The sequence below is a fragment of the Vicugna pacos genome, unplaced genomic scaffold (genome assembly GCF_048564905.1).
Source record: "Vicugna pacos unplaced genomic scaffold, VicPac4 scaffold_20, whole genome shotgun sequence".
Taxonomy (NCBI): domain Eukaryota; kingdom Metazoa; phylum Chordata; class Mammalia; order Artiodactyla; family Camelidae; genus Vicugna; species Vicugna pacos.
This window is the reverse complement of record NW_027328741.1, coordinates 90,118,714-90,190,802: the sequence shown is the minus strand read 5'-3', so window position 1 is coordinate 90,190,802 and position 72,089 is coordinate 90,118,714. Positions and strand designations below refer to the sequence as shown.

At 39.1% G+C, this 72,089-nt stretch overlaps 1 protein-coding gene across 1 annotated transcript; it reads left to right on the top strand.

The window, feature by feature from the left end:
* Positions 1-30,182: 30,182 nt before the first annotated feature.
* On the top strand, positions 30,183-35,201 carry LOC140693728 (uncharacterized). Its single transcript, XM_072957411.1, has 4 exons — positions 30,183-30,887; positions 31,035-33,074; positions 34,562-34,647; positions 35,115-35,201. Exons 1-2 carry the CDS (start codon positions 30,221-30,223, stop codon positions 32,969-32,971), a joined length of 2,604 nt encoding a protein of 867 aa, XP_072813512.1. The 5' UTR covers positions 30,183-30,220; the 3' UTR covers positions 32,972-33,074; positions 34,562-34,647; positions 35,115-35,201.
* Positions 35,202-72,089: the final 36,888 nt, after the last annotated feature.

Sequence of the window (72,089 nt, the reverse complement as noted above, 5' to 3'; positions counted from 1 at the left end):
AAAATTCCATTGGTTACATATCTCATTTAAGTGTTGGAAAGAATACTCAGTGACTTCTAAGAAATGATGGACAATCTGAATTAAATAGCTAATTAACTTAAAATCAAAACTATAAGTTGCATATTTGATAAAAGTAATCTATATGTGTGCTTATCACACTAATATAATGTGGAATAAGATGGCTATAATTGTGGATGACTGGATCTACAGAGGTAGTAAAATGGTCCTGCTAGCTAGTAAGTCTGATTATTAAATTCAGGAAGGAATAAGAAGAAAGTAGGGAAGAGAGGGAGAGAGGAAGATGAGAGGGAGTTAAAGAGAAAAAGAAGGGAAGGAAGGAACGATTTGTAGTCAAACTGTTACATGTCAGGCCCTAAAATAAATTATTTCCTTAATTCTCCAACACTGGCTCTATTGTACCCAGAATTTATTTTAGCTTTTTTTTCCCAAGGTGAAAACATCAAGGTTTAAGAATATTAAATAAACTTCCTGTGAACACATAAATAATGAAGGAAGAAACAGGACTTTAAACTATTGACTTTTTATTATATCTGGACAACAAAAGTTACTTAAACATAGACTGATTAAACAAATATTTACTACTATTTATTTTTATCATTTACCCACTTTCCTGTAACTATGATAATCACCAGCAAAAACTCAGGTTGTAATGTCTCTTTATTTCACCATTGTAACAGTAGAAATAGAAAAAATATTTCCTATACAAAACATTTGATTTTAAGGTATTTTTTACTCAGCATGCTGAAGATAAATTCAATTAATGGTAGTTAAAATTAATCAGCAAGAAATTGAATGGGACAAAGGGCCTAATTGTTCCTTAAAATATTTATTTCACAGTCTGTTCTCGATGTCATTTTTAATGACGTCTTGTTGGGATATCTCTTAATAATAAAAATAGTTACTTTTTTGAGATACACTTTTGAAAGGTTGTGATAATATAATACAAATAGAATTATTCCTGTTTTACTAAACTTGCATAAATGCAAATTCTGAAACACAAGCATAAGGTCAGCTTTGTTTCTCAGTACAAAATTAAACTATACTAAATTAAACTATGCTAAAGGGAAGTGCTTGGCTAAGGGAGTTTGGCCATCTAAATAAATGACCATCATTTATGCAGTTTGCTCATTCCCCTGCAATGATTTTGCATGTTAAATAAAAATTGATATGAGTGAAAGGATATGAAATCTCTACCAACAAATTAGAAAGAAAAAATAACACACTAACTTAAAATATACTTCAGCTACCTGTCATGAGCATATTTTAAAAAGCCTTAATGGAAAGAAGTGCAGTACTTGGCAATATCAGTACTTGCTTCTATAGATGATTCAGCTTATTTGAGTCTTAAAAAGGAATTAGACATATTTGTATCTTCATATCTGAATGTTATGGGGTTTTCCTGTGGGATAAGGTGAATTATTTCCATTTAATAACTTTAGAAACAAAAGATAGGATATTTCCATATTATATTTTAGATGTTGGTATTTAAAATAGCACCTTTGGCCATAGCTTGACCTCATATTTTGTTTCTCCTTATTTTATATTAATCTTAAATCAACATTTGCAAAATTTTGTGCATGGTACTTCTTGTGAATAATTAAAATGTGTCAAACCAAGGAATTGTATTTGACTTCTTTAGGGCAGAAAACGGGGAGAAAAAGTTAAGAAATTCTACCATTTTACTAGAGATTGCTCTGCAAGGCTGACTGCAGGGGACTTTCAACTGCTTACCCATGCAAGGGTTTATCAGTAAACTGACAATTTCAACTGTCTGTATTTACAAGTTCCTGCTGTTCAACGTCAATAAACTCACCGACTGAATTCATGCATTTCAGCCACACAGCCAAGCACTGACTGCAACTGCAAGGAATGCCTTTGAAAAATTGAGATCAAAGATTGAAAACTTGCACTTTTAAGTGTAGATCCATTCACATTCTTTAAGACTCTTTAGGGAAGCTCAGCAGTGGACAGTCATATAACTGCTATGCACTTACAGTTGGTGTTATTTGTTAAGAAAATGTATGGCAATTAGAAACCAGAAAAGGGATTGACAAGATGACAAGAGTAGAAGGACACATGGCCCACCCTGTCCCATGAACACACCAAAAATTATATACAAATACAGAACAATTCACACAGAATAACTCCTGAAATTTGACATAATTTCTCTTACTTTGGAAATACAAGGAAAGCCCCACAAAACCAGGTAGAGGAAAAAAAAGAAAGAAAAAGGAAATTGGTGCATGATATTCTTCACAGAAAGAGAGCAGCATAGAAAGAATAGTGCCCTCACCCTGGGAAGCTCCCTCTCCAGCAAGGAGATCCACAGGGACAGAACAGGAGCTTCAGAGGTTCAGAGGAGGCAGCAACAGCTGCTTAGCAGAAAGAACTAAGAGAAACCAGCAGTGAGAGTCACTTTGAATCCTAGCCTAAGATGCATGCCAGTGGGGACAGGCTGGGCTGGGCTGCTGGAACTCAGGCTTACACGGATGAGCCTGGGGAGAGGACTGGGGTTGACTGCACACAGGCAGCCTCAGGAGCCTGGAGTGTGGTGCGGGCTGTGGCTAGAAGAGAGTGCAAATCAATCTGGGTCCCTCCATAGAAAGCACCATTGCATGTGGGATGAGGGGTGCATTGCAACCTTCATAGCTGCCATCTCTACTAGTGCACAGGGTGTTGCTCTGCACCAATGTTGATGAGCATTCTTGTGAGAAGAGAGGCGGGGTTCAGTCACAACCATCTTCTCAGCATGCTCTGGAGCGTTACAACTGCTGGTGCTCGTCTTCTGGGCAGAGGAGGGGCTGAAACATGAACCATTACTCAGGGGCCCTGCAACATCACAGGCAAGACTGTCATTTTAGTCCCAGGCAGAGGTGGTGGATTTGGTCTCCTGGTGCCTTTGTAGAACTGTGCCTCTAAGACAAATGAGTGGAGATTTGGTGCACATTGGGGATGTGTTTGGCATCAACCATAGGTCTGTGTACCCTGTTTTCGATTTGTGGTTACCCAGTTTTTTAATTATGTTAGCCCATTAGTATATCTATTTGCTTTAGAGTGGTAGTCATAAAGGCTCTAACACATCCTATGAAGAATGCAAAGATAATTTACATTTGGTTTCACTGGGGAATTCTACCAAACATACAAAGAAGAACTCCTATTGATCCTTCTCAAACTCTTCCAAAAGATTGAAGAGGAGGGAATACTACCAAACTCATTCTACAAAGACACCATCACCCAATATCAAAACCACGTAAATATACTACCAAAAAAGAAAATTATAGGCCAATATCATTGATGAACATAGATGCAAAAATCCCTCACAAAATATTAGCAGACTCCAATGACACATAAAAAGATCATACACAATGATCAAGTTGGATTCTTCACCGGGATGGTTCAATATACACAAATCAAACAATGTGATACACCAAATCAATGAAAGAAAGGACAAAAATCACATGATCATCTCAATATATGCAGAAAAAGCATTTGATAAAATTCAAAAATCATTTATGATAAAAATTCTTACCTAAGTGGGCATAGAAGGAACATATCTCAACATAATGAAAGCTATTTATAACAAACCCACAGCCAGCATAATACTCAACAGTGAAAAGGTGAAAACCTTCCCTCTAAAATCTGGAACAAGACAAAGATGCCCATTCTCATCACTTTTATTCAACAGAGTAGTGGAAGTACTGGCCAGAGCAATTAGACAAGAAAAAGAAATAAAAGGAATCTAAATTCAAAGAGAAGAAGTAAAATTGTCACTAAATGTGGATTACATGATACAATATATAGAAAACCTTAAAGGCTCTATACTAAAACTAATAAAGCTGATAAAATATTTGGCAAGGTAGCAGGATACAAGATTAACATAGACAAGTCAGTTGCACTTCTTCACACTAACAATGAAATATCAGAAAAGGAAAATAAAGAAACAATCTCTTTTAAAATCTCATCCAAATAAAAAAAATTCTTAGGAATAAATCTGACCAAGGAGGGGAATGATTTTTATCAGGAGAACTAGAAAACATTAATTAAGGGGATTAAAGATAACTCAAAGAAATAAAAAGATATCCCATGTTCTTGGATTGGAGGAATTAATATTGTTAAAATGGTCACACTACCAAAAGCAATCATTAAAAAGTCCATGAATGATAAACGCAAGAGAGAGTGTGGAGAAAAGGGAGCCCTCACACACTGCTGGTGAGAATGTAGATTGGTACAGCTATTACGGAAAACAATATGGAGATTCCTTAACAAAAACTAAAAATAAAGTTACAATATTATCCAGCAATCCCACTCCTGGGCATATATCTGGAGATAACTCTAATTCAAAAAGATACATGCACCCCAGTGTTCATAGCAGCAATATATACAGGTAGCCAAGACATGGAAGAAGCCTAAGTGTCCATTGACAGATGGCTGGATAAAGAAACTGTGGAATATTTATACAATGGAAAACCACTCAGCCATAAAAAGAATAAAAGAATGTCATTTGCAGCAATATGGATGGACCTGGAGGTTATCATTCTAAGTGAAGTAAGCCAGAAAGAAAAAAAAAATTATATGTGATATCACTCATATGTGGAATCTAAAACAAATTAAAAATAAAGACACAAATGAACTTCTTTACAAAGCAGAAAAAGACTCACAGACATAGAAAGTAAACTTATGGATACTAGGGTGAAAGGAGGTGGGAATGAATAAATTAGGAGTTTGTAGATATATGTACTATTATATATATAATAGATAAGCAACAAGCTTCTTCTCTATAGCACAGGGAAGTATATTCAGTATTTTGTAGCAACCTAAAATGAAAAGTAATATGAAAACAAATATATGTATGAATACATATATGACAGAAACATTATGCTGTGCACCAAAAATTGACACAACTTTGTAAACTGACTTTACTTCAGTTGAAAGAAAGAAAGAAAGAAAGAAAGAAAGAAAGAAAGAAAGAAAGAAAGAAAGAAAGAAAGAAAGAAAATAGAAAGAAAGAAAGAAAGAAAGAAAGAAAGAAAGAAAGAAAGAAAGAAAGAAAGAAAGGAAGGAAGAAAGAAAGAAAGAAAGAAAGAAAGAAAGAAAGAAAGAAAGAAAGAAAGAAAGAAAGAAAGAAAGAAAGAAAGAAAGAAAGAAAGAAACTAAAAAATTTAAAAGGGATAAAGAAGGCCAAAAAAATAATAAACAAAAAGAGGAAAATTGGATTGGATTTTTTCAAAGTACCCCTTTATCTTATTATTTATAATTTAGTCAGTCCTCTATTTAACCATATATCAATTGGTTATTGCCCCTGACCGTCACTGACCTACTTTCTCTCTCTATTGTCCTACTTATTCCAAACATTTCATATAAATGGAATCCAATATATGGCTTTTTGTGTATGACTCCTTTCACTTAGCATAATCAGAACTTCATTCTTTTTATGTCCAAATAATGTTGTATTGTATGGATATACCACATTTTATTTACCCAATTTCTTATTGATAGACTTTGGCTTGTTTTCATTTTGGGGCTATCATGCATATTGATGCTGTGAATATTTGTGTACAAATTTTTGAACGTATTTTTAAAATTTTCTTGGGCATAACAGTGGAGTTGCTGGATCATATGATAATTCTTTCTTTAACTTTTTGAAGAACCAGCTGCCTTACAAATTGGCTTCACTATTTTACATCCCCCCGACTCAAAGCAATGTATGGTGTTTCCAATTACTTCACATTCTTTCCTGTTATTGCTTGTCTTTTTTTTTTTAATGATAGCTATCCTGGTAGGTGTGAAGTGGTACCTAAAATTGTATTAACTTTCTTAGCATTTACAAACTAAGTGATATACAGGTAGATATGAAACTAGATTCATAGGGACATAATTAGATACACGATAGAAAAAGGTATACAGGAATATCTCAAAGATATTGCATGTTCAATTCCAGACAACTACAATAAAGCACATATCACAGTAAAATGAGCCACATAATTTTTTTGGTTTCCAAGTGCATATAAAATTTATGTTATACTACACTGTAGTCTATTTAGCTTGCAATAGTATTATATCTAAAAAGCAATACACATATCTTAATTAAAAATACTTTAAAATCTGTTAGGCATCATCTGAGACTTCAGTGAGTCATAATTTTTTTACTGGTGGAGTGTCTTGCCTCGATGCTGGCAGATCAGGCTAGCAGTTGCTGAAAGTTGAGATGTCTGGCAATTTCTTAAAATAACAATAAATAATAATTGATAGTGAAACATTGATTGATTCCTCTTTCACTTGAACACTTAGAGGTCACTGTAGGTTTATCAACTCATCTAATTTAAATATTATTGTGTCTCAGGGAATAGTGAGGCCCAAGAAAAGAATGAGAGAGGGGGGAACAGTCAAGTCAATGGAGCAGTCAGAACACACACATCATCTGTGAATCTGGTTTTCATCTCATGTGGGTGGGGTTCATGGCACCCTGAAACAATTACAGTAGTAACATCAAAGACCACAGGTCACCATAACAAATATAATAACAATGAAATAGTTTGAAATACTGGTAAAATTACCAAAGTGTGACAGAGAGATACAATGTGGAAAAATGGCAGTGATAGACTTCCAGAGACCAGGTTGCCACAAACTTTCAACTTGTAAGGAAAAAACTCAATATCTGCAAAGTACCGTTAAGTGAAGCACAATAAAATAAGATATACCTGTATATAGAAACTTCCAAACAAATTATGCAAATTCATGTTTTTTTTCTGAGAATAAGCATAGTCACAAGGTCAGATACTCTTTTGTGAGAGGAATGACACTTTTGGAGTCACCGGCATTGACTGCTTTTTGAAGGATGAACACTATTCACACAGAGTGAGAAGAGAGAGAAAACTCTTCAAATAGAATATTTAAAGTAACATTTTGGGAAGGCAAAGTGTACAGGGTATCATTGTGAAACACAGGGTAGATCTACTTTGCTTGAGCAGACAGTTTTACAATTGAAGAAAATAAACCTGGAAAAACATATAGCCATTACAACTAAAATAAGGCAACATAAATAATTAGAGTAATTACATACTTTCAATATTTTGAAACAATGCAAGATGATGATATGTTTAAGTGGCATCATGAGTGAAACATCATAATTAACATGACTTTGCACTGAAATTTTCATAAGAGTTTCAGAAAGGGATAGTATTTGGATGGACATAGACACATCCCAGTTTGGTCCAATAGCGGAAGGAACTATTGAGAATTAGATAAGAGATGGACAAAGCTGTGCCTGCTATTCATTTCTCCCCACATGCCTTGTGCTGTAACATGATATCCCACTGAGGGACCCTAGAGCTAAGGTTGCTTCTGATCTCCATGTATTTCTATTCTTTTGAACCCAATTTGGCTACTAGTTACATTATGTTTATAAAAACAAAGTGTTTTATGTGAGGATATTAATTAGCTATGTCAGCACTGGACTGCACCCTGCAGGTCTACAAGCCCTGTACTTGCCCAGCTTCAAGACCTGAGAAAAAGCCCAGAGTCAGCAACAGAGATAATCAATAGTTTAATGATTAGGGTGATCTTGCACATCTGAAGCAAAGTCCTGGAGCAAAATCCTGCCATGTGTGGGAGCTGGAGGGCAGGACATGATGGCAGTCTTTGCTTCTGGTGGGGAAGGAAAGGTTACCAGTTATAGGGGAGTTGATGTCAGGTTGGCTCATTGGTTACCAGGGTAATCAGCAGAGGGTCATGGCTCTTACCACCCCTATGATAAGCATAGTGGTGAGTTCTGCTCTAAATCTAGAACAGTCATTAGCTGGGGCCTGGGGCAAATATGAAGGAAGATCAGTCATGTGAGTTGTGTGTAGGTGAAGCAGGCACCAGTCAAGCAGGAGATGTATAGAGAGCAGCCATCTTGAGTTGCCTGACCATACAGCCATCATTAGAGGTACATGTTATTTATTGACTGAAAATAAAGAATCATGGAGTAGTGACATCAGAATTCCCATGCTCTCTTAAGGTTATAATTGCTTGTTCTCACTGTATGGGCAGAACCCTTGCCCCCAAGTTTCTGTTGAAACTCATGTTTCAGGGAAGTGTCTTCCAGAATAATGTTCCTTGTATACAGGAGATGGAACTGCAAATTAAGAGAATGGTTAGGATATTAGAAAACTAGACAAAATGATGACAAAGGGATGGCTATCCATTCAGAGGAGAACATGAGAAAAGAGAGGGGAGAATGGCAATCTGATAGTGGACACTTAACCAACGTCAGAAAACAAACTTTGGGAGGACATTTTACTTTTCAATAGTAGGAGATCACCAATAAGGAAATCATAAAGTTGGCTTGGAATGTGTGCCATCATCCTAAATAGTCTTAAGACATGTGATGTGATATGTCGAGTTCTCTGGTGAGTGGAATGATTAAGCTGTAATGACAGCTCCACAGGGCACAATGTCAGGAACCAGTCCTGTTGCTTTTCTGTTAAGGAGGGCAGTAGGGTGGAGGTGGGATTCCATTTTCAAGTTCTTTCAATATGCTGGTCCTCAAGCCAGCGCATATGTATCCGGGGCAGCTGAAAAGAAGAAGGATGAAGAAGGGCATTGAAACCCTTTAAAATTGTACTCAAAGAACAAGTAACACTTACTTTTATATGTGGCTGACTACAATTTAGTCACTAAATCTAGCTACAAGTCATGCTGGGAAATGTTCCCAGATAAGAACAACTATCATTTCTACCCAGGAAAGGAGCAGCAGACATTGAATGATAGAAAACTGGCAGTCTGGCCCACAACTCCTTTAACAAAGAATCAGTGTAAATCCTCTTATAAGCCTGTAGTTTTATGACTCTCAACCCTTGTCTCACAGAAAAGAAAAGTGAGTTTCAGAATCAAGAGTAAGCATTTGTGTCCTGCCTTCCTCTGCTCTAACGTCACTTGCTCTCAGTAAGTCAGCTGCTCATTCAGAGGAGAAACTATCAGATGCCAAAAGCAAAATTGATCTATTGTGAAAGAGATGAACTGTGTTCTAAAGAAACTTTAGACACTTCTCTGTCCTCGACACTGAAGGCCTTCAGGATGTTATGAGATTGTTATAATTATTTTTGGTTCCTTTAAGTTTAAGCTTAGAGCATGGTACAGGTAGTTGTATTTTATTTTAAATATATTTGGATGATACTATTCATTGAGTAAATTTTGATCGGACTTAATGCATATGAAGATCTGTGTTAGTCCTGATAATTACTTTAGGAGAGAACAAAATATACATAAAATTGTGATGTGTTACAGACCCCCAGGCACCCATAGTACAATGAGAATATGACAAGTATTTCAACAACCAGCATGAACAGCTTTACCACACATACACATGCCACATATAGAATATGTTATGTTACACATGCTATAACATATATGCTACATATTATATTATACTATAATGTATTATACTATACACTTTACTGTAGAGGTGAGTAATACATTCTTCCCATTTTCCAGGAGATAAATCCTTAGTAATTTGCATTCAAAGGGAAAGTAGAAGAAGAAATGTTTCCACTTGTTTCGGGAAAGAGACAACATGTAAATATACTCAATCAATAAGGCAAATGAGTTTAGGGTACTTCTTTTTTTATGTGTTCCTCAATACATGTACTTTCTTGTAGAAGTGTACTTGAGCATTTTGATCACTAACATGTACACATCATGAAGATGCTGGGTGAAGATGAGTGTTTCAATAGGAAACTCCATAGCATACTCAACTGGAGATTTCTGCCACTGGCTAGAATGACAGATTCAGTGTAAATGTCTAAGTACAGCACTAAGAAGATTTAAGTTTCCCTTTTGTATGTGAAACACTGAGGTCATGCTCCTTACATGAAGCTTGCTTGCGGGGTAATTGGAGTAGGTGATCAGGGCAATCACACTACCTGTGGATGGCTGGAGGGGATGGTGGGCACAGAATGCTCTGGAATATGACACGATAGATTTCTACTCCTCTTACAATGTGCACCCCCCAAAAAATAAGCTACTTTTTAGTATTTTTATATACATATACATATATATAATATTATAATATATATAGATATATATATAATATATCTCCTTAGATATTTAGTTTAATTCAATTAAACTTTTGGATAAAATATGCAGTCTTATAGTCTGTCAGACAACCTGATGTTACAGGTAAATAGAATATAAATTTAACACTTTTTAATTCACTGTATAGAAAAGAGCACTTTAAGATGAGAAAATTCACAATTTCAGAATTTTCATATCAATCTTTAAAGGGCACTATCTGCTTTATTTTGGGGAAGCAAACACCGAGGGCTTTTGTGATTGAAACAACATTGTGGTTTACCATTTTCTCAATGGCATCATAGTCATTACTCACATCTAATTTAATCAATCCATCTTATTAGTGTTTTCTGATTTTAAAAAGAATATAAAATTACATTTTATTGAATTATAAATGTGAGTATAATAGCTATTAATATTTCCTGTGGGTTGATGTCCATGCACCAGAATGCAATTGTACTATTTTATTAAATTCAAAAATATTTCTGTTTTGCTGCCCATTTGGTTTGCACATTCTGTGTCTTGAGTGATGTTCACAAAGTTTTCTTAAGATTTGTTTCTGCCATTGCCACAATACAACACATTTTTATAGTAATACATTCCTTTAGTATTTTAAGACAAAAAGTTGTACTATTTTGGAAAGATGGTTATGTTTCTAACAATCCTTCTTATGCTCTGGTAATCATAGGAAGTCAAATTCTGCATTTTCTAAATGTTTATAAAAGCTTTATAGCTAGACAGTATAAAATGATGCTGACAATATAAAAAAATTATACACATATAATATTTTGATAAAAGTGCATTTAGACAACATTATAATATTTAATTTTCATAACACTCTGGTACAGGAATGCTATTATCTACAATTGAAGAGAAGTGAGTCCGAGAGAGGTCAGTAAACATGTTCAAAGTTGCACAGTTTAGATTTCAGATCCAGAACCACACAGTGAATCTTGTGACTCAAAATCTCTTACTCATTCTGCTAGACCATGCTACTTCCAGAAATAGATCCAGGCAGCCCAGGTCTATCTCCACAGAATACTTTCTCAAAAGAAATTTCAAGGTAGGCCAAATTAAATAAAAAAATGAACATCTATCTTTTTCTCATATTTAATTCAAGATCAATCTCCGTCTTCTAACCGTGTCTTTATATTTGGCCTTCACTTCAAATCCAAGTGCCTTTTTAAATGAGTTTAAATTTATTGTCTCTAGTTTATGTTTTAAACTAAGTAAATGATTTTCAACATCAGCCTATACCACCAATTGAAATTGGTTAGAAAAAATGACTTTCCTTGTGATCATATTTTTTAAATTTTGTTTTGATGGGGGAGGTATTTATTTATTTGTTTATCTATCTATCTATTTATCATTTGTTTGTTTGTTTGTGTCTTTAAATGAAGATACTGGGAATTGAATCCAGGATCCTGTGTATACTGAGCATGCACTCTACCACTGAGCAAGAATTTTGTTATAGAATGAACTGTGTCCCTGTATAATTTGTATGTGAAGTCTAAAATTTGGCTGCCTCAGAATGTGACCTTATATGGAATAGAGCTGTTGAAGGTGTGATTAGTGAAGATGAAATCATGCTGGACTAGTGTGGGCCTCTAACCTAATATGACCGGAGTCCCTGTGATAAGGGAATATTAGAGCATGAATACACATGGACACAGGGACAATGCCACGTGAAAATGAAGGTAGAGATTGGGGCAATGCTTCTTCACACCAAGGAATTCTCAGGACTGCCAGAAAACCACCAGAAACTAGGGGAGAAACCCTAGAAGGAATCAGCCCCACTAAAACCTAGATCTCAGACTTTTAGTATCCTAATCAATAAATTGCTGCTTAAGCCACTTAGTTTGTGGTATTTTGCAGGCCTCATCGGTTAATATATAGCCTTTTCTTTTCTTTATCAAATCCACTATTCTTTCCAGGCTTTTTCATCTTTATTATGATTCTTTAAGAGTCTCTAAAAAATTTGAATTTACCATCCCCTATAATGCCTAAAATGCTGGTCTTCTTGAGGATCGTCCTTTATATACAGTTTTAGAATAATATCAAAATCTGTGGTTTAAACTAGTACTCATTTATATGACCGAAATTGCATATGCCTTCTAAAATCAGGCACAGATTACCCAACATATCTTAAACTGAATTCACTACACTTGGTGAATTTCCCTATCTTCTTGTCTCTTCCCCACTCTCTCTATTGTTGTAAGTCACTCCTTTGACTCAGTTACTCCAGCAAGAATCTTGAATGAAGGTCAATCTATATTTGTCAACTTCATGTCCTAATTTTAAATAGTACATAAGCCCATCAATTCTATCTCCTTAAAAATTCTTCAATAAATCCAGCTTTTTATAACACTTTACATTCTCTCCTGGTCAACTACAGTACTTTCCTACCTAGCATTTCTGACTTCTGCCTTATGTACTTCCCCCAATTCATTGCTTGAAAGTTGTTCTGTTTAAAGACCCATTCTGTTCTGAAAGATATAACAGAGTGTATTGTGACTTTTTAATTTTATTTTTTATTTAACTCAGGAATAATTGACAAATAAATTGAAATTGTGTTTCTTAATACACATTAATGAGAATAACAGTTTTTAGATGCAGTTCATTTATGCAAAACATCTATCTATTTTTAGCATCTAGGTTTCTTTAATCTTAATGCATTTTGATTTCCATTCTTTGTAATGATGAAACATTGCAGATTTAAATAAATTTACATCAGAGTTTTTATTATCTCAAGTTTAAAACACCATAATCAAAGCCTCTTTTTCCCTGTCTACTTCACCTTCAAACCTCCTTCCCCTCCCCAAACACATGCATACACACACACACACACACACACACACACACACAAAGTCATCACTCTCTTTTTTTCTCTTTTGTGTCAGCAACATGCCATGGATATAGCAAACATATTTCTTGGTTGGTCTTTTTGTGAGTCTAAATGAGGTTCTTGTGCATCTGTAGGTGATTAAAAGGGAATTTTTGATTTCATAGAAAAGTGGTAAAATGCTTTGGAATGTCTTTTAAAATAGCATTTCTAAACTTGAAGTGGAATTTTGACATTTTGACATTTAGCATTTTAAGTTTTATCCATTTATTAAGCAATTTTATGTGTTTTTGTCACCTGGCCTTTTCTGTCTTATTCTTATATTTCCAGATGGTACAAATTTCTTCCCCAAAGAAAGTTCATAATGGCAAGAATGTTAGTTATATTCTTTATTTTGTGTTCTGTAAGGTTTTATTGATCCATACAATTCTAATAGCATCTTTTTTTCTGTTTTGATGGAAATGGGAGAATAAAAAATCATTTGTATCATTATAAGTCAAATACTACTTTCTTTCAATAATGAAATATTTTAAGTAAACTTATCTATTAACAGTTTCTCTTTTTAATTTTTTCTTGTTCATTTCCCCCCATGAATATCCCTAATTTTTAGCACAGTAAGCAAAATTTCCTTGGGTGACTAGTTCTTAGAAATTGTAAAATGCATTTGCTCAGGCAATAAGCACTTTACTATATCAACATATTTCTGCCATGCTTATAAAGTCATTAAGCTTGCACCTTTGGGAAGATTTTAATTAATTACAAAATGTCAATTAATCGATGGAGTAAAATGGGCAAAGGTAACATGGAACAGATTTAGCAATATACAAAAGAGTTGGATATCTTCAGTCTATGCTTGATAGAAAGTTCTAATTTCCCTATCTTGAGAAAAAAGGACACTGGACTTAGACATCTTTTTTCAATTTTGCTGTTAAGGAGATTTGGGCCCAGGAAGGTCACTTAACTGATGGACATCTCTTTTCTCATAAATGAAAGGACAGGACCAGAGTACGTAATTTCTAAAATTCTTTTCAACTCTAATATTTTATTTTTTTGTCAAAATCTATCAGCCTCAGTGATACATGTTGTCAAAGACTAGAGATATAGAGAATGATGATGATGATAATGATGATTTTGATAATGTTTAATATTATTGAGTGCTATATGCCTGCATTTGATTCCCTAATTGTTCTAATAGTGGAATATTACTGCCTTCCATTTTATTAGTGAGAAAATTGAGGAACAGATAATTTAACAGATAATATACCCAATACCATAAAGCCCTATGCCAAAGTCAAATATTTCAAATATTAAGCTTTATGGAAAAATTATTATCAGTGTTCATTAGTATCCTTTCTGTGCACAAGCAAGACTATATTATTTATCCACTTGAAGATAATTGAGGTCATGTAATTAGCTTTGTCCAATGGCCATGAGTCAAATTTACATGTATAAGTTTTGGCACAAAGCATGGAAAACCCAGCAATGGCTCTGCAGGTGCCTCTTTTTCTGAGATGCCCATGAGGAGGCAGTAAGCTCCATATGGTGTTGCTTCAAGATGGCGGTAATTTCCTTGTTCTGAATCACTGAGTTTCTGGTTTTGGAACAGTTCATCTCGCTTCTTATCTGGATACAGACTTTGCTTGAGTAAATTCTAAATCTTTGTTGTTTAATCCACTGAAATTTGGAGATATATATATATGTGTGTGTGTGTGTACACACACACACACATACATACACACACACACACACACACACACACACACACATGAGTATACCTAGCCTATATACAAAATCAGGACATTTTTATCCTCAATGAAATTTAAGAGCATGAAACTTTGAAAGTTTTCCATGTTATCAATTATACCAGTATTTTCTGATATAACCAGCCACCTGGCAGTTAGCATTGGGTACCATGAAAACATTCTTAAGCATGAATTATTCTCTCCTGCTAGATTATCTCCTTTTTTCTCACTTCTTTCTCTCTTGAAACCTCTTATTCTTGCTCCCAAATTCTTTTTGAGTAAATACATACCCTAACAAATCCTCTTTTTTTTTTTTTGGAAATATTTTTTCTTTCAAGTTTGAGATATAGTAAGAAATATTTGATTTTCAATACTGACATTTAATAACAGTGTGATCTCATCAAAGTTATGTCTCAGTCATATTCAATCTGAAAATGAAAAAAAATATGAGTATTATGTAAAAAAGGGTTAGATATGTGATAGCACTTCCCCAAATTGTGTGTATTGCTGGGGTCATAAATTTCTAAAAGGGAGAATTGGAGGATCAGAGAAAAGACGATATCCAACCCTTTGAAATAAAGCAGTTTGGGCTGCCCAAGTGGGTCTGCAAAGGTGGAAAAGATTAGGGAAAGCTGCTGTCTCCAATAATCTGTTGGGTCTCAGTGGCTCTTGGTCAGCAAGATTTTCATTTGGGAAGATGATGTGGGTGTGGAGAGAAAGACAGCAAGAACTAGCTAGAATCCACATGTATCTGTTTGTTTGTTACTCGTACCTCTAAAATAACAGATTTCAGATGAGCTGCTTTATTTTCCCCTTCCAAAATTTGTAAAAAGAATTTCTTATTTGGGCCAGTTAACAAAGTATCATACAGGATAGGGGATTCTTGTAAACTTTTCTAGCTTAGCCAAGATGACAGTGCAAAAAATTGCTGCAAGTCAATTAATTTTCCTATACTTTAATTTCTTTATTTCTAAAATGTTTGATTTTGCTTCAGCAACTCAGTGTCATAGTTGTTGGAATCACATGTGAATATACACTGAAAATTAGGATAGTGATACAAATTATTGTTGTTTCCAAAGTAATTGTGACAACATATTTTAAAACGATTTGCCTAAACACATCAATCTGTGAAAATAAATATTTAATACATTTTAAAAATAGAAGCCTCTTGAAACAGTGTGGGCTTAACTTGTCTTGTGTATATCTGCTTGTTCTATAGTCTATGATTGTAGATTCCAAATTTTTACAGTGCAGGACACAAAATTTACATAAAAAATTCAATAATCATTTGTTAACTAAATCCTTACTTTTAACTTCTAAGATAATATATTAATAATTTAATATTCATGACACATACAAAGAGGTGGATAGCTTACATATTCTATTACATGGAATTCTGAAGTTCATGTACTACCAAGAAAAATATAAATATAGATTTGAATCTTATGTAACTGCTTCTCTGATAAAATTAGTTGGAAGAAAATTCAGTGCTTTGAATTTTAAATAGTTATTATTTTTAATAGTTATTTACTTCAATTTTAGCTAGTGAACAGTGGAAACCAGCACACATTTAAGCCAGTAATTTCTACTTCTAGCCAGAAACACATAGGAACTGTGTATAAATAAATGCAAATGCCATTAATATATAGATTTCTAAAGTTCTACTATATTTTTCTTGGAAATGAAGAGAAATTTCAAAATTATCTTTCTTAATCCTATCATTTGATAGATAAAATAGAAAATTACCCAAAGTAAGAAAAATTATATAGATCATAAATAAACTTTTTGTATAATTTACTGAACTATTCATGTGCCTGTTTTATTTTATTATTGTTTTTTGTAATACAACTGACTACTTACACCAACCACTGTGGTATATATTTTACCAATTGTGCACATATTTCTATGATTCATTCATACAAATGTTGATTATGGTGTGTTCCAAATTCATTTGGGTTTGCAAACCTTATCATAACTAAGACAACTGAGGAATTAGAAATTCATTTTAAACAAAAATCAAAGGAGAATTTGCAAGAGACTATCCCAATCAAACCTATGGCCCTATTGCAGAAAACAGATTTTAAACAAATCTGGGCTAGGCCTTGTTATGTACACGGTATATAGACTGAGGTTCAAACCACAGTGCCTGATGTTGGGAGTATGTGGTCTTATTAAGATAGTGAAAGACATGTAGTCAGTAGTTACAGAGCAGTGCAAGTGTTTGACAATGACTGTTTCATAGGAGAGGCAGTGAAGGATTCATTTCTGTGTTTTCATCAGAGACATAGAGTTCAAAACAAAGACTTTGGTCCTAAACTTAGGAGATTTTATACTACAATAAATAGTAGTAAGGAGGGTGTGTGGATATATTGTGTTCTGTATGTGGGGGCACACACACACATGCCTGTTGTGGGCAAAGATAATGTGTATTTTGCAGGGTTAGCTCATTTAGCCAATACTAAAAAAAAAGGGGGTGGACAATAGATCCCAAGTGACTTTGTGATTTTTTACTACTAATAATTATAAAGAAAAACACTGGCAAAATAAGTAAAAAGTACAGAATTTTTCTAGTTTTTTATTATTTTTTATTTTTTTATTTTCTTTTTTTAACATTTTTATTGATTTATAATCATTTTACAATGTTGTGTCAAATTCCAGTGTTCAGCACAATTTTTCAGTCAAAAATGGACATATACACACTCATTGTCACATTTTTTTCTCTGTGAGTTATCATAACATTTTGTGTATATTTCCATGTGCTATAGAGTGTAATCTTGTTTATCTATTCTACAATTTTAAAATCCCAGTCTACCCTTCCCACCCTCCATCCCCCTGGTAACCACAAGTCTGTATTCTCTGTCTGTGAGTCTACTTCTGTCCTGTTTGGTGCAGCCACTATGGAAAACAGTGTGGAGATTCCTCAAAAGACTAGGAATAGACTTACCATATGACCCAGGAATCCCACTTCTGGGCTTGTATCCAGAAGGAAATCTACTTCAGGATGACATCTGCACCCCAATGTTCATAGCAGCACTATTTACAAAAGCCAAAACATGGAAACAGCCTAAATGTCCATCAACAGGTGACTGGATAAAGAAGATGTGGTATATTTATACAATGGAATTCTATTCAGCCATAAAAACTGACAACATAATGCCATTTGCAGCAACATAGATGCTCCTGGAGAATGTCATTCTTAGTGAAGTATGCCAGAAAGAGAAAGAAAAATACCATATGAGATCGCTCATACGTGGAATCTAAATCACAAAAACAAAAACAAAGAATTTTTCTAGTTTTTAAATTCAAAGTTTGTTTATTCTTTCAAGCAACTGTTATACTTACTGAAGGGGAATAACAGTTCCTGCCTTTTACAGTGAAGGAATAAAGAGTATTCATGATGTTACTTTTCATTAAAATATAAAATTTTCCATCCTAAGGTCCTAGAGAATGAGTTATTCTACCCTGATCAAAAATGGTCCTCTGGGCATTGACTCATATGGGGTAATTTAATGGAATTTCACATTCTGTAATCGAGACTATATGTTCATCTAATGATGCCAAGCATATTTTAAAAACCCCTCAATGCTGAAGTTTCAGTCTCCTGCCATGATTGTTCATATCTCTCAGTTGATTAATGAATCTAAATGACAATGCAAATCAAAGTCAATTTTCATATTGTGTTTACACCATTAGTGAAAATCTAATTAAATATCTAATAATTAATGCAACTCCTTCCAGGAGAGTTAATACATCAGAGAATGTCAACGGGGAATATCCAGTGGGAATATTACCTTCATTGTTGTGTTTCATATTGTGAATTGAGTGAATTATACTGTATATTGTATTTTATATGCATATTTTTTAAAAACTGCGTGGGCAAGACAATCCAGTTCTTGGTACAATAATGTAACTTTCTTTTAGTTGGACATTATTATATTGATAACATGTCTATGTGTCTGACACCAGGTCACCCAGCCAGCTAGCCAGTAAACATTTAGAGAGTGCCTAATACGTGACCAGCACTGTCTTAAATGTCAGTGATATAGAAAGTGTTAATATAGAGTCCTTTTTCTAAAAAAGATCTTTTTTAAAATTACTAACCATTACAATTAAGCTTCTAATTTTCAGTGGGGAACTTTTGAGTGGAGGTCAGGGAAGGTTATGGTGCATATTAGAATATCCTTTGCCATTATATTTCCACATGAGGAGTATTTATCTTCTCCTACTTTTGGGCTTGAACTTGTAACCTGCTTTGGCCCTTAGGCTATCAGCAGATATGATGTGATGCAAGCCAAGGCTTGAAATGTGCCTATGCACTGGGCTTTCTCTCTTGTACTCTACCTCTACCATGAAGACATGCTGAGTAGGCTGATTGGTTTCAAACAAATCAAAGGCACTTAAGATTAGACCTGAACTGAACCCATGTCCTAGAACTAAACAAAAGTGAGGGCATCAGAGGTCTCAGCAGAGCTGGCCCAGTGGGTCAGCAGTTTGAGTTAGAACCCCAGCTGAACAATTAGTCAGTGCATAAGAATATTTATCTTTATCAGCCTCTAAGTTATGGGATGTTTTGTTGCAGACCCATAGCTGACAGACACAAATGAATCTGTGTTTTACAGTGATTGCAATATCAGATATGTTTTTCTTTTTAGATCTTCTATTTAAAAATATTTACAGGAGTATAAATATGTGTTCCCTGTTTTAAGGAAACAGAGGCTTCATCATTATTTAACTATAATTTAAGAACCAAGCAACAAAGACAGAAACAGTGAAAACATCAATGGTATAAATGTAATAATATGAATGATTATATTCTACCAAATGTATCCATGACAATTTCTTAAGTGATCATCAAAGTATAGGCAAATTATTCTCCTCAGAAGGCCCTGTAAGCTCCCTGTGTAGTTAACCAGTTTACATAAACATGGAAGACAGTGATGGAGTTGCTTCTTGATTTAAAAAAAAAGTTGTGTCAGTGTGTTTAGGTAATTTTTTAGAGTTGTGTTTGTGTTTGATCTGAGTTGGCTCAAAAAATGACAAATAGGCAATGTAAATATAAAAATTCAAGGCCACTAAGAGAAAGAAATATATGCTAGACTTAAAGCCATTAATATGTAACTGTTAACTCCTTAAAATAAAGCACACTCTTATTTTATATTATACACCTCTAGTCCTTAGAGCTATGTCTTTCATGATTTTGGTATATCATGTATGAGCAATAAATAGTATTACGTGATTAAAACAATGATCACACATAAATATATTACTAATGAAAATTTAAATGTTTAGGGACCTTTGTATTGTTAGTCCTTGTATAATGTACTAAATTTACTAAAACAACCTTTTCATGTACATATGTACATTAATAATAGAAAGTCATTTGGCATAAATTAACTGTGTATTTTCAGTGATTATGGTCACACCTCAAATCTCTGGAAGTAGTTATTTGGTACACTTTGACATCGACCCCCTTAAAATTAGATTAAATTTTTAGTAACTATAAAATCTCTGACAAGAATATGCTCCTTCCAGCATATTATATATAAATATAAAATTAAAAGAAGGATGTACCCTCCTGTGAGAAAAGCAAATGTAAATATCCAGTTATGTGGATTAGGTGAAGCAAGGACCTAGCGTTCACTTTACATAGTTTTATAGTGGGCGTTTTTTCACCATGAATCTTTCATCACAGGTTGACTAAATGTTACTTGTTCATAACTCACAATTTAAATAGTTTGAGCTCAGGTACCCCTTATGAAAAAAGTGAGATTCAGCATTGCATATTTAATTCTTAAAGCGTAAACTGTCTCATATTTACTATCACACAAAATAACAGAACAAAAATAAGTAAATACAGTAGAAAAATATGAATCTGTAGACAAAATTGACCTGTAAAAATAAATGGGATTATTCCAACAATGCAAATTAGTTTGCCTGTATACAATAAATTAATGTATTATGGCACATTAATAGATTACAAAACTACAAGGGGAAAAGCAATTGATCATTTCAGAAGATGCAGAGAAAGTACGTGATTAAAGTCCAATACTATTCCTGATAAAAAGCTCTTAGAAAACAAGAAATGAAAGAACTTCTTTATTCTGACAAAGAATATCTGGAAAAAAAAACACCCAAAGTAAACTATTGTGATTAATACAAAAAAGGTAAAAACATTAAATTCAATATTAGAAACAAGATAACAATATCCTCTATGACCTCTTCCATTCATCATTGTAAGGGAGGTACATAAGAACTTAGTAAGAAACAGAATCAAATGTATTATTTACTAGAATCTGAAAGAAATAATCTAAACTGTTTATGTTTAAAAAAATAAATATAAAAGAGTAGTTTTCAGGGACTAAATATCAGGTGTATTTCTATGCCTAGAAACAAAATGTTAGAAATACAATAAACAGATACAATTTTAACCACAGAAAATATGAAGAAAAGGAATTCACCAAGTAAATGTCTTGTGAGCCATCAGAAAAAAAATATGACTGTGTGGAAATGCATTAAAGATACAAAAGTAAATGGAGAAATATAGCTTCTTCATGAATATGGAAAGCCTATATTTTAACCATATAAAATCTTACCAAAGTGATTCACAGATTTAATCTCTATGATTAAATGCTGGCAGAGGTTTGAATGGTACTCAACAAACTTACTCTAAAATTTATATGGAAAAAGACACAGCCAATGATAGTCAAGTTATTCTTGAAGAAATTTAGGTGAGTGTAAATTCCAGCCATAAATATTAGGCAGTAACACTTAGCAGAAAAGTTAGAAAAACACTTACCCAAACTTGAAACTTTAAGTTTAAACTTTAAACTTTAAGTACAAGAGATGTGGTGTTGGGGCAAGGAATAGCGACTTTATTTGGAAAGCTGGCAGACCGAGAGGATGGCTGAATAATGTCTTGGAGAACCATCCAGGTCCAGTCACAATACAGGCTTCTTTTATACAAAACAAAAACAAAAACAAACAACAACAACAAACAAATAAAAAACAAGGGAAGGTGTATGGTAGGTTGTTGCAAACATCTTGCTGTAGAAATTCTTTGTTCTTGCAGCTGTCCATGAGGGGCAGTTCATGGTGTCCCTGTAAACCTCCAAAAAACAAATGTTATTCTCTATTCTACAGCTTGTTATCTTTATGTGAGTGCAAAGCTAGCAAGACCAAGCCTAGGAAACAGGGCACAGTGGTCAAAGCTAAAGGAACAGATCTAATATAGAGTCAGATTTTTTCTCCTCTATTACATTAACTTCAGAAAATTATAATATCCTTATAAATTAAAGGTTTCAACACACAAACTCTAGCAATTTCTTTCCTAAGTTACCTTCAACCTTCTGCCTGTGTTCAGTGTGCACCAAGATAAATATACAAGTATGTTTATAACATCATTGCTTATAGTAATCAAACATCATAAATAACTCAAACATCCACTTTTTGGAAAATGGATTAATGGAGTAATTTTTAAGTTGCATTCTAAAAATTTCAGTTTTATAAAAATTAATAATTCTAAATATAAAAATTGCAGTAAAGAGAATGTTTCAGGGGAAATTGAACAACAATATAACATTTAATAAATATAAATGGCAACTTAAACTAAATGATATCATTTTATTGATATATAAGTGTGTTCAAGAAATTATAAAGAAAAGCAGGAGAATGCATTTTAAAATCTCAGGATACTCCGTAGTGAAGAAAGAGAGGTAAATAGGATAAAATAAAAGCACATTAAGGGCTTTAATAATAAAGTACATGTTTTAGTTAATTTCAAAAAGAAGGTTGATAAATTTCAGTTAGCCAGACAATTAGCCATTTTTGTTGTTTAAATTTTATCTTACTTATTTTTATGAAAATAGTACAACTTTAGCATCATGAAATTTGTGGACACTTCCTTTCTGACTTACTATATAGTTATTTTTTGTCATTTTTATATGTACATTTAAAAATATATATTCTGTGAGGTGTACAAATTGTTAGAGAAAGGTTGGAAACTCTATAAGAAAGTCCTCCCTGTTCTTTTTTGTCTAATTAATCTAGAAATCTTCAAGGGATTAGTTGGTTTTTATTATTGTAAATCTTCTCACTTTAATTTTGAGTTTCTCAGTATCCAGACATTCTTTTTTTGTCAGTCTACCCTATATCTACATATGTGAGAGGACCAAGACCCTGATGCAACAATCATTCTTCCCAGAGAAAGCCCATGTCCTGGGATCTATAGGACCCAGCAGCATATATAAATATATACTTATCTACATTGGCACATTATAATCACTCATAATTACCTTTGGACTCACTCTTGGTGTTGAATACTCTATGTGTCTGGACAAGTGTACAATGGTATTTATCCACTGTTACAGTACCAGACACAATTGTTTCACTGCCCTAAAAATCCTCTATGCTTTACCTAATCAATCTTCCCTTTCTCATAACACTTAGCAACTTTTCATCTTTTTATTATCTCCATAGTATTGTTTTTTCCAGAATATCATGAGGTTGGAATCATATAATACATAGCCTTTGTAGATTGGCTTCTTTCACTTATCATTATACATTTAAGGATCTATATTATCTTTTTATGGCTTAATAGCTCATTTATTTTCAGCACTGAATAATAATCCATTGTCTGATTGTTCTATGGTTTATCCATTCTCCTACTGAAGGATATTTTTGTTGCTTCCATGTTTTGATAATTACAAACAAATCTGATGTAAATATCCTTGTGTAGGTTCTCATGTGGACATAGTTTTCAGCTCCTTTAGGTAAACTGTAAAGAGTAGACTTGAAGGATTTTATGGTAAGAGCACATTTAGTTTTGTAAGAAACTGCCAAACTACTTTCCAAACTGTTTTAATCATTTTGTATTTCCATCAGCAATAAGTAAGAGTTCCTGTTGCTCTACATCTTGGCAGGATGTTTGGTGTTGTCAGTGTTCTACATTTGGTTAGTCTAATAGGTATGTAGTAGTATCTTCTTGTTTTAATTTGTAGTTTCCTAATGGCATACAATGCTGAACATATTTTCGTATGTTTGTTATCTGTCATCATCCTTGGTGAGGTATCTGCTCAGGTAATTTGCTCATTTTTTAAATCAGGTTGTTTAATGTTCTATTGTTGAGCTTTTTAGAATTCTTTGTATATTTTGGCTAATAGCCTTTTATCAGATATATCTTTTGAATATGCATCCTCCCAATCTGTGGCGTCTTATCATTCTTTTGACAATGTCTTTTGCAAAGAAAACAAATTGTAATTTTTTTTAAAGTTCAGCTTAGAAATTATTCCTTTCATTGATCATGCCTTTGATGGTATATCAAAAAGTAAAGTGAACAAAGTCAAAATATGGACTAGATAATCCTTTAAATAGCAGAAACTAATTTCCAAAGATGGAGCAAAATACCATAATGAACTTATAATATAAAAAACAGTTAACATGACTATTTTCTTGATATAAAGTAGAAAATATATATAAAAATATATAATTAGAAAAAATTTAACTATCCTTGTGTAGGATAGAATAATAACTATCAGAAAATAACAATAAACAGGTTGTTTTTTATATAATATTGGCAAAACTGGATTAGAAGACAGCTTCTTGAAATGTATGTTTTGTAGAAAAGTCATCCTGAATTTTAAAATCTAGAAAAGGCCAAAATATTATACAAGTATGAAATAAATGAAATTATCTTCAGTGGTATAATGAATGAGGTGTTTAATGCCTGAAAAACACATCTGAAGGAAAAACAAAAGAAAGTCACTCAAAAAAAAGAAAATTAATGAACAAAGTTATATGTGGAAAACAAAATAAAGTCATAAATAAATTAGTCAATAATACATATGGATAAGCCTAAATTAAGTCAATTTCCCTATTAAAAGACATTAAAATGCATAAATTCTCAGATATTTGGGGGGAATCTCTAGGATATTTGCAAGAGGAACACTTAAACATGCTGCAAAAATTATTGAAAATAAAAATATAGAAAAAGAAACACCAGAAAGAAATACCTATTACTATAAAATGTAGTTATATCAGTTTTAGTTTTAAGCAACATAAATGAGCAAGGGTAAATATATTGGAAATGTCATGTTTTATTTCTCAGTTTGGGTGGTAGAGTAATGGATAAATATTTTATAATCATAACCTGTATGTATCAAATGTTTCATAATTTAGAAATGCAAATAAAAAATATAATCAAATCTTACTGTAATGTAACAAATAAAGAATTAAACATTCTTTTTTGTATGTAATTCCTGGGTATTATGTGTGTGTATATTATATATATGTATATTTTTGTCCTAGAATCAAATTATGCACACAATTTTGCTTTATGAACATTAGACATTCTATATTGAGAATCCCTGATTGTTTTCAAAGACTGTAAATATAATTATTAATAACAAAGTAACATTTTATTTGTGAAAACCATAAGAAATATAATTACTCAGCTTTACTGATGTTGTTACATTGTTTTTAATGCTTCACACTGTAATTTTTCTATTAAAATAACCATTCTAATATCTCTTTATTTATACATTTGAAATGATTTTAACTTTGTAATTAAATTATTAAAAATCTTTAGTGAATAATATAGATTATGAAATATAGAAACAGAAAAAATATTACTCACAAGCCCATAATTAACTAAATTTAATCTTTGATATAGAGACTTCCAGAATGCTATCATTAAAAATATACTCATTATTTTAATTATAAATTTTGCACAGAAATTTTAAAATGTTTTACATATCCAAGAAGTCATTAACTCTGTTTTCCTTTTCTTCTTTTTCCCCACTACTTATACCTGATAGGGATCAGTCTTGAAGGGATCATCAAGAGGACATGACTACTGGAATGTGTTTCGCTTGCCTTCCCTGCAGAAGTCCCACCAAGTACTCAGCCTTGCGACAGTAATGTGCTTGTTGCCGAGACCATCGGACAGTATTTTAAGGCTTCTATATAAACTTTTAAGATTCTGGTAGGGTTGCAGGGAGACTCTTGTGGCTGCTCAAGACAAGTCTCATAATTAAGTTATCTTGCTGATAAAACCTGCTGCCCACTAAGCTGCAGGGCTCTGCTTCTTTCTATGGTCTCCTTCCCGTCTGTGTTGGACCAGTTCATGGATCATCAAGCAGACTGGGCTGAAGTACATCCTCCAGAAATTCTCTCTGTGAAGATGTCTGGGTGTAAATTTTTTTTCATCCTTTTTATTTCTAGAAGTATATTTGGTTATTACTCTCACAACTGCTAATTTGTCCAGATGCATAGTTTTAAGCTTAGAGTGATTTATCTTCCTTTCATCATGCTGAAAATGTCTCTCCTTACACAGATTCATTATCATGGTGGCCCAGTTTTTTTTTATTTCAATTTGAAATTATATAGGCAGAGGTATCTTTTCACCAATTGTTACATCAATGTTTTGAACTATTTTAATATACATGCTGTTTACTAAAATAAAATTGTATAACATGAGAGTTGTGGATTAAGTTTTATTTGGGGCAAAATGAGGACTATAATCTAGGAGACAGCACCTCAGATGGCTCTGAGGACCTTTTCTGAAGAGGCAGGGGGAAATTCAATATTATATATGTAATTTTAGTGAAGGGGATTACGTGCAATCAAACACACATTGAGTTCTTTTGCCAGTTATGAGGAGCAGACGTCACCATTAATGAATTTTGTGCTCTTCTAGATATAAGGAGATGCAAGAATTGGGGCTTATAAAATCTTCTCCTGAAAACATCTATCTGAAGCTCTATTTTGTCAGTTTCCCCACAGCACAAAGTGCTCCATTCCTGATCTCCACTGTGAACTTTTAGGGAGTGATGGAGGTCAGCGGCTACAGTGGCTTGTGATTGGTTATAGTACCAAGCAGAGGTAGCTGGCAAATGTTATAAACGATTATTCCCCTTAACATTTTTATTTGAATCATTTTTTGCTTACTTTTTTCTCCATTATAATTTTATATTATACTTAAAATATAAAGACTTATGATTGATAAAAATTCACTGTTAAATCTTTTATTTGTAAATATTAGAAAAGAAAGTTATTTTTGCTATCTCAACTTTTTTATAATTTTCTTTTAATTGTATCTGTGTTATTAACCATATAATAATCAATAATGCAAATTGATATAAAGTAACATGCATTTACAAAATCAAACAAGTTAGACGGAAGTATCATTTTAAGAATTACTTTTATTTATTGGCATTTATTTTGAAATATTTTCAAAATAGACGTGATCCTTATTTTGTCTACCTGTAGATTCAATACCCTTTAACATAGCATTTATATAATCATATCGTACTTCTTAAATTTTAAAAAATGTATCCTTTTCTTAGTATTTATATTTATTTTTTAGGATAAATATATAGTTACCATTTCTTCTGATTCTTTGAATGTCTTGGTATTACTTTGCCTTAACTACAAACATAACAACATTAGTGGTAACACAATTATAGAATTATAATAATTTCTCTCAAAGCTTTATAGCTATTTCCATAATATTTTGTGGCTAGTCAGTCTTTAATAGAAGAAGACAAGGCTATTCTTTATTTTCTCTATAGAAGTAATTTTGTTTATTTTTTTCTGGTCCACTTTTAAATTTAACATTTTGAAATAGATATAGATATATATCTATTTTGCATTATAATTAAGCTTTAAACATGGTATATTCTTTTACTTATCTTGATATGCCTATTTCCCTGCCCTGGGAACAAATCTGGATATCCAACAGTTTGGCACATTTTCTTGGTTGTTCTCTGATTGCTTAGAGTCAGGTCATACCCATGCTTTAGCTACTGCACTGGATGACTGAATTTCTAATGCTATTTCCGTCTTTTGAGCTGCAGTTTCATTAAATTTATGTATTATTTATTGTAGAAGCAAATAAAAGCTTATATTTGTAGGTAAATGGCATAAGTTTTAGTGGAATGTGGAGGTCACAATACAAATGTTTAGTTGATATAGATCTTTACTCTAAATAATGATGAAATTTTTTGATGTTAAGTTGCCTTCCTGCTTTCCTTCCCTCTTCTTTTCTTTCTTTTTGATTGGTATTTTTGGCTCTAAAATTTATTTTTTTGGCAAAATCTTATTTGAATTGATACAGAGATGAAGGATACATACACACACATAAATGTCTATATAAGCTCTGCTAAATAATCATAAAATCTGTTTCTCGAATCAATTCAAAATATTTTAAGAATGCTGCTTTCCTTGAATTAAACTTAATTCTTCTCACTTATTTATTAAGCAGCATTCCTTTGTCATGCACTGACTACAGCCTTGTTCTTCCACTAAGTAATTGTGTTTTATAAATTTGCAAGCAACCAGAGTGATTTCAGAATTTGTTAAAGATTTACAAAAAAGTGACATGATCTTAACCGCATGCTGCTATTGCCAATATGCCCGTTAGAGTGATGATTTTACTAAAAGCAATGTCTAACTCCTTCACATTCCTACAATAATGGCCTTATTATTATACTACAAAAGATGACATCTTCAAATAAAAATGTCTAACTCTATAACAATATTCCATGAATTCACTTATTACACAATATTAACAAACTACTTAAAGAATGAATCAAAACCATATAAGATATTATTTCACATGTATTGGAAAAAATAATACGATGAAGTAAATTAAATCTAATAGTGTTAAAATATTCAAAGCCTTTCTAATGATAAAAACTTTAAATATAAAATATTCTACTTCAAAAATGCTTTCAGAGATGTTATAAATGGTGAGAGGATTATATATCATATATAGTTTTCTGTTTATGAATTTGATTATAGCAATGGAACAGTGTAGTATTAAATTTAAAAAAATGCATATCATTTGAAGATATAAATTAACCTCAAATTTGGGTTGTAAATAATTTTATATTTAGCTTTCAGTTTTCTTTATGCGTTTTTATATAATTTCAGGAAAATAATTATCATATACAAATGTACAGATCTGAGTTTTTATCTAATATGTCTCAATCTCAAGAGTTCTAAAACCCCTCCATTTCCTTCTTTCCTTCCTTCCTCTTTCCTTCCTTGGTATAAAAGTTAATTGTTGGCAATATTTTATCAGAACTTATAATGTGAATGAAGGATGAAAGATATATACATATATACACACACACATATAGTGATGATCCAACTTGGAATAAATATTTCCATATTTCTATGAAAAAATATGAATGAATTTAACTATAGTATGTAATTCCTTAACATTTTTCATAATATACAGTATATGTACTTACAACTTCATACAGTGAACTTAATTGTTGAATATCAACCTTCATGCATGGAAGAGTTTTTATGTTATTATAAAGTATACTTTAATAATTGTGATAAAGGAGAATTACATGGTGTTAAGGAATTATGTTAATGTAATGGGCTTTATGAATTCACAAATTAGCTGAGCAATGAGAGTGATTGGAATTAGATAGGCAAATCCCTTGAGGGGAGTAGGGGATTGATCTGTAAAAGATTATTTCTAAGAGTGAGAATAGCATGTGCATGCCCCTGTAGCATGAGGGAACATAGTTAAGTACGAGGATTGTCAGAAGTATATCTATGATAATGATCCTGAAGGTGAACAAGGAGTGATTTGAGGCTACTAACAAGGGTAAGGCCAAATATGTAACAGTCAACATATTATAGCAGGCTGTCCGGCGAGCCGGCCCTCCGCCCGCGCCGCGGGGTGGGCAAGCGCCCCGCAGGGGTCTGGGGCTCCCAGCCCACTGCCCGGCCTCCCTGCCACATGCTATGCGTCATCCGGGGACGCCCCTCGCCAAGAGAGACCCTCAATCACAAGTCACCCGCCCTCCCCACCCTCCTCGCCGTGCCTTGCAACCCCGCCCCCGAACCGCCCTCCCGATCCCCGTGCAGTACCCCCCGTCCATCGCCGGGAAGAACGGCAGTAACTCCAGCAGCCGTGGCGGCTCTTTGAGCCCAAGGGGCGAGCGAGGCAGCCATTGGCGGAGGCCGCTGCATCTGGCTGTCAATCCCGCGGCCCGGCCCCGCCCCACCGGCGGAGCGTGGCAGGACGCAGGGCCGCGGGGACTGTCGGGAGGGTTCCAAGATGGCCGCGCGCTTGGGGTCCGCAACTGCTGGCGGCCCCGAGCCCCGTTCACTGCCACCGCTGATGACCAGAGACGCCGGTCGGATCGGCGACCCCGGGGGCTGTCCCCGCGTGGCGGGAGGCCGCCATGGCGACCCTGGAAAAGATGGTGAAGGCCTTCGAGTCCCTCAAGTCCTTCCAGCAGCCGCCGCCGCCGCCTCAGCCCCCTAAGCCGGCATCGCAGCCGCCGCCGCTTCAGCTCCTTCAGCCGATACCGGCGCCGATGCCGCCTCAGCAGGCACGGCAGCCGACGCCGTCTCAGCCTCTTCAGCCGGCATCGCAGCCGCCGCCGCCTCGGCCCCCTCAGCCGGAACAGCCGCCTCAGCCGGTAACGCCGCCGATGCCGCCTCAACCCTTCAGCCGGCACCGCAGCCTCTACCGGCACCGCCGCCCGCCCAGCCCCCTCAGCTGGCACCGCAGCCGCCGCCGCTTCAGCCGGTACCGCCGCCGATGCCGCCTCAGCCCCCTCAACCGGCACTGCAGCCGCCGCCGCCTCGACCCCCTCAGCCGGAACAGCCGCCTCAGCAGGTAATGCCGCCGATGCCGCCTCAGCCCCTTCAGCCGGCACTGCAGCCTCTACCGCCACCGCCGACCGCCCAGCCCCCTCAGCTGGCACCGCAGCCGCCGCTGCTTCAGCCGGTACCGCCGCCGCCGCCACCTCGGCCCCTTCAGCCGGCACCGCAGCCGCCGCCGCCTCGGCCCCTTCAGCCGGCATCGCAGCCTCTACCGCCACCGCCGCCCTCCCAGCCCCCTCAGCCGGCACCGCAACCGCCGCCGCTTCAGCCCCTTCAGCCGGCACTGCAGCTGCCGCCGCCTCAGCCCCTTCAGCCGGCACCGCAGCCTCTACCGCCACCGCCGCCCGCCCAGCCCCCTCAGCTGGCACCGCAGCCGCCGCTGCTTCAGCCGGTACCGCCGCCGCCGCCGCCTCAGCCCCTTCAGCCGGCACCGCAGCCGCCGCCGCCTCGGCCGCTTCAGCAGGCACCGCAGCCTCTACCAGCACCGCCGCCCGCCCAGCCCCCTCAGCTGGCACCGCAGCCGCCGCCGCTTCAGCCGGGACCGCCGCCGATGCCGCCTCAGCCGGAACAGCCGCCTCAGCAGGTAACGCCGCCGATGCCGCCTCAGCCCCTTCAGCCGGCACCGCAGCCGCCGCCGCCTCGGCCCCTTCAGCCGGCATCGCAGACTCTACCGCCACCGCCGCCCGCCCAGCCCCCTCAGCCGGCACCGCAGCCGCCACCGCTTCAGCCGGTACTGGCGCCGATGCCGCCTCAGCAGGCACGGCCGCCGACGCCGTCTCAGACCCTTCAGCCGGCATCGCAGCCTCAACCGCCATCGCCGCCCTCCCAGCCCCCTCAGCCGGCACCGCAACCGCCGCCGCTTCAGCCCCTTCAGCCGGCACTGCAGCTGCCGCCGCCTCAGCCCCTTCAGCCGGCACCGCAGCCTCTACCGCCACCGCCGTCCGCTCAGCCCCCTCAGCCAGCACCGCAGCCGCTGACCCCCCAGCCCCCTCAGCCGGCACCGCAGCCGCCGCCGCCTCGGCCCCCTCAGCCGGTACCTCCACTGCTGCCGCCTCAGCCGCCTCAGCCGGCACCGCACCCGCCGACCTCCCAGCCCCCTCAGCCGGCACCGCAGCCGCCGCCGCCTCGGCCCCCTCAGCCGGAACAGCCGCCTCAGCCCCTTCAGCCGGCACCGCAACCGCCCCCGGCTCAGCCCCTTCAGCCGGCACCGCAGCCTCTACCGCCACCGCCGACCGCCCAGCCCCCTCAACCTCCACCGCCGCCCGCCCAGCCCCCTCAGCTGGCACCGCAGCCGCCGCCGCTTCAGCCGGTACCGCCGCCGATGCCGCCTCAGCCCCTTCAGCCGGCATCGCAGACTCAACCGCCATCGCCGCCCTCCCAGCCCCCTCAGCCGGCACCGCAGCCGCCGCCGCCTCGGCCCCCTCAGCCGGCACCGCCGCCCTCCCAGCCCCCTCAGCCGGCACCGCAACCGCCGCCGCTTCAGCCCCTTCAGCCGGCACTGCAGCTGCCGCCGCCTCAGCCCCTTCAGCCGGCACCGCAGCCTCTACCGGCATCGCCGCCCGCCCAGCCCCCTCAGCTGGCACCGCAGCCGCCGCCGCTTCAGCCGGGACCGCCGCCGATGCCGCCTCAGCCCCCTCAGCCGGCACTGCAGCCGCCGCCGCCTCGGCCCCCTCAGCCGGAACAGCCGCCTCAGCAGGTAACGCCGCCGATGCCGCCTCAGCCCCTTAATCCGGCACTGCAGCTGCCGCCGCCTCAGCCCCTTCAGCCGGCACCGCAGCCTCTACCGCCACCGCCGACCGCCCAGCCCCCTCAACCTCCACCGCCGCCCGCCCAGCCCCCTCAGCTGGCACCGCAGCCGCCGCCGCTTCAGCCGGTACCGCCGCCGATGCCGCCTCAGCCCCTTCAGCCGGCATCGCAGACTCAACCGCCATCGCCGCCCTCCCAGCCCCCTCAGCCGGCACCGCAGCCGCCGCCGCCTCGGCCCCCTCAGCCGGAACAGCCGCCTCAGCCGGTACCGCCGCCGATGCCGCCTCAGCCCCTTCAGCCGGCACCGCAGCCTCTACCGGCACCGCCGCCCTCCCAGCCCCCTCAGCCGGCACCGCAACCGCCGCCGCTTCAGCCCCTTCAGCCGGCACCGCAACCGCTGCCGCTTCAGCCCCTTCAGCCGGCACTGCAGCTGCCGCCGCCTCGGCCCCCTCAGCCGGAACAGCCGCCTCAGTCGGTAACGCCGCCGATGCCGCCTCAGCCCCTTCAGCCGGCACCGCAGCCGCCGCCGCCTCGGCCCCTTCAGCCGGCACTGCAGCTGCCGCCGCCTCAGCCCCTTCAGCCGGCACCGCAGCCGCCGCCGCCTTGGCCCCTTCAGCCGGCACCGCAGCCTCTACCGGCACCGCCGCCCGCCCAGCCCCCTCAGCTGGCACTGCAGCCGCCGCCGCTTCAGCCTGTACCGCCGCCGATGCCGCCTCAGCCCCCTCAGCCGGCACTGCAGCCGCCGCCGCCTCGGCCCCCTCAGCCGGAACAGCCGCCTCAGCAGGTAACGCCGCCGATGCCGCCTCAGCCCCTTCAGCCGGCACCGCAGCCTCTACCGCCACCGCCGCCCGCCCACCCCCCTCAGCCGTCACCGCAGCCGCCGACCCCCCAGCCCCCTCAGCCGGCACCGCAGCCGCCGCCGCCGCCTCGGCCCCCTTAGCCGGTACCTCCACTGCTGCCGCCTCAGCCCCTTCAGCCGGCACCGCCGCCTCAACCGCCACCGCCGCCCGCCCAGCTGTGGGTCAGGAGCCGCTGCACAGACGGTGAGTCCCTGCGGGCCCCTCCCCAGCCCTGCGCGGGTCTCCGTCCCTCCCTCGGCCTCCCACGAAGGCCCCGAAGCAGTCCGGGCCCCACGCCTCTGCTTTCCCGGCTGCGAAACTCGGGAAGGAACAGGGCTGTGTTGTGATCGGGGGCCGCGCGTCCTGTTCGGCTTCCTCTGAGCCACTCCCCACCCCTCTCCTCCTCTGGGCCAGGTGTAACATTTTGTCTTCCCTTTTCAACTGACGGTTTAAAACAGTGTTTCAGATAACTGTCAAAACACTGTACATGCAAAATACTAGGTTAACTTAAGGGAAGGAGTAGGAGAGAAGGGGGAAAGGAGCGAAGTTCACTGGTCACTTCTGCGGGGGAGGGTTAAGTGGTCACAGTGGTGAACGCGTAACTGCTACATGGCCCAGTGCGCTTACCATCATAGTCGTTACTGTTACTAACCCCAGACAGTTCTGGTATTAAGGAGGCATGACCACAGAACATGTGCTCATTGAGCTTAATTTTACACAAACAGTAAGTTTTCCACGGAATCAAGACCGGCAGTAAACGCCAGCTGCAGAGGACAGCTTGTGCAGGGCTGGAAAAGAGCATGGCATGATCAGAACTTTAGTTTGACTGGCTTGAAATGTAGAGGGAAAGGGAAACTTCACACTGATGAATCAGAGAGGAGATAGCTGTTTTTTATTAAACTAAAATGGTTGAATGAGCCTTGTTGATTAATGATTTGCCTTAGCAATTTGAATTTGGATTCTGCAAGTATTTTATAAGTTCTGTAAGAAGCTTGTTTTAAAATTTCAGAACTCTTAAGGTATTAGAAGTTCAGTTTTATTTTATAAGAATTTTTAAATAGTGTTTATTTAACTCAATTAGAACAGAGTTCCTTTAACATAGGAGACTTTATTATCTCATGTATTAATACCCTCTAGAGGTACACAATGAAAAATGTGATTTATAAACAGATACATACAGACACAAGGAAAACAGAGCATGTAGCTTCAGTAACAGTTTAAGAGAAAAGTCAGAAACAGAAATCTTCCCTGGTCAAAATACCAAAAAAAGCACCTGGGGCTTATATCCCTTAATTGATTTGAGCTCTAAATGGACAAATACACATTTTTTTTTAAAAAAAATTGCTAAGAACAAGATTCTTTTTTATGTTGAGTAATAATTTTGGAGTTTAAATAAATACCAACAATAGAGCTATGAGGGAGGAAAAATATAAAATACTGATTTTTTTATTTGATTTCACCGTAAGGTGCATTCTTAAATACATAGGAGACAACTGTCATGATTTGCACAACTCGCTTGCAAATAGTTCAACAGTATTAACAATGATTGAATTTAGGTGGTGGGCATATGGGAATTTATCATCTTATTAAACAGTTTTCTGCACTTCTGAGACTTATAATAAAACATTGGAAGGAACCTGTTAGACATAATGCTCTATGTGAAGTAATTTGTTCCCTTTGTGAAATTCTAGGAAGGTTAAAATGCATGTTCATAACTTCAAGAAAGTCACAAGCATTTATGATGTAATCAGAACTACCTGAGGATCTGTGAAACTTGGTGAGTTGGTGAATTTTTTAAAATGTCTTAAAACATTTTGTTTTTACAAAGATTACAGGAGTAAGAGAAGGTAAATCTTAATCAACTCTTAATATTTTTTTCCTGGTTGATGTGATATAATTAAATGTGGGGAAAAAAAGGTAAATTCTAAAAGGAGACAGTACCTTGATGGTTTTCTATGGAGGAAACTCAAGCAGGAGGAAGTTTAATTTAAAAACATAAATTACTGCACTTTATAATACATTCTAAGTTGTCATTCTTTTGAATGCCTTCCTTTCCAGACAGATGTGTTATTCTGGGAGATCATCAGGACTTCTGGGTATTTGGAGGTATTGACCTAACCAGTGGAACTGCTGATTTATAAGAAGTTGTCCAGAATTTTGGAAAACTGATTAGTAGAGGTAAATAATGTTTCCATGGCAAGTGATGACAGAAAGTGACTTCAGTGAATTTTCCTTTGTTTATAGGCAGATGTACCTAACCATGTATGTTAACAATGATTTCAAGCTGGAGACTGAGAAGAACTGCCATTTTTGCCAGCTGGGATGCAGAAAAATTTGGACTTCTGGGTTCCACAAATGGGCTGAGGTAACTAAGACAGTAAACATATCTTCTTGGTCAACATGTATCTCAGGGTAATCACAGATGTGTTCCATTACCTGATACTGTTTTAAATTGGATAAAAACAAGAAAATTTAAGAAATAGAGTTTGTTTTTGCTTTTACATCAGTTTGGCAAAACAGAACAACCTCTTAATTACTAAGCACAAACCAATTTTTTCATTATTTTTAAAATATTTTAGTTTCTATTTATATTGGTTTTGTGATAAGTAAGTAAAATCTGGAAGCTCAGAAAATAGTCAAACCTAGGAAACTACTTCTGACAAGTGAATTAGCCTATTGAAAATCTGATTTAGATCCTTGGCATTAATTTTCAAGTTTTTACAGTTTCCTTGGATTTCTTCTATCCAGGAAAACAACATGCTCTTTTTAGATGACTATACTCTGATTATAGTCTCTCCTTTATGGATTCAACACTAAATTGTAACCATAGGTATATTTTACCATTTACAAAAGTGCCTGGTTGGGGAGTGTAATACAATGATTTTGTAAATTGAATTACTCTAAAATTTCAAGGATTTATTTTTAATTCAATTATGATTAATTTTCATTTGTCACTGGCTCTTAATGCTTTATTTTAAAGTGTCTCTCATAGACCCCCTTCTTTCATCTTCTTCCCTTATGCTCTCTGTCCAGTAACTCTAAGTTCTTACATGTTCAAGGTAGGCTTGTGTATTTTTTTAAAGGCAGGCGCACCAAAAAGCACTTTCCTGTGACTATCCTCTGTTTTGTTCATTTATGAGTCCAAATTTTATAGAATTGATTTAAAGAATGTCATATCTTTCTTATTATTGTGAATGGTTTTTAAAATGCTTTCCTTCTGACTCATTTCTGCATACTTTAAAATAATAATATGAATCAAATAAGTATGGGAATAAAATCACATTTACTTGTATCACATTTGATTCCATTTATATGGCAAAGTCTTATTATTATGTTGTTGTTATGAACATGCATTTCATAATACACTTATTTAGATGAATCAGAGCTTATTCATTAAGGTCATTTACTTTTAGAAATATGTAATTTCTTGTGAACACATGTATATAGAAATACATGTGTCTTTTTATAATTTAAGCAGCTTAAAATACAGATAAAATAAATCCAAGATACAAGATAATATGCCTTGCATTAATTTAAATTCATGTGAGTTAAAAAACAATTTGAATATTGTTTCCCATTTTCTACTAGCTTCTTGATCATATTCAGCAGCACATTTACCTTTACATATAATTAAGGAATCTTTTTTATTTCTACTGTAGCTCTGTCATAATGGAAACTCTGCCGCAGAATCAGCTGTCATCTATCCCATGTGGTCAAGCGCAGAGGTGAGAATTCTCATTTGTGGGATGACCACTCACAGCTTTAAATGTTTTTACTGTAACTGCTTTTATAAGGTAGCAAGCTAGAGAGAGAGAGAGAAACAGAGAGAAGAAAAGAGTTCTCTCTGCATATTCCCATGTTGTGTGATGGCATTAGTCTTCTTCTGCTGTATTTTTCTAGAATGTGTGTGCGTGTGTGCATGTATGTGTGAGAAATGTCTTGTCTTTGTCCTAATAGCCACTCTTCTCTCCCTCTAGTTTTTTTCTCTATCCTCCCCTCCTATATTTTTCTTTTTCATCAATATCTTCTCTTTCAAAAAATTCTTGATAAATCAAATTTCCAACTTCCTCACTTTTTTTTTTTTTACATTTTTATTGATTCATAATCATTTTACAGTGTTGTGTCAAATTCCAGTGTTCAGTACAACCTCACTTTTAATATGGTAAAGTTACTTTGATCCCCAACATCAAGGGATCTCATACTTTAATGTCTGTAAGGATTTCCAGAGACACCTTTTAAAAATACAGTTTTCCAGGCCTTACTTTGAGCAGTCCTCTTCCAGTAGATCCAGGGTGAGGCTGAGCATCTCCGAGCCTTCCCCCTTCATATTATGGTGCAGGGGATCAGGGGCAGTTTTCCTCTGGGTCTCCCTGCTGTTGCTATGAACAGCGGCTACAGCATCACTAATATTTTTCTTTCTTGTTTTAATTGCATTAATATTATCAACCAGTTAATAGCATTTTCTTAAAATTATGGTCAAAAGCATAGGTGTTTGATTTATAATGGTATCTGAAAACCACTCTTTTACTGAATTAATTTGTTTTGCTTGTATTTCCAAAATTGTAAATGCTGTGAGTTAAGTGACTGCTTTGCTTCAACTACAGGAGAATGTGAAAACACTCCAGGAGAGAGAGGTTGCATATATCAATGCAGACTCATACACAGAAGGTAAATTTTATTTCAGATTGTCATTAAATAGTATACCAGTATTTAAGTCTATCAACTCCAACTCATAAACTAGGATTATCCTCTTTCTATGAGATGCCTCAATAATACCTCCATTTCTCCATTTTACCAGAGAGAACATTATTATGATTCAAATGAATCAATATGATTCATAACTAAGCTATTGATCCTAATTTCTTTAGTATATTTACCATTTGCCTATCTTGGATTACTACTTAAAACTTTAGTACTTTTGACATTCTTCCTGTGGAGCTATTTTTAAAAGTTGGGCTAAAATATTTCATACAGAAATAGTTCCTGTATGTATTGGAACAACTCTGAAATAAGCACCCACTACAAACTTCCTTTTGACCCTGACATGTGGCATGTGCATCTGTAGGCTTTCATCATATTATGGTTATTTCTAGGTAAGTGTCACAGGACACATGTTAGTTACTGACATGCTCTAGTCTAAAGTCTTCATATTGAATTGAATAAATGAATAAAAACATGAACATTATGGCCTTACCACTTCCTTTGCCAAAGACCCCTAGGTACTGCTGCCGTAATGAGCAATGACCCTTACTTTTACTGCAGGAGCTGCAGCCTTAGCAGCAGAGTCCACCTCTGCAGTCTCCTATCCTGAGTGTGTGCTGCAGCCTCTCTGGCTCCTGAAGAGTTATTTCCACCTTGTGTTTTAGTTTTAGCCAGACTGTCTGCCTGTCTATTTATCTCCCTACCTATCTGTCTATTCTAAAATTTTATTTATTTCTTTTTACTGAAGTACATTTGATTTGTAATATTAGTTTCACGTGTACAGCAAAGTTACTCAGTTATATACATATACATATACATATGCATACATATACATATACATATACATTGTTTTTAGATTCTTTTCCATTATAGGTTATTATAAGATACTGAATATAATTCCCTGTACTATACAGTAGGTCCTTGTTGGTTATCTGTTTCATATATAATAGTGTATATCTGTTAATCCTGAACTCCTAACATATCTCTTCCCTTCCCCCTTTCCCCTTGGGTAACCATAGTTTCATTTCTATGTCATGAGTCTATTTCTGGTTTGTAAATAAGTTCATTTGTATCTTTTCTTGTTTGTTTACATTCCACATATAAGTGATAGAATGTGATATTTACCTTTCTCTGTCTGACATACTTCACTGAATATAATAATCTGTAAGGTCCACCCTATTTTTAATTCTCCAGGAATGATGCCTTGAATTTGAAATCTGTTATATATTGTTTATAATTAGAAAATAAAGTTAGAATTAAATACAGGTTTGTAGTCCATTTGGAGGTATTAAAATTCTCTCTTATTTATTTTGCAGGCAATTATACTCTCAGAGTTGACTGTACACCCCTTCTTTTCCAGTTGGTATATAAACTGACAGAAGAGGTATGTAAATAGATCTGTTGTAATGATTTCTGATGAGTAGATAAATCAATAACTTTTGTTTTCTAAATTACTAATATTTAAACTGGTGACAGACATAGCTGATTTGTATAAACAAGAAATCAGAACGAGCTTTAATACACTACTTATGTGACATAACTATGAGAACAGTAGTGCTAGTCTCTGTTCTAATAATAGTTCCTAATAATTGTATACATTTGTTAAAATGTGCAGGGTCTATTGTTTCATGGGGCAGAGTCTCTTTGATATAACAGAAAGAATACTGAGCTGGGTTGGGGAAGCCTTGGCTGTGAAGATTGCCTTGGCTATTCATTCATTCATTCATTTATTCATTCAGGAAGTATTTATTGTGTGGTTACTATGTATCAGGTCCTATGAAAGGAACTCTAGCAGCAAAAGTGATAAAAGGACAAGGTTACTGAATCCAAATACTTTGTAATCTAGAGAGGCCACAGACCTGTAAATGAGGACTCATACTTCACTTGAATATTGGATACTATATACAGTGGAGGACAGTTGCAGAAGAGAGAAGTTAAAATCCTAGGGTAGCTGGTGAGGTTGGAAAGCATTAGAAGGTGTTTAGAGAAGGATTAGTGGTTAGGCTGTAAAATGGAAGGATGTGAAAGCGGGGAGAATGTTTCTCCTCAGAGGACACAGGACCTAATAAAGATGTGGATGTGTGAAAGAACATTTCCTGACCTCTGGGTAATGCAATATAACCTCAATGTAAGGTGTTGGTGAAAAAGCTGGTAAGAAACAGGGCCTGACACATAGGCCTAAATGTTCATAAATCTGGTGATGGTGAAATTAAAGAATCTTTAACAAGGTTGTACATTATCATTTTTATTCATTAGAAAAATTACTCTGTATCAGTGCAGTGAATACGTTAAGCTGTAGTAAGTCTAAAAGCAAAATGGAAATAATTCCACATACTTATTTAGTACACAGGAATTTATAAATACTAGTTATTGATGTAAAAAGTACTCTGAAAATGCTACTGCACTCTGAATCTCTAAAAATTATGTGATCTACTCATTGAGTATATGTGTGCTTCATTTAAATAACCCCCATTATAGAATTTAACTGTAGAAATGTTTCTTTCAAGTAGGTATCACTTAGATGACAGTGGGAAGTAGATGTCACATCTCTGTGGTCCTGTTTCCCAATCGCCCTTCATCTTGCCCTGTCCTTTTCACTGTTAGTGTCTTTAACATCTCATCCTCCCAAGTGAGCATCCTCCCATGCCCATCACAACGCCCACCATACTGGGAAGCTTAGGTCCTTGATCCTTTTATTGAAATGTCCCATAAAAACATCTAAAAGCACGCTGAAAAGACAGCCCTTGTTGGGGAATCCTTCTCATGAGATACATTTACTCTCTGTCCTACAGAGGAGGCTCCTGCCTTTATAGGAGGGGTAGTAAGAATTTTAGGGCCAAGAAGGAGAAGCTTAGGTCTATCCCCTTTGTACATTTATTTAATAAGTATTAAATGTGTAAGTGGTTACCATAGTGACAGGATAAATCAAACATAGTTTCTGCTATTAGTGTGTTACCTGTGTAGCCAGGAGAGACTATGATCAAGAATTTTCAAATCCAAGATAGAGATTAAAATCACCAAAGGGTATACAGATAAAAGTGTGGGAAGCAAAAAATAAGTATCTTAGTTTATTATTTTACATGTTGGAATTAAACAGCCTGCTTAATGGGAAATTGCAAATTTTTTCCCATTCTAAAGCCTCTTTTACATTAATTTGAATTTAATTTTCATGCCACTTTAGATACAATATATTTGACTTTCAGAGTTTTTGTTTTAGGTAGTTTTTTAACAGTTTAACTGGGAAATTAAAATGTGTATTTAGAAGTTACATTATCAGGATGAACTAATTAATTGTCCAGAAGAGAAGAGTGAGATTTTATAATCTTGTTTGATTTGATTGTCAGTGGAAGAATCAGACATCATTCATCTGGAGAAATGCTATTGGTTGCTGAGGGCTCAATCCTGAACTGGATGATTTGATTTAGAGACATTTGGCCCATTGGCTTCACCACCAATTCGTCCATCTCTGAGTGAAGGTGGGAATCCTTCTATTTTCTACAAATGTTCTTTGCTAAACACCTGAGCCTTGTTCCACCTTTGGAGCCTTGTGTAAGTCGGTTTACCTTTCTGCACTTGAATATTCTCATATATAAAATCAGTTTGACCAAGACAATCATTATGAAAGTGTGCTCCAGTGTGGTGCCTCAGCATCTGGTGCAGGGTCAGGGTGGTGGACACTGAATAGGCAAAGCTCTAGCTTCCACACATGACCCCACCTCTTCCTCAGCTGAGGAGTGTCTATTGTATTTCTTTTATATAGAAGAAGGTTCCACTGCTGTATACTTCCCCCACCCTTAAAAAATTAAGAAACCACTAGACCATCTCTAAGGTCCCCACTTAGCTCTAAACTTTTCACTACTATATATATTTTAAATGAGGTTTACAAGGAGCAGTTGTGGGTGATAATCACAAAAACTATATTTGAAATCTGAAAGCTTGGGTTCTTCTTCTGATTCAGACCTTTTTAAAAAAAATTTCTTACTTTTAGCAAGTCATTTAACTACTTCTTAGCTTCAATTTTCTGCTCTTTGAGGGCACAGAATTAGATTCTTGAAATAGACAGTCTGTATTCTTCAGGTTTCTAGTGTGTTTTAGAAATATTTATTTGTTAGGGGAGCTAGAACAGACAGGGTTTCCACTTCAGCAGTGCAGTTATGTTTTTACCTTTTTATAATTAGAGATTGAGAAATCATTTCATTTGAAAATAAAATGATTCCATTTATTTTTTAGGAAAAGTTTAAAAACCACAGGATTAGATTATAAATTGCCCTTTATTTCTGAAATTTAATATATTTAGTTATACAGATTAAGTGGTACAATGAAGACTGCAGTACAGAATTTCTGTCTCTTATAATATAGTGTGTTAGTTTTCTTTGCTTCATGAAGGAGCTGTATGAATCTCATTAATAACAACACAGTATATCTTTGATAGAGTTCAACTTTTCTTCTTCTTTTTTCCTTTTTCTTCTTAGTCTTTCCAAATTAGGATAATTGTGGTCTCTGACATTTTTCCAGTTAAATTTTTAAAATACATTTTTATTTTTTACATTCTACAATCACTTTTGCCTTTTGGAATTAATATAAGATAGAGACAGGTATGCAGACAAAACCAAACACTAAATGATAGTATTTTCTTCTAGGAAGTTAAATGTTGGTTATAATTATGCCAGGGGGTGGGGGAAAAACTTCCTAAGACAGTGGAAACTACTGATAACTTTTAAAAACTAAATCAGTTTATGCGAGTCATGCCTCCTTTCATAGGCATGTCATTATTAACAGAAAGTTTGTTGGCTGTGATTTATTCTGTCTGTGTTCCTATTTTACAGGTTTATTTAATGCTTTTGGTGAAAATCATGACAGCCACATAGATTTTAAGGAGATATCCTGTGGGCTATCAGCTTGTTGCAGAGGACCTCTGGCTGAAAGACAGAAATGTAAGTGTGTTAAACATCACAAAATTTGGAAGCTATACAGAGAAAAAAATTAGCATCCATTCATGTAAAAAATCATCTGATTAAGGCTTGAATTTTCATCCCTTTTGCAAATAGCAATCTCTTGCTAAGGTTTTACTGACGTCAGTGTAAAGGTTCAATCATCTATTCTTTTTTACTGTGGAGTAATTTAAGGTCTTTGTTATTAATAATGGTTGATTTTCCAGATAAATGTACAATTCATGATAAATGAACTACATCAGTCATGATGTGTTTGAAAATGTTAAGCATATAGAAAATATTTTCTGGTAGTCTATATAGAAAATTTGTCTTGCTTAACTTGAATTTCAACTTATTTTCTATCACTGTGTATATTGATATTTTATTAGCAAAATTAAATTTATGATAAAACAAGTTTATTAAATACTAAATTTATCTTTTAAACCTATCTAAAATATTATGGCATAATTTATAAGCATATTACATTCCTAAATCTTAACCATATTTGTTTAGGAAAATGCAGCAGTTTACATTTAATTGGAACCTAATTCTTACATATTCACTAGGGTCATTATCTCTGCATCTTTCTAAAATACAGCTTCACAAATACTGCATATTTTGGGTATGATACTTAATAGTTCAATATTCTTTAGTAATGTTGTACTGTGATGCACTCAGTTAACTTAATAGCATAATTATTACATGGGTGTGTGAAGTAGATAATTATTTAATCTTAAAAATTTAGATTTCTTTTATCTTCCCTGATAGTATACCATTACTCTAACCTGGCTTTGTGATAGATTATTTGTTCACATTAAAGTTCTGGTATTAAAGAGGCTGAAGTCTTTGTTTCTCAATTGAGGTTGTTGTCTTAAATTTTTTTTTAATTTATTTTTTTGCCAGTGGACTAGTGGAAGTTAACCAAATAGACTAACTAGCAATTTTGCTGATATTGATGTTAATTAGCAAAGTGCTGATATTTTGGATTTTTAGCTTGTTGTATATAAACTTCATTGAAGAATTGAAATTGTTCTTAGGCAAAAATATTGGGTGCACATTAATTACATTGGAGAGGCAAAATCTTTATACAGTCATCTCTCATTATCTGCTGAGGATTGGTTCTGAGACCCCCTCAGATACCAAGTCCATGGATGCTCATGTCCTTATGTAAAATGGCATAGTATTTGCATATAATCTATGCACATCCTCTTGTATACTTTAAATCATCTCTAGATTACTTTTAGTACCTAATACAATGTAATTATTTGTAAATACAATGTAAATGATATGTGAATAGTTGTCAGTGAATAGCAAATTCAAGTTTTGCTTTTCAGAACTTTCTGGGAAAATTTATATATATATATATATATATATATATATACACATATACATATATACTTTTGATCTATTGTTTATACCTGTGAATGCAGAACCAATGGATACGGGGAGCTGACTGTACCAGCTTTTTGTTGATTCTTAATGTAGATGGAATATTTTCAGCATTGTAAGAATCAACTCTGAAGTGATCAGTTATAAATATTAGAAATTAATTTAAAAGCTTGAATTACCTTCTCAAAATCTGTGAGATATTGTATAGTAACTTGGCCCTTCTTTTTCAGTTTGCAAGAAATTTAACTTTAGATTTAGATGAAGGATAGAGTTCTCTAAGCTGGCTAATTATATAAGGAGAGAGACTTGTGAAGTGTACAGGAATTCCTACAAGTTCAAAGGACTTTAATGACACAATCTCCTCCAAATAAGAACTTAATCCAGAATGTAGTTGTTTGAGGAACTAAGTAATTTCACTAGGGCAGGTTGTAATAAAATGTATTATACTTCAGAATATAAAAGTAATTTTCCTCCATAAGAGTTTCTTTTCTTTAGTTTGCTTCAAGGTATTTGATGTTGATGGTGATGGAGTTCTCTGTAGGGTTGAACTGAGAGACACGTGGTTGCACAGAGGTCTGGAAGGACAACTGCACCGATGATACCCTGGTAAAGTCTGATTGTATACATCTTCTTGCATGTAAACTTCCAACAGGAACATAGAGTGAAGAATTTTTTAAAAGAGGTTGAGAAAAAGATTTCTTACTACTTCTAGGTTCTATATTATGCTACTCAAAATATTCATAGCCAAAGATGCAAAATTGGGAAGAGAATTTACCTTAGAAAATTTAATAAACTGAATGTATTATGTAAAAAAAAAAATGAAACCACTGGAAAATTGTCATAAATTTTTAAGGTAAACAAGCAATCTATTTCTGGAATTAAAAAAAAACAAAACTTGACCGAAAAAATATTTTATACTTCAGCTACTGTCTAATAAAAATGATACCTTCTCTTTCCTAACTACTGATTTGGGTTTCTGGTTTTAAAGGAATTACTTGTGGATCTATCCAACATTGTAGAGACACATAGAATGCACATGACACCACAAAGGTGAGTCTAGCAGAGACTAATTTATTCTTTTCTAAAAATACATTATATTCTGAATTGGTATACATACGTTACATATACATACTTGAATCTCTTCTGCATCATCCCTGCTAAATGCTTATTTGGACCTGTGGTTACAATAACTCCAAGTTGTCCCTAAGGAAAGCCCATTCGACCTTTAAACAACTCCATTAAGTGTTATTTACATAAAAACATTATATTTTATAAGCTAGGCATTTTGTAAAAATTAAGTAGAGACAGCCCTTGCCATCTGTAGTTTATAATCTTTACTTCTCCCAGTTTAATACATTATGGTAAGACAAAACTTATATTGAGCAAAAGAAGCCACAATAAAAGAACACATTGTACAATTTAATTTATATGAAGTTCTAGAACAGAGACAGAACTAATGTTAATAAGTGTTACAATAGTGATTTTGGAGATGGGTGAGTTAACTGAGAAGGAGCATAGGATATCTGGGATGATGGAAATTATTTTTCATCTCAATCTGGGTGGTGTATATAGTTTTTAAATTTTTTTTTCAATAATATTGGTGAGGGTCTGTCCTAAGTTCTTTAATAGCAGCCAGAATAAGTGTATAATAGCAGAAACAAGCATGTACTTTACAAAGAATAAAGCCTTGAATTTTTTTAGTTTCAAAACATTTATTAAAGATATTATAATAGGTTTGCCTTAATGTCTATGTATCCCTGTGAAACTGAAGATAATCCATATATGTGAGACACATATGAGTTAATTTGACCCTTTCTATTCAAATGTTGACATGTACCAAGTTGCAAATGGTAGGATGTAGACCATAGTGGCCTTACACAGGCTTAGAAAAATAAGTAACATTTTTTTCAATCACAAATCCAGAAGAAATCATCATAGTCTTATTAACTGACACTCAATAGAAATAAATAATAGAAATGAATTTTTCAGGGCTTGATCTTTGTTTGGCAATTCAGATAACCGTCTTCATTTACTTTTCTGCCCAAAACTAAGGTAGCCATTTCTATTTGGTATATATGAAAACAGAAACACAGGAAAGTTTCTATTAGGAAATACCTTATGTAGAGATACAATTTCCATCGCCTTTCTTCTGGGTGTTTGATAAGTATGGAGGTTATCATTGCTGTCTATTTTTATATAAGACCGAGTTTCTTCTTATGGCTGTACTTTTGAACATTAAAAAAAAAGATCATTTAGCTGCTCCATCTCCGTGTAACCATAATAATGAAATGGTAAAAATTTAGAATAGATTTTGGACCTTTCAACCAAACCTATTACCCATATTCACTGGTGACTAGACGGTGACAATATTACCCATTATTTTGTACCATTACATTGGTGTTAATATACTTCAATGGAAGTTGCATCATGAAAGCCATTAATTACCATCACAGTGCTTTAAAATCTTTTCTTGTAATAAATGGTAATATATATTGAATGAATACATGAATATCATTAATAGTAAATATTATTAAATATCTTTAAATAATAAATCATTAGATAATAAAAATATAATTAAGTAATAAACGCTAAGAACATTATTATTCATCTAGGATTGTTAAGGTGATTGTTCAAAACATGAAGTAAGAAGCATTTGGTTATATTTTTGCCTGCCAAGAAATATTGTCTACTGTATATAAATGTAATTTTTGGTACACTTTGACACCAAAAAAAAAAATACTGCTTTACTCAACTTGTGAAAGTAATGTTACATTTTATTTTGAGGAAATGTTAATATAGATACTCATTTATTATATATATTTAGTTCTTTTAAATCTCTTAAGAAGTCTAATAATATTGCCAGATGTTTTAAAGATCTTAGAAAATTGTTAGGGTCAAAGGGCATAATCCAAAGAGTTTGGAAAAATGCTTTCAAAGTTAGTAAATAGTCCTTTTTCTCTACCCAGAACCTTTTGTGGGTTCTGTTAGTAAACTTCACCTTGAACCAGAAGATACTGTGAGTTATTTCCCAGGTCTTACTTGAGGAAGATTTTTGGTGATAAATTGCCCACGTTATGAGTGACTACTTCAGAGTTTGGTTACTTTTGAACTTATTCTTGCTGGCCTACTTTCGGATGAATACACAGCATCTACATTAAATCATTAGTTTTCTTTCAGACAAATGACCATTGCAAGTTTAGTAAAACAAGTTTAATTCAAATAATATAAGAAAATGAAGATTTAAGATATTCTTAAATATTGTTTCTCTTTCAGAATGGCCATCTTAACTCTAGAAGAATATCAGATCTGGAGTGTGAAAAATGTTCTTGCCAATGAGTTTTTGAATCTACTTTTCCAGGTATGTTTAAGGTAAATGACAGAGACCGAGGGCAGTGGTACCAGTAGTTCTACATCTTTTCCATTATGTAGTAGTTAGACAACTAGACTACAAAACCATATATTGCCAAAAGAACTGCATTAACCTGTACACCACCAGCAGATGGTAAGTTAGAGCGTGCGTGCTTCTTAGAGTCACAATGTGCCTGATAGGAAAGTAGAGTATAGCTGATAATGTTTATCTTAATAACTCATGATAGAGCAGATTGTAGACACATAGAAAAGCATTTAAAATGTAAAAGCCATTATAATTTGCTATTTTTCTTTACTTTTTTTTTAAGACCCTCCCTAACAAGTAAGGCAGTGTGGACAGAGACATAGATCATAAGTTGGCAGCTGTAAATTTTTCACAAAGTATACCATCTTTCCAGTTAGGAGGTTATTTTAGATGCAGAGCTGTTTCTTAATTTTCTTTCTTTCTTTCTTTTTTTCTTTTTTGTAATTTAATTCTTTAGAAGGTCCAATAAAGATTGAAGGAGAAAGGAGGAAAGAAAAGCTGTCAGGGGTGAACATGAAATCATAAAACTTGCCAGATTTTAAGTATTTTTCCAGTTAAAGTAGTTCTCTTTGCTCCAATTTAAAGAAACAACTTATAGTTTCCCATTTTTCATAATTCTTCAAAAATATATGTTGATTTAATAGTATTTTACAGGGGGGAGGGGTGTGAGTAGGGACAGACTGGAAGTTCAAGATTTGTAAATACTGACAGGTATATATAGAATAGATAAACAAGCTTATACTGTATAGCACAGGGAAATATATTCAAGAATTTGTAGTAGCTCATGGTGAAAAAATATGAAAACAAATATACGTATATTCATAAAGGACTGAAAAATTGTGCTGTACACCAGAAATTGACACAACATTGTAAATGGACTATAACTCAGTTAAAAAATAAAAGATATAACTGTTAGAACACTATAAAAAAAGTAGTATTTTAGATTTTTTTTATTTTATTCTCCTTTTCTTATAAAAGCACCCCTATGAAGATCAATAAGGCTTGATATCTTCATATCTATCATGATCCTCCATTGTGAATACAGAGTAACCTGCCTGTGGCACAGCTATGTTAGAATAAATGAAAATTGAACTCTTCCTGACAGCTAATATCTAATGTATATTTAAAGCATATGAAATCTGATAAGCCTGTGATGCCCATTTAAATCAATCAGTTGCTCCACTGTCAATTATCTGCCAGGATCTAAGTTGATATGTCTTTATAAAATATAAATACATATAAAAATAATATAAACCTACTATAAACAGAAATGACTTGGTTAGTAATATGAAAATTGAGCAGCTATTTTTATCTCATTTAAAATGATGCCCTCAATTACTTTAAGTTATCATTAATTATATAGATATTTTGACCACTGAAGTTTGTGTCTGAGTCATGTTGCAGCTCTTACATAGCAAAGCATTTTGAACTTTTATATTGCCTTTCCTATTTTCTCATGCTTATCAGGGACTTGCATAGGCATTATTTTTTCTATGACTCTATAAACAGATGTATGCCTGAAATTTTCTTTTGTGTCTCAGTGTTTCTAGCATTATATTACTGACAGATTTTTTATTGGTTAGCAATCTAATTTTTTTCTTGGTATATATAGTCCTTTCAGTCCTTTCAAATATATATATATATATATATATATATATATATATATATATATATGTAGTCAGTTTTCAATTTTGTGTCAATTTCTGGTGTGCAGCACAATGCTTCAGTCATACATGAACATACATATATTCATTTTCATACTCTTTTTCACCATAAGTTACTACAAAACTTTATTGGATATAGTTCCCTGTGCTATACAGTATGAACTTGTTTATAAATTGGGAGTTTGAGATTTCCAGGTACTAAATATTAACATTACATTTTATGATGCTCACTTTATCCCATATTCAGACATGCTTTTAAAACTTTATTTTCACTTAATATATAAGCAAGCAGGCTTACTCTAAATTGTTTTATTTTCTGTCTGTTTCTAAAATAGAATTAGCTAATAAATTCAGTGATAAAAGCTTGAATTATACTTTTATTTTATTTGCCAAGATCCCACTCCTGGCTGACCATTTTGGGTATTTAAGTATAAAGTAAGTAAATGTCAGTAGAATTAGGAAACCATTCCTGTGGTAATATTATTTTCAGTCCTTTCAAATAAACTCAGTGCCCAATATTTTGCAGAGGAAGCATTCTAAACATGACCAGGATCTTCTATCTTATACGTTTGTCAGAAAGTATCAAATGTTAAACAGTTTGATAAACAGAATAGTGCACCACACTGACCCCTACCTATATCCATGTTCTAATCCTGAAATCTGTGAATATGTTATTTGACATGGCAAAGGGTATTTTGCAGATGTATCAGGTTAAGGACTCTGAGACAGGGAGATTAGCCTGGATTTTCTACATGGGCCTAGTCTAACAACAGGAGTCATTAAAAATTGAAAATCTTTCCCAGATGTGGTCAGAAAGATATGACTTTGGAAGAAGGATTAGAAAGCTGTAAAGCTGTTAGCTTTGAAGATAGAGGAAGGGTCATGGGTAAAGAAATGTGGGTGAACACTAGAAGCCGGAAAAGACAAGGAAATATATTCTTCCTTTGACTTACAGAAGGGCATACAGCCCTGCTGACATCTTGATTTTTAGCCAAGTGATACCTGTTCCTGACTTGACCTACAGAATCATAAAATAATAAGTTTGTGTTGCTTTAAGCTGCAAAATTTGTGATAATTTGTAACAGCAGTGATAAAAATAAGTATAGGGGAGGTAATCCAAATTTATGGATTGGAGGGTTCAACATTTTAAAGATGTCAGTTCCCCTTCAACTGATTCAAAGATTTATATGTGCACATCAAAATCCCCAAAACTTAATTGTTGTTACTGTTTCTTTGTAGAACTTGACAAGCTGATTCTAAATACATAGAGAAGCTTGAAGAGCCAACAATAGCCAAGCTGATATTAAAGAACAATGTTAAAGAACTTATTATAAAACAATATTAAGTCTATGTGATAACTTCCTAAAGTTAGACATATAGACCAATGGAACAGTATTGAATTAAACCCTGTACCATACATGAACAGTAATTTTAGATAGATTATAAATCTAATAAATTTGAAACAAAAAGCAAAGCATCTGGGGGAGGGTAAAGCTCAGGTGGAATGTGTGCTTAGCATGCATAAGGTCTTGGGTTCAACTCCCAGTACCTCCATTAAAATAAATAACCTAATCCCCCACCAAAATATAGCATCTAGAAAATAGTGTAGGAGATATTTTAATGACTTTGAAGCGGCAAAGAGTTCTTAAACAGGACACAGCACTAAACATAAAAGAAGAGTTTTAAGTTGGACTTCAGTAAAATTAAGAATTATTTTTATCAAGAGATACCATTAAGAAAGTGAAAAGCCACATGGTGCGAAAATATATTTGCTATATCTATATCCACCAAAAGACTTGTATCTAGGGCATATAGAGAACAAAAACCAGTGGAGAAAAAGGCAAAACCTCAATATTAAAATGTGCAAAAAAATTGAACAGGTGCTTCACACACAAAAAGAAAAATCCAAATAAGCTATGAAAAGTGGCTGAGCTCTTTAGTAATAATAAAAATACGTACTAAAACCACACTTGGAACACCATTAGACATCCACTAGAATAGTTAGTTGTTAAGTGATATGAAGCATTGGTGAGGGTAACATGCAATGGGGACTCTTACACTTGGCCAGTGGGAATATAAATTCTTACAAATAATTTGAAAGTAGGCTTTTTGAATGAAAGTTATATATGTATATGTGTGTGTGTGTATATATGCACACACACACACACATATACATACATACAAACACACACTCCCTGTGTACCCTTCAGAAGCTTCTACATCAGAGCACAAAAGGACATCCAGAAAATTCTCATAATCACTATTTGTTATAGCCCCAAATAGAAAATGACCCAAACACCTGTCAACAATAAATACATAACCATAAGTGGTGGCACATGCATACAAGTTGTATACTTTAAAGCAATAAAAATAAATATACTAGTTTACAGAAAACACTAGTGGATGAATCTTACATAATGTTGAGTGGAATGTACGGGACTAAAAATTTCAAAAGCAAAAAAACCAATCCATGGTGGCTGAATTTAGGATGGTGAATCCATCAAAGGGGTGCCATAGTATCTGGGAAGAAACCCAAAGTGGAACAGCAATGTTCTGTTTCTTGACTGGATGAAGGTTACATAGATGTGTTTACTTTGTGAAAAATCACTGAGCTGTATACTTAAGATATGTTCACATGTAAGCATGTATATTATATTTGCATTTTTTAAAAAAAATGTTTGCTTGCAAAAAAAGATATCCAAAGCCTAAGTATTTATCAGTAGGAGAATGGATAAAACAAATGATAGTATATTCAAACAATGGAATACAATTCAACAATAAAAAAGAATCAACTACCGATACAAGGATGAACCTCAAAAGGCTAATTTATACATTTCATTGTCAGGTAAATTTTAACTCAGAAGGTAAACAAAACTATAAGCAGGCATGTGCCCTAGGGGGAGGGGTGCTGAAGCCTTTGTCTCCTCAGACCTGTGCCATTACTGGCACATCTCGCAAGAAGAGAGGCAGGGCTCAGCCACAGCTACCATCTCCTCCTGTGCATATTGCCAGGGCGGGGGCAGGGCTGAGACCTGAATCTGCACGTGGGGGCCCCACAACCTTTTAGGCAGGACTGAGACTTGTTTATAGCCTGAGGCAGAGAGGATTTTTCTACCCTGACACCTCAGAGAACTTGTGCCGCCAAGGGAAACAAGGAGCTCAGATTTGGCACAGAGCGTAGGTGGGGCTGTTCCGTGGTCTTCCCTGAGCCCACCTACAGACCGCCTACCCGAGGCAGAGCAGGCAGCTGCACAGAGCAGCGGAGCGACCAGCACCAGGAGAGGGCAGGTGGGCAGCCACCCACCTTCCTGGCAGGAACACAGCACCTGACCACAGTGCTGGGACAGGGTGTGATCTGCCCACCTGCTTCCCCCTAAGCACAGCATCTGACTGTGGCATCAGGAGGGGGAGTGACCTGCCCACCCACTGGATAAGAGTTCAGCTCCTGACCTAGTGTTAGGAGGGGGCACAATCTGCTGGCCAACAGCCACTGAGAGCAGCACAGATGAGGGTGCCAACAGAAGGCCTATGAAACAGCAAGCTGAGTTCATGAAGCAGGGCAAAGACACAAAGACCTCTCGATAAAATCATTAAGGGCACACCATCTCCAGGATAAGTAGGTAACTGCTACTTCTTAAGCCACGGTGCCAGAGAGATATGAGCAATGTGAAGAAGCAGAGAAACCACTCCCAATGAAAAGATCAAGAGAAATCCCCTGAAAGCATGAACAAAGAAATAGACATTGATGGTCTATTAAATCAAGATTTCAAAAAAGAGTGATCAAAGTACTGAAGGAACTAAAAGAAATAGTGTTTAGGTATATAAAATGTATCAAAAATGAAATAGAAACTATAAAGAAGAACTAGGTAGAATTAGTAAACTCATTGGCTGAGATGAGAGCTGACCTAAAGGCTGTGCAAAGCAGACAAGAAAATACAGAAGAATAAATAAGTGACCTAGAAGACAGGACAACAGAAAGCACCCAATCAGAACAGCTGAGAGAAAAACAAATGAAAAACAAAACAATATACGGGACCTATGGGGTAATATAAACTGTGCCAATGTATGCATAATAGGAGTTCCAGAAGGGGAAAAAGAACAAAGCGGATTGAAAAGGTATGGGAAGGACTCATGACTGAAAATTTCCCAAACCTAAAGAAGGAATCATATCCAAGCACAGGAGGCTCAGAGGGTCCCAAGCAGGAAGAACCGAAACAGACCCACACCAAGGCATATCCTAATCAAGATAGCCAGATTCAAGGATAAAGAAATGATCCTAAAGGTAGCAAGAGAAAAACAAAGAGTGAGTTACAAGGGAACCCCCATAAGGTTTTCAGCTGATTTTTCTACACTATTTACAACAGCTAAGGCATGGAAACAGCCTAAAATGTCCATCAACAGATGACTGGATAAAGATGTGGGATATTTATATGATGGGATACTATTCAGCCACAAAAACTGACTACATAACGCCATTTGCAGAGATTTGGATGCTCCTGAAGAATGTTATTCATGGTGGAGCAGTACAGAAAGAGAAAGAGAAATACCATGTGAGATCACTCATGTGTGGAATCTTAAATATATGCAAGATCTTGTGGTAACTCACAGCAAAAAAAAAAAGTGACAATGAATATATGTACGTTCATGTATAACTGAAAAATTGTGCTCTACACTGGAATTTGTCATAACATTGTAAAATGACTATTACTCAATAAAAAATGTTTAAAAATAAATAAAATAAAATATAACCTTTAAAATACTGTATAATGAGAGGTGTGATGTTCTAGTATCTGTTCTAAGAAGTACGTTAGACACACATAAGAATAGCCAATGGTCAGAAAGATCACATGTTATCAGCTACCACCCCATGCAAATTAATGACATTTAGCAGATATTCATATATGTGTGTAAATATATAAAATAGGTATTAGTCTATATGTAAATCAAATCAAATATTATATTATAATCTAATGTAAAATCATATCAGCAAAAGCACTGTGCTGACATAAGTGTCTTGGTGTAAACAGATTACAATTTTTTATTGAGTTGTCATAATGGGATAATATTGTGAACCAAGTGGAAATTGTAAAAAAAAAGTTATCCAAAAAAAAAAAAATCCTGACTACATGAAAAGATGCAGTTACTATAAGGCCTTTCCCATTATTTACTATCAGTGTCAGAAAGTCTTGGAATAAGTTAGGAGAATTAAAAACTCTAACAAGACACAAGAATGCACTCTCTGTTAAAGAAAATAAACGAAAAGAAAAAAACAAATGAATAGACAATTAAGGTCCTACAGATAAAAATACCAATTTTTATGGGAAATAGCCTTAAAATAAAAAATGAGATTATATTCTAATTTCACCTTTTGAATTAAGATATACAAAATTTAGCTGAATACCTTCGTATTTTGCACTTATGAAGAAAAAAGTGTATTTGCAATGAAAAAGCAGCCATTACCCTGCCTTTTGAGTATTCTAAAGTTTTAGGTCTGAATATATTTCATCTTAAATGATCTTAAGCACTATGCAGTGGTTGGTGTTTTAAAAATACCACTGTGTGTGGAACTTCTAAAAGTGCTTCAAAAAATTTATATTTTTGTAATAATTTAGCAATGGCCTGGATATTATTTTTAAGAAGACAACTCACCATGGAATACTGCAAGATTTTTTCAATGAGTTTATATTCACACATGTTTAAGATTGTCACTGTATTATGAGAAAATGTCAACCGTGGCAGTATTTTGACTTGAAAATGAGATAAGCTGAGAAGCATATTTTAAGTATAAACTAAATGATTGCATTCCTTTAAAGACAAGAAAGTAAAAGCATGATAAACTCTGACTTTGACACACTTAAAATATAAAAATTAACATAATGTAATTTTACACACTTCTCTTTAACTCTCAGTACTTTCTCAGCCCCTTTCCCATTACACCCGCGTCCCCGCTCCTGACCCTTGGTGTACACACCTCCGTTCACACGGAGAAAGGGGGGACCCGGGCGGTGAGGACCAGGGGCGCGGACACCCCCGCGGCCCGGATGGACACGGACACTCACACCCGCATCCCCGCTCCTGACCCGCGGTGTACACACCTACGATCACACGGGGGTAGGGGGGACCCGGGCGGTGAGGACCAGGGGCGCGGACACCCCAGCGGCCCCGATGGACACGGGCACTCACCCGCTCCCGGCGGGCGAGGAGAATAGTCGAAGCGGGCCCGCCAGCGCACCCGTCCCCTCCTGCCCTGCTGGCCGGGGCCCCAGCTCGGTCAGGTCCACACACACCCCGGCAGGAAGCGGGCTCAGGCCGTGGGAAACCGGCGTAACTTCAGACAGAGAGCGGGGAGCATCCTCCCGCAGACACGCAGGCAGCGGTGTCCCGGAGCCTCCTTGGCGCCGCCCTCTCAGCCCTGAGGAAAGCAAGCTCCGCCCCCAGGGAAGACGCTGGCTGCTGACGCGGACTGCGCATGCGCACCGCCACCTAAGACACGCTGGCTTCGTTCGCCCCCTGCAGGTCCTCGAGGGCGGTGCAGGATACTCGGAACTCACTGTAGAACACATGACCCCTCCCAGGCATGATGCTAAATCAATGGAAATCTCAGTGCCCTGGCCTCTTTTTTAATGGCACTGGTGATGCTCTCATCCAGCCATGCCTGCTCTCTTGCCTGGCACATGCCTCAGTCCTTGGAATCCCGCCTGAATCAGATTCTGTTCTGGAGGAAGGACAGGTGCAGAAGAATCTCAAAATTCCAGACTTAGAAGATGACCAGGAACCCAGACTCAACTCTGTCAACTCCCTGGGGTCCCCTGAGGAGTGTGGTTTTCTCAGAACCATCTGCCCTGTGTCAGGAGCAGACCAAGCCTCAGGTAGCTTAGAGAGGCTATCATGCAGCACATGCTTTGGATGGTTCTCAGTTCTGACCTGCATGATCTTGAGACCCTTTTGTAACTCCTAACACTCTGTTTTCTCATACCTATAGTGATGGTTATTGATGACTGAGTTAAACCTCTTACAATGCTGAGGTGCTATTGTTCCTTGGATAACAGAATATTTTGAAGGGATCAACTGTTTATCACTTCCCCCTAATGAAGTATGTTTTTAAAACTAGAAATATTTCAGGGGGCACTCAGGTCCTCCTCTTGCACCAGTTCCTGAGGTGTTGGCAGTTTCTGCTCTGAGCTCCAGATCCTGATCCTGCCGGTGGTCTATGGTGATGCCAGTGTGTACATGCTCTTCCTTTTGCACCGGTGTGGAAAGGAGACAGCCCTTCCCCTACATGAGGCTGCAACACGCTGACACTCAAAGCAGGCACAATGAAGAACCAGCTAGAGTCCCCGGTACCAGCTGTCCCAGGTAGAAACGTCACCTTCACCACAGTGTTCCTGTGCTCCTATCAGGCCTTCACTACTCCCAGCAGGCCATGCATGAGCAGTGTGACAGTGTGACACCTGCACAGCATGGTGGTGATGATCCCACCTTATCTGTTTCTTTTTGGAATGTCCCCACACCTCTCTGAGCTTCACTTTGCTCTTCTCACAGGCAGAGTTGTACAGGCATGAACCTCACAGGGTTATGGTAGGTAGTCACGGTAGCTGCTCACCCAGTGGCAGGCTCTGCCGAGATGGCTGCTGGGAGTGCTGTGTGTCTTCACACTTGTCCTTCACTCTCCCCAGTGAAAACACTCTTGGCCTTATCCTTCCCTGGTCTGCGGCCTTTCTGTGCTTGCAAAAGAACATGGAAACTATCTGCAAAGAAGTTTTGAGGTTCTGTCCATCTGGTCCAGGAAATGCTGACTCTCCGTGATGTGCTGTTGGGTGGGCTCTCATGGGAGGGGCTTGGGCAGGACTTCCCTTTGCAATAAGCTGCCCCACCCAGCCCTTTCCATGATCCAGACTCCTGGGACCAGGGTGCAAATCCCCAGCTCCGCACTTGTCAACCATGTGACCTGGGCAACTTTCTCAAACCCAAGCTTTGTCCACCCACGGTTAGCAGAGATGGGGGATAACAGGATGTCCCGCACAGAGTGTCTGTGCAGATTAAGTGAGGTAGAACAGACAGAACAGTGGTGGGGCCTGGCCCATTGGTTGACAGAAGGGAGCTCACCATGTGCAGCAAGTTCCACGGGTCACCCAGGAATCTGCCCAGAGGCTTAGCCACTCCATCGCTATCATGCATCTGAAGTCCACTTAACCACATGGGAGAGAAACAAACACATATTCTGAGTGTAGCTACCACAGGGAAAATTGCATCTGAGCGGGGAGTAATACCAGAGGGTGATCAGGATGGAGGAAGATGCCCCCTGGGTTTGAGCAGACTGGAGCTGCCCTCCAGAGCCTGGGGTTAGTGAGGATGGGCTTGTAGAAATGCCCCTCTCCTTTACCCATCAATGCTGGGTCCTGCGGGTACTGAGTCCCATAATCGGTGTGCTGCTTGGGTCCTCAGCACAGAGAAAAACCCAGGGGTTCCCACAAGGCTTCGGCCACATCCTCTGCTTCCTGAACTCCCACTCTGGTGACCCCACCTGGGATGCAGAGATGAGGTGAGGCAGGGACCTGTGCTGTCAACATCACTGCTCTACCCTGGGAATCTGGCACACAGTAGGTGCTTGGTAAGACATTGTTGAATGAACAGCAATACTGGGCCAAGTTTGTGTGGGTGTCTGTGCCCCCAGATCAGGGACCCCTCAGGGCCCACCTCACAAGTGACATGAAAATAATGATCCCACCAGGAGCAATAACAGTTCCTCAGAATAAATGGGCTTTTCCAAGCACTCTCCACCTGTTGCAAAGGCCTCCAAGCAGGGAAGTGGGCTGTCAGGGGCAGCACTGCACTCTCCACTGTAACAAGGAGAAAGCCAAGGGCCACAGAGAGGAGTGCATTTCCAGTGTCACTGCTCACTTTCCCACCTTTTGGGAGACCAGGAGGCTTTTCTACTACATTCTGGCTCTGAAGCCCCAATACTGTGTGGACATGCCTCCCTCCCCGGAGCAAGGAACCACTAAGTGACCTGTCACTTGTCACCAAGCAGACAGGCTCATTCCAGCTCATTGTGCCACCAGCAGGTTGTGCTAGAAGCAGAATCCTCTGGGAGACATCACACTCTCCCAAGCTGGAAACAGGTGAACAGCTCACAGGTTTCCTGAAGAGGATGGTCACATGGCCTTGATCTGGCCGATCAGCATTTTCCATCCTCCCTGGCCACTGTGATTGGCTCAAGGCTGGGCACCAGCCCAATCAGGCTCCACGGAGGTCAGGCCTAGTTGCTGGAATCCTGGGAGCAGAGAAGTTCTATTTCAGTTGGGAGTTGAGGGGTGGTGATGTCAGCCTGTGGCAGTTGGTGACTATCTTGCTTTATAAAGGCAGAGCCATGTGAAGATGACACCAGTGGCAGAGCCCAGAGGTGGGGAAGGATGACTTTTGTTGATGTCACTGAGCACCAGGTACAGACCTGCCTGAAGCTATCTCCCTGTGGACGTCTCAGTTAGGTAAGTCATTCTCTCCTGCCCTGTTTGCTTCTTAAAGCCACTTTGGTTTTCTGTCACTGGTTTTAAGAAAAAGTTTGACTATTTCTTCAAGCTGGCTAAATGGAGACCCTGGAACTGCAACAGTGAGGTGACAGGCAACAATGTGGCAAATAGACTCCAGAGGCCTCTGTTCAAACAGGGGATTGTAAATGACAAGGGAGAGTACACATGGCCTCAGTGAACAGATTTGCTACTGGTAGCTCCCAGTTCCTGGATATTAGAGTGCATGCACTCAGCCAAGTCTCAGCTCTGCTGTCACACCTGCTAACCCACAACTCTCCTCTCCCACCTGCCGGGCCTAGGGGGGCTGGACACCCCCGGGCACCTGAAACAGCCCAGGGCTTTGTGTAGTAATTTATACAGGCTGCCCCCAGTTCTGAGGGTGAGGGTGACTGGGTTCCAGTTTACAGAGAAAACAGACTAGACGTTCTCACTGGTGAGATGTGGGGGTGGGACCCCAATCTACCATCTGACCTATGACTTCGGAGTGGACAGCCTCCCCACCCTCAGCCAGGATGCTTGCTAAGCCTCGGGGCTCAGGAGTCCTGTTCCCTCCATCACCCCTCCTGGAGGTGAGAGTGGGGGGCTCTTCTCTATACAACATTCACCCCTGCAGGGGCACACGTGTGACCTCACAGTCTGTCATCCATTCCTTATGACCTGGACCTCCTTGATGTGTGAGCACTGCAGATCATGGGTGCACACGTGGGCAGGTGCACCATGACTGAGAGGACAGCACTCCAATTTAAGCCCCCTCCATGCTCAGATGATTACATCCTGGAATTGAGGGGTTCCCAGGGGTCAGGTGGCCAATTCTGGCCTTAGGGGCAAATTCTTATCACCCAGGGGGCTAATTTTTAAATTAAATTACACATTTACAATTCAATAGTCAAGCCCCTTTCTAGGCAGCCTTGTAGCCTCTCAGCTTTTACCCCTCGCTGTGACCATGTTCTAAGCTTCAAATTGAGTGCCATTATGGACATGAACATGTCCCTGTCATGTGTCACCTTCACAGTAAGCGGCCACCCCAAACTCCCCTCCCTTCCCCTTGTCGATATCTCCACACAGGGAGTAGGGTCCTTTTGATGCAGTTGTGCAAATGTGCGAGCTAAGGGTTTAGAATGTCCAGGCTAGGAGGGGTCTTCTCCACATGGCAGGGCAGGTGGGCTGGCAGGGGGTGATGGTTCCCTTGTAAAACCTCAGCTGGTTTCAGGCAGTGACAACAGACTGGCAGCCAAGGGCTCAGCTGGTGCAGAGTAAGCGGATTAAATGTGTTCACCCAGACGCCTTGGGAGTGGCAGCCCTGGAGTACGACTACAAGTGAGGAAGGTGGAGGGTCCCCAGTGCCTGGACCTCCAACTTCTAAAAATCAGGACTGAGATGTGGCTTTGAAATCAGAACACTGGAATTCAAAGCTTCCCCCACCACTTTGTCAATAATTCAGAGCAAATCAGCCTCAGTTTTCTCACGTGTAAAGTGAGAACTTTGAAGCCTCTCCCTCTGAGGGTGTGGAGGGAAGTAAATGCGGTGACAGCAGAGCACAGGAGCTGTCTGGGCTGAGCCTGCATACAGGCAGGCCTTTGTTGCTGCCATGACCACTGTCTTCCAGGGCAGGGTCTGCACTCGTTCCCTGTGAAGGTCCAGACAGTAAACATTCTAGGCTTTGAGGGACCTACAGTCTCTGTCACAACTACCACCCTCTGCTGTTGGAGGGCAAAGGCAGCTCCTGCAGTAGGTAGTCCAGGCTCGCACCCCCGCTTCCTGACATAAGTATTCCTGAGATACAATTTTCACATAACTTTGTTGGCTTTAGGTGTGCAGCATAATGACTTGTTACATGTGCATATTGTGAAATGATCAGTTCATTAACTTTACTTGACGTCTGTCATCACCCATAGTGACACACTATTTTCCTTGTGATGAGAAATTTTAAGAGGTACTCTCTTAACTAACAAATGCACAACGCAGTGCTGTTAACTACAGTCACCTTGCAGTACATTATGTCCCCAGGACTTGTTTATCTTCTAACTGGAAGTTTGTACATTTTGATTATCTTCCCGAATTTCAATCACCCCCTGACTCACCTCTGGCAACCACCAACCTGATCTCTGTTTCTATGTGTTTCGGTTTATTTTGTAGATTCCACATATAAATGAGATCATAGGTATTTGTCTTTCTGTCTTATTTATTTCACTTAGCATAATACCCTGAAGGTCCACCCAAGTTGTCACAAATGGCAGTATTTCACTTTTTTAATGTCTGAATAAGATTCCATTTTATATACATATATATGCATCACGTTTTCTGTACCCATTCATCTGCTGATGGACACTTAGGTTGTTTACATATCTTGGTTATTGTAAATAATGATACAGTGAACATGAGGGTGCAGTTGTCTCATTGACATAGTGATTTCATTTCCTTTGGATATATTTCCTGCAGTGGACTTGCTGGATCATATGGAAGTTCTAATTTTAAATTTTGGGGGAGCCTTCTTACTCTTTTCCCGAGTGATAGCACCAATTTACATTCCCACCAACATTGCACAAGTTTCCCTTTACTTCACACCACCACCATCACTTGTTATCTCTTGTATTTTGATGACACCCACCCTGACAGGTGAGAGGGGGTATCTCATTGTGGTTTTGATTTGCATTTCCCTGATGGTGAGTGATGTTGAGCACCTTTTCATGTACCTGATAGACATCTGTGTGCCTTCTTTGGAAAAATGTCTATTCAGTTCCTCTGCCCACTTTTTAAATCAGATTGCTTGTTTTTTGCTGTTGAATTGTAAGAGTTTTTTATATGTTTTGGGTGTTAACCCCTTATCAGATATATAGTCTGAAAGTACTTTCTCCCCTTCTGTCTGTTATCCTACCCTCTGCTTTCTGGATGACAGGGGTCCAGGCACTTGGGAATCTCTGCTTCTCACGTGTTTCCAATGGCGGGTGGGTGAGGGCTGTGTTCTGATAAAAGTGTGCACAACCGTGGGTCACTACCCCTTAGTTTAGAAGGTGGGCTCTGAAGAGTGCAGTGTGGGCAGGGATGTTTCCCTGAAGTCATCATTTGGATGGTCATGTGCTCTGGAACTCACATCATCTAGCCCGGGTGTGATGGGGCAATTTGCAAAGGGAGGACCTTGTAGCTAAGACACTGACCAGGTGCTCTTGTGTCTTGTTGGAAGGACCTGGAAACAAAGTTGTGTGGAACAGGGACTCCTCCAGGTCACAAGGCTCAGTTCAGACTTCTGGGATGCAGAGACCTGCTCAGAGCCACTGTCACTGAGGAGGGAAGGGCCTCAGGCAGGAGGGAGGAGTTGCTGGATTTCACTTGCCCTGTTTGTCAAGTTTCAGCTCTGGTGATGTGTGGAACATGGGCTTAGCTTTGGGAATGTAAGAGGAGAGGTTCCTGGGGAAGGGCTGGCTTTTTCCTCTGATTGAGGTCCTACTGTGTGCCAATCACAGCAGTCCTCTGAGTCAGGGCTGGAAAGCCAGGCACAGAGAGGTCAGGGAGTTTCCAAGTCACACAACATTAGGGGCATCATTAGGGTCTGATGCAGACCTGACGCCCAGCCCACATTCTCTCTCCTTTCTCAGGACCATCATGATCCCACATGTCAGAATCACCCAGAGAGGCCCAGGTATGGGCACTGGGACCTTTCCTGCCTAACATGCCAGGAGCCTTAAGAGGGACGACAAGACACTTCCTGAGTCCATGATGCCCAGAGGCTGCTCTTAGCAAGAGGCTCAGCACACACTCCTGGATGAATCCTAGCTCTGTCCTGAGTCACTCTGTCCTCCCTGCCTCAGTTCTTCTGCCCACATGGGGCTGCAAACAGCAGCCACTTCACAAGGGTCTATGGAACCTCCAGGATCCTGGAAGCAGCGCCCTCACACAGGGAGCACGGTCTCCTTAACTTTTCCTCACCTCTTTGCTGGATGTAGAGTCCCAGAGGGGCACTGGCTTGTCCCAATTCTCACCCCAGATCAGGGTCCAGCAGGGGGTGGTGTCCAGGCTGGACTCTGTCCTCTGCCCCTTTTGGGGACCCTCATTCATTGCACCTTGGCTGCCTGGACACTGTCTTCCAGGGGCCACTCTGTGCCTCCCACACCTACCTAGCATCCACCCACCCTGGGTTACTCCAGCGCCCTCTGGCCCTTGGCCACACACCTACTCCGTGTTGAGTGGAAATGAGGTGACCGACATGCTGGGCCTCCTGGACAGTCTGGAGGAGCCCGATATCCCCAACCTGCCCACCACACCAGGTGCCCAAGATGGGGAGAGGGTGTGCCTCCATTCATACTCTGATTTGCTCAGATTCTCAGCACCTACTTTGCTGGGTGGATATGGGGGCAGAGGTATGATGTAAAAGCAGGAGACATGGACAGCAGACCATGAGAAGGGGGCTAGCCCAGGCTGGTCTCATAACCCCCTTAGATTTGACTTTATCATCTTTAAAGTGGGACAGACTCTTGTGAGGTGAGCAGGATCCTGACCCATAGCCAGGCACTGTCCTACACACCTTAGAGAAGCTTACTGACTCCTCATGAAAATCTGTGGGGCAGGGACAGGCATTATCACCCATTTCTGCAGAAGTAACTGAGGCGCAGAGAGAACAGCTGAGGTGACCACCTCAGATTACAGAGCCCAGGTCATCTGGTTCCAGTGTCCAGGCTCATGGTAAGTGCCCATTCTGGGTTTTCCTCCTCCCTTCATCCACCACTGGGACCCATGGCCGCAGCCTCATCTCAGTGTGATTGTTCATGGGGAGCAGGGTGGTTGCACTGAGGGCCCGTTTCTCTGAGGACTGCTTTCCCAGAAGGCTCAAGGGGTTGACTGTATTCACTACTGGACACCCAGGCCTGGGCCCAGGCCAGCCACACTGCAAAGCCTGAATCAGTGATTGTTGAGTGAATACCTGAACCTCTGCGTGTATCTGCATGTTGCCCCCATTTCCTCATCTCCACAGCTGGCTACCCGGCCAAAACGTTGTGTAATCAGGCCTGGGCCAGGGACAGTCAAGGGGACCAGAGCTGCTCAGCTGGGGACAGGAAGCCTCAGGGGCCCTGTGGCTGTCCCAAGCACCTCCTGGGGCAATTCACAGGGAAACCCAGACAGCTTCCAGGAACAGCAATCAGGTCCCAATCCCAGGGGTATAGGGTAGGTCTTGAGGGGTGTTCCTGAGACTGACTTTGTGTATGAAGGGGGCCTGGGGGTCAGGCTGCTTTCAACGTCCATTCCAGGCCCACACCCCTGCTGGCAGCATGGAGCTAGTCATAAAGGACACAGGTCGTGGGGCCAAGGCTATAGCAGGGCTCTGCTCCCTCTCTGTGGCTCAGTGTCCTCATCTGTAACAGAGAACTAGTAACAGGGCCATGGGAGGGCTCACTGAGACCCTCCTCTGTGGCTTTGGTTGGACACTGCCCTCTCTCTGCTCAGTGCCCTTCTCTGTAATAGAGAACTAGTAACATTTTTCTTAGCCCGTTTTGGCCCCATTTTTCTGAGTCTCTTTCTACATTGGGCCCAGGGCTTTCACAGAGATCACAGACTTGGGATGTAATCAGAGTGTGGTCACAGCCCTAGTGGTCTCAATTGAGGCCAGAGGAGCTTCAGGGGGGGTGGGAATCCAGAACTGCTTCATGGAGGAGGTAAGATCTGAGCTGTGTCCCCAAGGATGAGCTGTCATCTAGCTGAGGCCTGGCATTGAGCAGGACCCATGTACATGGTTAATGAGGGTGTGAATGAATGGATGGGCACCCCTCTAACAGAGAGTGAGGGGGGAGTCCCCTAGGCCAAAGCAGGAAACACAGGGCACCCTGGGGGAGCAGAGGGCGGGGCTGCAGTGTGATGCCTGCCTCACCCTTTATGGGTGTCTTGCCACCACTTTAGCGTGTGTTCTGGTGGATTTAGAGCCCTTTCCTCTCCTCTGCTAAAGTATCCTGCTCTTCATTCCCAGCAACATCCGCCTGTGTCACCTCAGTGTCCCCAAGTGGACATGGACCTGTCTTGTGGGAGATTGTGAAGAGGGATTTGGTGTGCATCCCAAGAATGAAGTGGGAGGGAGAGGATAATAGGGACCTCCATAGGGGATCATGGGCTGGGAGACATCGGAGGGGTGGGGAAGGCAGAGCCTCAGAGCTGTAGGATCCTGCTAGTGGTGGCTCCTTCACGAGGGGCTTCACAGGAAGGAAGCAAACATGGGGTAAAGGCAGAGCTCAGTTTGGGGCTTGCTGACATGGAACAGCTCATCACAGAGATGTCCAGAGGAGCTGGATGTAGGGAACGAAGATGCCACTGATGTCAGGGTCAAAGCCTGAGACCCAGATGTGGTGGGGCGGTGGTGCAGGGGAAGGGGCTTGAGGATATCAAGATGTTCATTCATTGGGGTCCTCAGGGTGGGGACCTTCATGTTCATTTCATAGCCACCTGGTGCCTGACAGAGTTAGGCTTAGGGAGGTCACTGAGTAGACACGTGCCGATAACCTAGATTCTCCTCTTTCCACATAAAGTCCCTGGTGTGAAGCCAGCAGGCACTCTTCAGAGTCATACACCCTCACCCATGGGCTCTCTGTGTGCCTAGAGCCCAGTGGCCCCTTACCTCCCACTCCCCACTGCAGGACCCTTTGCACACCTGCATTTCCACAAGCTATAAAACATCTTCTCTTGCTGTGTGTTTACCCTATGAAACCTCATTGCCCCAGGAAGAGAGAACTCACATCCTTCCCTTATTAAATTGGTAAAGCCTTTTGTTCAGAGAAGCCCCTGACAGATCTCACAACCAACAAGGTACCTGTGCATGAATTGATCATGCAGCCCCCTCCTCCTTGTGTGCACAGCACCCCCCCAATAACAGACCCCACACACTCAACATTGGCTCTCGTGTAGGCACCTCTTGCCTGTGTGGCCTGATGTTGCCTATAGCAGTGTCCCTATTGAACTTTCCTAAACCCTTCTCAGACGCTGGTAATTCTTTACCAACCCAAGTAATTAGCCTGCCATTGTGCCCACAACACCTGAAACAGAGTTGACTAAATTATGCAGACTGATGATGCAGGTTAATTTGCTATAAAGGTGAAATCAAGGTTTACAAATGAAAGCAACATACATACTCAAGGCAGGACTAAGAACTCACACGGATAACTAAGACCCTCCACATACATCCCACTTTGCCCTTAGGGCCTTTGGGATGGCTGCTCTTTCAGCCAGGCTCTCTCTCCCCCTGCTTCTTAAACACCTCCAGGAATCTGCTCAAATGTCCTCCCTGACCTTATTTTTCTCCATGGAACATATCACCTCCGGACATTGTGTATATTTTACTTAATTTTCTCTGTGTCCCCCACCAGGCTGTCTGCTGCATGAGGATGGAGACCTGACTGCTTCACTACCTGCTGTGCCCGGTATCTGGAACCCACCCAACACAGTAGGACCTCAGAGATTGTGTGACGGGTGTGTGATCACTGTAGGCCACAGACAAAAGCCTTCCCAGCAGTCATGGTAAGAGTCATTCATACTCTACTTACTGAGCCCTACTGTGTGCTGGTTACTGACCTGGGTGGGAGGCATGCAGTGGATTAGACACAGTGAGCACACACAGCATGTTAGGAGGGACCTGTGCTCTGGAGAGCACATAAGGCTGGGGGAAGTCAGGAGTGCAGGAGTGGAGGAGAAGAGGGCCAGGTGGAGACAGTGGTGCCAGAGGAGACAGAGAGGTGGGGCCCAGGTCGTGTAGGGCTTTATGGCTCCTGTGAGGGCTTTTCCTCAGGGCAGCGGAACCATGGCTGGGTACGGAGCAGGGGCCCGTGTCCTGAATGCTATGCAGGAAATGGAGCAGGTGTCTGCTGGGGAGATGTGCTTGGAGGAGGCTGTCCCTGTAGACTGTGCAGGCAGAGAAGGCTCCTCTGAGGAGGTGACATCTGAGCTGAGCCCTTGTATGGACCGTGTTTCCACCTTCTGTAGACTGGATGCTTTCATCTGCCCTGCAGCCCTGTGCAGGACACACCCTGTTCTCAGTCACCTGGACTTGGCCTCCTGCCTCCCTTGTGGGCCCTCCCACCCCAGAAGGAGTCCTTCTAGATCTAACTCACTACCTCCTCCACTGGACTTGGACTCACACTGAGCCACTGTCCACCTGCCCAACTCACCCAGAGTCAAGTCCAGAAACTTGGGGGAGCCCCTCCACCACAGAGCCCATGAACTTACTCAAATGGCCAGTCCTCAGCCTGCTCACATGCCTCACACTCCCCTCCTGCAGAAACCCTGTGACAGATCATGTCCACAGCACCCTGCTCCTCCGATCCTGACCCCAGGCTTTCCCATGGGGTGTGACCCCGCATGGGTTGCAGTCCCCTCCTCCAGTCTGGTGAGTAGAAACTACCTTTTCTTTTTTCTTTTGTTAATATATTTATTTTTTTAATTTTTATTTTATTGAGTTATAGTCAGTTTGCATTGTTGTGTCAATTTCCAGCATAGAACATAATTTTGTCAATTGTGTTTACTCTTTCAAGAAACCATCTCTTGGCTTGATTTTTTCAAATGTTTCTTATATCTCTATTTTATTTATTTCCTCCCTGATCTTTATTATTTCCTTCCTTCTGCTTACTTTTGTTATTTTTGCTCTTCTTTTTCTAATTCTTTTAGGTGGTAAGTTTGATTGTTTATTGCAGTTGTTCCTCGTTTTTGAGGTAGACCTGATTCTCTCGCTATAAACTTCCCTCTAAGCACTGCCTTTTCTGGATCCCATAGGTTCTGTATGGTTGTGTTTTCATCATCATTTGTCTGAATGTGTTTTTTATTTCTTCTTTGATTTCATCATCCACCCATTTTTTTTTTAAAGTAGTATGTTGTTTAACCTCCATACTGTCATTTATTTCTCCTTTATTTTTCTGTAGTTCATTTCTAGTTTCATGGTATTGTGGTCAGAAAAAGTTGCTTCAAATATTTTCTATCTTCTTCAAATTGTTAATACTTCTTTTGTGACAAAGTATATGATCTATCCTAGAAAATGTGGTATGTGCACTTGAGAAGAATGTATGTTCTATTTTAGGGAAATATAATGTTCTGAAAATATTACCCAAGACAAATTGTTCTATTGTATCATTTAATTTCTATGTTGTCTTATTAATTTTATGTATGGAATATCTGTCCAGTGATGTTAATGGATTGTTAAAGTCTTCTACTGTGATTGTGTTCCGATCAAATTTTCTCTTTTTATCTGTTAGTATTTTCTTGTTATCTGTTATGTATTTAGGTGCTCCTATGTTGTGTTCATATATGTTAATGAGTGAAATATCTTCATCTATGACTCCTGTAATCATTATAAAATATCCTTCTTAATCTTTCTTTATAATCTTTGTTTTAAAGTCTATTTTATTTGAAATCACTGTTGATATTCCTGCTTTCTGGTCATTTCCATTTGTGTGGAATATCTTTTTCAATCCTCTCACTTTCAATCTATGTGTGTCCTTCTCCCTAACGTGGGTCTCTTCTATACAGCATATTGTAGATACTTGCTTTATTATCCACTCTGCACTCTATGTCCTTTGATTAAAGCATTTAGTCCACTGACATTTATATTAATTATTGATAGAAATGTGTTTATTACACTTTGAACTTTGTTTTGTAGTTCATTTTGTATTTCCTCTTTGTTCCTTACTTTTTCTTTTTGTGGTTTGATAATTTTCCTTTTTATTATCTTGGTGTCTTTTTAGTTTTGTGACTCTATTGTAACTTTTTGGCTTGTGGTTAACCTACTTTGTACATATATTAACCCATTACTATATCTGTTTGTTTTAAACAGATAGTAATATAAGCTCAAACCCATCCTACCAAGAACAAAAAAGAGAGAGAGACAGAGAGAAAGAGAGAGAGAGAGAAACCTGTATATTTTCTTGCTCGCCTCTCCCACCCTTAATGATTTAGATGCCCTCTTTTATGATTTCATGGTTATTCTGTTGTAATTCATTGTAGCAATCACCTTTCCAATTATGGTTTTCTCCTTTTTGTAGCATCCTGCTTCTTTTCTATTTAGAGTAGGTCTTTCAATATTTCCTTTAGCATAGGTTTAGTGTTGCTAACTTGTTTTAGTTTTTGCTTGTCTGTGAAGTTCTTTATCTCTCCTTCTATTCTAAAGGATACCCTTGCTGGATAAAGTATCCTAGGCTGCATCATTTTTTCATTCAGGACTTTGAATATACCTTGCTTCTCCCTTCTGGCCTTTACTGTTTTTGTAGAGAAATCAGCTGAAAGTCTTATGGGGGTTCCCTTGTATCTCATTCTTTGTTTTTCTCTTGCTGCCTTTAGAATCATTTCCCATTCTCAACCCTGGTCATCCTGATTGTAATATGTCTTGGTGTGGGTCTGTTTGGGTCCTCCTTGTTTGGGACGCTCTGTGTTTCCTGTACTTGGATATCTGATTCCTTCTTTAGGTTTGGGAAGTTTTCAGTCATGATTCCTTCAAATATCTTTTCAATCTCCTTTGTTCTTTCTTCTCCTTCTGAGACCCCCATTATGAGTAGGTTGGCATGCTTTATGTTATTCCATAGGTCCCTTATATTGCTTTCATTGGTTTTTATTTGTTGTCTCTCAGCTGTTTTGTTGTCCTGTCTTCTAAGTCACATATTCATTCCTCTCAATTATCCAGCCTACATTTTACATCCTTTACCTCAACTCTCATCTCAGCAAATGAGTTTTCCAATTTTCACTGGCTCCTCTTTAGAGTTTCAATTTCGTTATTTGACATATTCTCTGTCTCTATACACAATCTCTTTTAGTTTCTTCAGTACTTTGATCACTCCTTTTTTGAAATCATCTAGTAGACTATCAATGTCTATTTCATTGATTGTTCTTTCAGGGGGTTTATCTTGTTCTTTTAATTGAGACAGGTTGCTCTGCTTTTTTATCTTGCTTATATCTCTCTGGCACTATGGCTTATGGAGTATCAATTATCTACTGTGGTCTTTTAAGAGTTTACTTATTTATATAAAATGGATGCAGAAATAAAACTAAGCACAAAGAAATTAGTTTTAAAAGCAGTATAATCAATAACAGAAGAACATATTGAAACAAGATAACAATTGAGTTGGGATGAATTTTTAAAATATTAAAGGAAGAAAAAATATTTGACAACAGAGTATAATCACAACAGAAGAAAAAAACAAGGATAAAAATGAAATTAGACAAATTGAAAGATAATAATAAAAGTATTTTAAAAGAAAATTTTAAAAGGGATTAAAAATAGAAATATAAAAATTATTTAAGAAGTAACATTTAAAAAGTAAAAGAAAATGGAACAGAAAAAGAAAAGAGTATGTTCCCATGGAGATTGTGTGCCCTTAGTAATTTTATCAAGAGGTCCTTCTTAAATATATGTGGTTACCAAGTCTTACTTCTGTGCCTTTTGTCTGTTATCCCTTTGGTTAATGATGTGGCCATTAACCTGTTAACCAGAGCCTACCCTGGCTATTGAATGGGGACTCCTCTTTGTTTTGTGGTTGTCACAGCTCCTGCCCTTGCCTTGCTTCATGAACTCAGCTTGTTGTTTCCAGAGACCCTCTGGTCACACCCTTGGTCTGTGCTGCTCCCAGTGCCTGTAGGTAGACATGTCACATCTCCTCCCAGTGCTGCATCTTGGTGCTGCACTCCTGCATGGTAGGTGGGCAGGTTGTGCCCCTTCCCAATGCCGTGTCCAGGTGCAGCAGTCCTCCACAATAGTTGGGTTGGTTGCTCCCATATTCAGTGCAACTCCCCACTCCACATCTGTTCCACACTCTGTGGGTGGGCTTGAGGCAAATGGCCACACCAGCCCTAGTCCCTGCTCTTTGCCAGAACTTTGCTCCTTGTTCACTTGTCTTAGAGGTGTGAGTTCGTAGAGGCACCAGGACAGAAACGTCCTATATGTCTGGGGATGTAAACAAGTCTCAGTCCCACCTATGAGGTTGCAGAACTGCCAGGTACATATTCAGGTTTCAACCCCATGTCTGCCTGGGTGGGTATGATGGCTGTGGCTGAGCCTCATCTCTCTTATTCTGAGAAATCACCAGTTATGTTGCCATGAGTCAGCAGAAACAAAGGACGAAACACCCCTTCCCCCAGGCAAGCCAGCAATATTGCTTTGCTTTATTTTTTTTCTTATTTTATGGGAGGCCCAGGCTGTTCTGACCTGTATACAATCCAAGCAGATGTCCACAGCACACTGCAGTCCCCCAGGGTTACCTATGTACAGTCATCCAGAGTCTGCCTGGATCCAGCAGCCTGTCCCTTCCCATCCCTGATTCACTTCTAGGTTTGGGGGTTGTTGTCACACTTTGTGCCCATTTAACTTAATTCTGTCAGTCAAGGGTGGTTCTGTACACATCTGGGCCTCAGAGGTTCCCTGTCCATCCTGCTGACCTCTCCGTTGGAAAGAGGGAGACCCAGTCAACCAGCACTATCCCTCCTTTGCTGCTCCCTCTTCAAAGGACCAACCCCAAGCCATTTTGCATTTTCTTCCTTCTTTTTTCCTTTTCTCCTACCAGATTGGTGGCACATTTTGTCTTTTGAAGATGGCAATGTTTTATCAAAGTTCAGCAGATGTCCTGAGTGGATGGGTGTGTCTGTGAATGTCAGTCTTGGTGAATTTATTGGAGAGGATAAGATACAAGCATCCTTCTACTCAACTATCTTGGCCTTTCTGCAAGAATATACACTCTTAATAATTTTGTCATAAGGTTATTTTTAACTATGGGTGGTTGCCAAGTCTTCCTTCCACGCCTTTTGCCTGTTATCCCCTTTGTTGGTGGTGTGGCTGGTGTTCTGGTGGCCTGAATCTGCCCTGGCTATTGAGCAGGAGCTCCTTTTTTTCCTGTGGTTGTCACACTCCTGCCCATATCCTGCTGTGAAAACTCCACTTGCTGGTTCCAGAGTCCTTCCAGTCTTGCCCCTGGTCTGTGTCCCAGCAGCATTAAATGGGTGGTCTGCACCCCCCACCAGATGCCTGGTCCCAGGACCACACTTGTGCAAGGTAGTTGGCAGGTAGCTCCCCTGCCGCATTAGGTCCATGCTTTGTAGGTGGACTCAGAGGAAACAGCTGCACTAGCCCTCACCCCTGCTCTGTTCCAGAACACTGCTTCTTGTGCATTTGTCTTAGAAGAGCCAACTCAGAGAGGCATCGGTGTGTAATGGTCCCTTCTTCTTGGGACTGTAAACAAATCTCAGTCCCACCTATGAGGTTGTGGAGCCCCTAGTTAGGGATTCGGGTTTTGACCCCTCCTCTACCTGGGAAACATGCACCAGAAAATATGGTGGCTATGGCTGAGCCTTGACTCTCTTCTCCCAAGAAGTCTCCAATAATGGCACTGTGGGTCTGCGGACACAAAGGCTATGGCTACCCTTCCCCCCAGGGCACACCAGCAGTGTTTTCTGCCTTTTTTTTTTTTGTATTTTATGGGGGACCCAGGCTATTCTGTATACTCTCCCAGCCATGGCACACAGAACATTGCAGTCCCCCAAGTTTTCCTCTGTAGAGTCAGCCCAAGTCCTCTGCTCAACTCAGACAGCCTGTCCCATCCCACACCTGCTGGTTCGCATCTAGGGCTGGGGATCGTTGGGACCCTTTGTGCCCCATTAACTTATTTCTG

Excerpts from the sequence above, each read along its gene's own strand:
- LOC140693728 (XM_072957411.1), top strand. The coding sequence starts at position 30,221 with ATGCCGCCTCAGCCCCCTCAACCGGCACTGCAGCCGCCGCCGCCTCGA. Across the intron at positions 30,888-31,034 it reads GGTAACGCCGCCGATGCCGC|CTCAGCAGGCACGGCCGCCG; the intron begins CTCAGCCCCTTC and ends CGCCGATGCCGC.